Genomic DNA, 72,089 nt, shown 5'->3' with positions numbered 1-72,089 from the left:
CGGAGAAGGGAACGCAGGGATTGGCAGATTTAGGCGCAAGCATGCTTTGCATCCCGCACTTTTATCAGTTCCTGTTATGGGGTTACCTGAGGCATGGGCTCTGCTGTCTCCCGCCGGCCCAGTCTGGGGCGCAGAGTGAGCTCTGGTCATGCTGGACTGAGCATCCACCGCAGCACGGCCGAGCATACGGGCTGAGAAATGTGGGGAACGGGGACATGTAATCGGGTTGTGAGCTGAAAGCAGGGAGCAGATTAATGGGGATTTGAACTCACTACGGAGGAAATTGCAGGGGATGTGTACAGGCTTTTGCAATGTGTTTATGTTTGATACAATCTTTCTTCCCCCCTCTATAAGCAAGTTGGATTTAGTTGCACAAATGTAGTCCTTTGCTTCCTCTTTTTAGAGAAACTTCTTATCGCTATAGAGGTGTCATCATTGATGCAACTCCATACAGTCACAAGACCCACTGCAATAGAGACAGAAGATAAACCACGTTTATATGCACACCTGAACAACAGTAATAATAAAGCCAGCACACAGGTAAATGCAGCTGAGCTTGTGCCTTCCAAATATGCTGTGGTTTTGAGCCCCATTGTTTTGGGGTCTTCTGGGTCAGCTCTATTGTGTGTTTTCCTATAGCCCTTCAGATGCTCTCTCCTAAACTGTATGCCCTGTGCTATGCATATTCTATCCAACTTATTGAATTTCCATGATGAAACCAGAAACAAACCTTATAAACCCTGTCAGCGGCAGGAGAAAGACTCACTGTTGTTAGATGGCAGGGGTTAAAATGTAGAGCCTTAATCAGCAGAAGAGCTATTAAACCTTTTCTGTTACAGGTTGAAGGGCCAAAACCTCATGGACTTGCAGTGGTTCTGAACCTTATGCTGTAGGTACAGCCAAGCTTACAGAGGCAGTGGTCTGATATGGTATGTTCTGCTGTGTTTCAAGTAGAGACAGTTGTATCTGTCACATGTATCTAAACCCTTTCATCTTTAAGCATCTAAAGAAAGAAAAAGGAATCAAGATGAATCCCCAAGTAGTGGATGAACAATTTCTATTAGGTAGGCCATATTTTCTATAACTTCAGGGATAGTTCTGAGTTCAACATCTCCTTTGCATAATATAGATTGGTTTAAACTTGTTCTAAATTGAGGAGTGCCCCTAGTAAAGCTGGAGGAAGAGTTCCCTCCAGTGGCTCCCTGGCAGACTCCAGCAGCAGTGGCAGATGATTACAGAAGCTGTCCTCATGGGACCTTTGAAAGCCAAGGGAGAAATGTTCAACCCTGCATTCATTTGCAAAGTCTCTCAGAACAGGCGGAAGGAAAACCGGATCGAGCCAGACTGCACCCAGGGCTGGCCAAGTCACAGCTTTTTTCTGTCATCAAGAGCAATTGTTAACAAGCCATAGAACTTGAGTTGGAGCTCTTTTCTAGAACTGTTGCATTTAATGCCTATTTTTATATAGCATGTTTTCTTGGGGATGACTTTTTAACCCACATGATGTCTTCCTCATCTCCCCTAACTCTGTGACATTGAGCGTATTATCGCTGTTTCTCCTTTCCTTGTTTATGAGAAGAGAAACTACGCTCTGTTACTTCGGGATAATCTGATTTGATAGGGTCTGTACAGCAATAGTTTTTGAGAGTGCACCCAAGATAGCCTATACAATTCAACACTTGTTAATGATCAATAAACAGAGACATGGAACATAAAAGGTGTCATCACAAGGTGAAGTCTGTGAGTGACTGAATGCAAAGATATGCTTGTATTGACAATGGACATCTGATACATTATTTTCTCTGTATGTTGCTTAGTTTTCAAGTTATGTAGGAAGCCTAGACAATGGAGCTACTGTAACTGTGACTAGGCATGTCTTTACATTCTTATGGAAAAAAGACTTTATTGCTTTTTGTATGTGCATATTGGTTTTTTTTCTGTTCCCATCAATTTGTGTTGAATTCTCTTACAAACTTTGTGTAATGGAGGTACCTCTAAATTTATATTCCAAGGCACTGATGTTTCCCTAAATTTTCATGAAACTCTTATCCTCAAGTATTGATATTTATTTCTTCATAAGCTTAAAACTATACAAGAATAAAAAAGATATTAATCAAGTAAGTATAGCAAGAGTAGCCAGTGAAATAATACAAGCAGATCAGGACATACTAATAATTTAAAAAATGAAACAATGAACCCTAAGTTAATGAAACTGAGGTTCAACAAAGGCTTGCAGACAGCCTGTGTAATAGCAATTACATAAGAGCAATAATGAGTTGCCTGTCCACAGAGCCGCTCTTTTTTTTTTGCCCCGATAAAATGTTTAGCACACCTTGTATAGCACAGCAGGGGCTTGAGCACATGAGCTTATTGTTTTTCAGTTTGTACCTGCCTTCCCCAAATGCCTGGAATTTCTGGTTACCCAGCAACTCCGGGGGTGTCCAAGTCCTGCACTTTGCAGTATGTGATAATGTCTGTACAGTCTGAAGTGGTCTTAGGGCTGAAAAGCCACGGTGCTTGGATATGTTCAGCTCCCCACCTGTACGAACCAGTATAACAGCTATTAGGAAGAAAATTAACTCTATCCCAGTCAAAACCAGGACAGCCTGCAAACAAGAACAAGGAGTGAAACCTGCAGACTGTAGTACCCGGGTCTGAGTGTTTCAGCTGTAGTGATTTATGACTTTAACAGTACTGTACTATCTTCTACTCATACTGTCTTTCTGGACATTTTCCATGCAGCCCAAGCCAGTGATGCCTGATAACTATAGGACTGAAAACTGTGACACGTTAAACAGACGTACATGTCATAGTCTGGGTTTTTCTGTGCCCGCTGGCTCTAACCAGTTTTGGAAAATTATTGTCTTCACCTGCAAAGTGTTTATTAATGTAAAATTGCAACAGTAGTATTATAATGCAGTGGTCTTATAATGAGGGAAGGACTTGGGTTCTGAATTTTTTTTCACTTTCGTTTTCTTGTGGGAAAGTATGTAGCTTAGGGGTAATCAGCAGGGTAAGGAAAAGAAAAGAAGTATGGGAAGGTACTTAGCTGCCTTTTCCTTTTAGCTAAAACTGAGTGTTCCATATGGGAAACAATAACCTTCATGAAAATAGCCATTAACTATGCTCTCATCCCTTTTTGTGTCAAAACCTTTTGTACACAAATAACAGGCAACTTTAGTTGGAAAGCAGGAGTCTTGACTCCATAACACTGGAACTTATGGAGCTTTCCCAGTTCTGTGCTGCTTCCTCTCCCAGATAATCTCTAATTTCAATCTTCTCCCCCAAAATTGTAAGATATCCATTTTGAAGCAGAATGCTGGAAAAAAGTTACTAAGCATATTGTTCCTGGTTAGATGAACACTGTTCTCACATGACCGTTGAGAAACATCCTCTTCTTGTAAATCAGACTTTCCAGAGAGTGATAGTGAGATAGTCACTGAGAGAGTTTTGTGCTCCATGCACTGGGTAGGACCTTACTGTAAATCTGTAGTATGGCACATGATGTGTGTAAGAGACAAACATTTAACTGATGTTCTTAGCTTCACACTGCTGCATGTTGATCTGCTAATGTCATTGACAGAGCAACCTGTATGATCTCAACTGCACCTGGTATTGCAAAATCATGGCACAATGATGCCTGGAGCTTCTGTTAACATCATCCTTCCAGGGCTGTTCTTTCCATCTACCTACAAGAAGTCTGGTATACTTCCACTGTCAATAAGGCTCAAGTCAATAGCCTCAAGTTGCGCCAAGGGAGGTTTGGACTCGATGTTAGGAAAAATTTCTTTACTGAGAGAGTGGTCAAACATTGGAACAGGCTGCCCAGGGAGGTGGTGGAGTCACCATCACTGGAAGTCTTCAAAAAACGTGTGGACATGGCACTTCAGGATATGGTTTAGTGGGCATGATGGTGTTGGGTTGATGATTGGACTTGATGATGTTAAAGGTCTTTTCCAGCCTTATTGATTCTGCGATTCTGTGATTCTGTGAGCCTTCCTTGATTTGAGAGGGTAAGAATTAATATTAATGATTAAAGTCTTTGAGGAAGATGAAGATTAACTACCAGTATGGGATGGCTATACAGTTTTCAGAAAACAGAGAAGTGTGGGGGAAAATGAATAGCCAGTTTGTACAAGGCCTGGAGGAGATAGAAATGTGAACAGTTCTCGTCATGGACAGCTCTGCCTGATCCTGGTTACTCCTTGCTCTGTTACATTTAACCTGAGAAATTATAGGGAAAAAATGCAGGTTTTAGCTATCTAACTCAGATATATTCTCATAAGACTATTTTATTAATCCAGGTCTTATTATCCTATAAGGTAAGTCTGCTAACTCAGGCTGCTATCATTGTAGACATATAAAGGCTTTGAAATCTTAGTTGAGGGAATGGAGTATAGATGTCACTTAAAAGGAAAAATGCTTGGAGTGTAGACAAGTCTTTTATTTGAAGAGTTTAGATGTCCTCCCAGAAGATTCAAAAGCTACATGTAACGGAAAATGTAAGGGACAAATGAGGTACAAAGGCACATTTAGTTCTAACTAACCTCTCTGGGAAACAGCCAGGAAGATCAAAAGCCAAGCTAAAATGCTTGACGAGTAAGGCATGAACTGATATTATCAGAAATTCATCAAATCACAGTGAAGAACAGAGCAAGATGAATGTTTGCAGAAAAACAGAGACAAAAGGGCTGAATGATTTGGATGAATTAGCCACAGAAGGAGAGTCAAAGTGGGAAAGGAAAGAGAGGCATTCTTAAGGGAGAGATAATGTAGTGGAGAATTTGGAGAAAGATGAATGTCTTCTCCAAAACCGGCCCTTTTAGATTGTAGAATGAGGATAAAACACATCAAGAATTCAGAAAGATTGAATCAAGAGACTGAGATGCTTCAGAAGAAATGTGTGGGTTTTTTTGAAAAATAATGTTTACTGGAGTAACCATAATTTATAAGTAGAAGAAACTTGAATTGAAAGACAATACTAATGGAAAACATGAAATACAGGTACCAGCGTGTATTATGAGAAAGCTGGTAGTTCATGAATCCTGGAAAGTAAAGTAAGAGCCAGTAAGGAGGAAAGGGAGTAAATGTTATATTGTGTGTCTATGCTATTACCTTAATCATCTTGACTTTTATATTGACACTTAAGCTAGAACTCCTGCTCATCCTTTGTATAAATAGTAACATAGAATAGAAGATGTCTCATATCAATACCACATCCAAAAGCTATTACATGCCTTGTAATCAAACAAAATATTTAATTTATTTCAGAACCAAATCCCATGCAGTCAAGTTTGTTTAATATTTTATTAACACTAAAGGATACTCTGTTGTCCCTTATCCATCTTCTTAAGGAAAAATAATTCCTTTTAATTAGTCATGTGTTGCTGCCATTATATAAACTCTTCCTGGTATGTAATGATGGATAAATACAGCATAACATTTATATGGGTTTGATGCTGGCATTGAAATATTAATACACAGGCTGTAGAACAGGTAGAGCAGATAGACTTTGATAATATAAATTCCTTTCCTGAGTCCTGTCTCAGTTCTGACCAAACCTAAGGCTGGCAACATAAGTTAGGGTCACTTTTCCTAACTCCACCAAGCACGAGGACACAAATTATATGAAATGCCTACACTCAAACCATTGAATAAAATCTACTTTTCAAGTGCCAACAACATTCAGTGCCTACAATCTTAACAAAGACCAAGATATGATTATCCCATATACCTAATTCTGAGCTATCCACACCCACTACCTTGTTCTTGCGTAAGGCAGAGTTAAATACAGAAGTGGGAGGGATTTAAAGGTGATGTAGGTTGTACTCCTGGAAAGGAGATGGGTGATTCTTTCAGAGAAAATTAAGTTTGGTTATCAGCTAAAGGAGTTTATTGGCAAAAACTATACAGATTATGCACAAAAATATATTCAAGCAGAAAGTTCAGAGAATGTTGAATTAAACCTCATTTAAATTTAAGTTTATTCTGATAAAATTATTTTAAAAGTAGTCTTAAAACACCTTGTATATAAGACTGTTTAGGCTTTGAAATGTCACTGTATGTTTTTGCCCTTAATACAGTATAGAGCATATTTTCATTATATAATAGACATATTAAAAAAATTAATGGATTCTCAACTTAGCAGTATTGCAATTCTTTGGTTAGTGCAATTACAGATTCTTCTACAAGTAATGATAAAGACAGTTCACTATTTGTGTAGGTGCGATGCTGCCACTGGAATATTATTGTAACTGGGCCAATTATACAATTTGACAAAATACTAATTTGTTAGTGAAGCACCATATAGTTACTGTCCAGAGTATCTTTCAGTTTAGGAGTAGCGTCCGAGGTCTGGAATAGTTTAATTACACAGTGGACCCTAGGTAACCTTTTCCCCAGAACCCTTGTTGTGGAGAAATGTCAGACTGTTGTACATCACTTGTAAAGAATGATCATGAAGCAGAGTGGGTGAGTTAACAAGGTCAGTGAGTGTACAAATGACTGTGCAGGTTTATATGCAATCAACACCCCATATTGCACAACTTGCAACGGAGTTCAGAGCTCTTCTGTTTGCAGCTGTTGTTTCTGCTGACACTATTGATCAGTCCTTTTTCTTGTGTGCTTTCCAGTCCAAAAGCAAGCTGTTCCTGCTCAGAGGGGCTTTTGCCTCATCCTAGTCTCCATTACTCTGTGCAGCAAATAATTGATATGAATTGATGTTAACTGCACCTAATCAAATGTGTCTTTCAAGATAGAGTTGGCTATACTTTGGCGTGTAAGTTCCTTGTAACCTGCAAGCAATTCAAGCACAGCTTCCATGCTAGAGGGGTGTGCCATTCGACTGGCAATGAGTCTACGCTAGCATAAAATCTGATGAGTAGCCTCTAGCTGTGGGGAGAAGTGAGCTAATACAAGCAGATGAATCCTGCTAGTCACACTAGCACTTGGTGTGCGTGCAGCAAGCACAGCCTGGCCCTGTCCACAGTGAGAAGCTGCTGTCATATGTGAACTATCCCCCCCAGAAGTCTTCCTTCCCTCAGCTTTTGAAAGGATCTGATACATATCTTGTGACCAGTCAAATGAAGCTTCGGGTTGTGGCTCACAGATTCTTGGAGCTCTTTCTTATCAGCTACAGATCTTCTTTTCACATTCTTACTTTTCTTAACAAGAGCTGCTTAGTCATTCAAGCATCAAAATGTGTTATGTGTTTTGCCTGTCATGGCGGAACTATTATCAATAACGTCTTGATGACAACACAGCTAGTATGTTATATCACCTGATAAATTAGCCCATGTTGGTTGTGAAAAAAATCATCTTCTGTTAAATAGCCTGTTTTCATACTTGTCTGGCAGAGAGGTAGGTATAATAGCTTGGTACAGCTTTAGTCTAGTAGAGAGCTTGATCTTGTGTTGACCATATATTCACTGTGTTTGCCAGGAATGCTGGTTCTTTCCTTTTGCAGATCACTCGTGTATCTCTAATGACATTGTCATTCAAGGTGCTTGTAAATTAACTGAACTCATTAATGGCTTAAAATTAATTTCTATTGATGGATACAAAAAGAGAGGTACACTCTTTTCCAGAACTTTCTGAGAAACAGTCTTAGCGATTTGTTCAGAGGTATACCAAAGCAAGTATAGGCCTAAAATGTTGCTCCCAGTAGGCCATCAGTAAGTAAATCATTAGCATGAACAGTTCCTATTCATCCCTCTATAAAACTGTATGAAAAAACCCAAACTTTTGCAGTCTGAATTGAGTCTGAGGACCTATTTTGGAGGTTACAGATCATCATACCTCATGTCCTAAGCAGGACGAACAGGACACGCTCTGAGATGCATCCTCTTCTGATGTTCCTTATAACAACGAAGTGCTTAAGGCTTGCCTGATCTTTACCTTGCATCTCATCATGGAGATGTTTCCAAATTAATAGCTGCTCTTGGACAAGAGACACTTTCCAAGAATCTTCAGAGTCTGTGTTTCTGATTGCATCAGAGGTTTTAATAAGCTCATGGAAGCTATGTAAAAGTCTAGGTTTTACTTCTTCCTTTTCCTGCCTTTGTAAGTGATAAATGTTATGGTAATTGTTCTATTGTCTTCCTGAAAACTGCTTTTTGATTTCTTAAAATAAGTATTGGCAGCATATGAATACAGTAACACTGGTGCTCTACCACAGAGATCTTTCATCTCATACAACTTGATCTGGATTCATTGACAAATTGACTTTAACCCAGTCTGTCAGCAGTCTGAGGAGTGCTTCTTTCCTTTTCAAACAGAAGCTGACTGGTCTTATTACTGCCAGTAAATCAGCTTGGATGCTTCCACTTCATATTGTAAAACCATTCCCACACTAAATGACAAGCCTCACCTGAGCACTTTCTTCAAATAAAGCATAGACTGTATGACTTTGCACGGTCAACCTCACTAGGTATTTTTATTCAGTGCAGTGGCTACGTCAGTTGCCCTGCAGTGTTACTTTGAATTCTGGAAGGCGGTTTCGTAATTTTCTCCTCTGTGTATAGAAATTTCAAACAGTAGCTGTAATTGACTGCCATAATGCTTGGTTTTGACCACAGCAAGGCAGGATTCAGCAGACACAGCATGTGATGTCTTCTAGGAAAATAAGCTATTTTTAATTCTTTCCCATTGTAAAAGGTTGCACAGTAGTCCTAATTCACGATACAAAGTTATCTGTGAAGTCACGACACAGTGCTGTTGTGTTTTTATTAACTTTATTACAGCACCCTGTATTCAAGGCTGGCTGTACACAGCTTTATCCTTGCATTACTGCCCTTCTGCCTTCATTTCTTTCTACAGGATTTCTCCCTAGCACTGGCAATCGCAACACTTCACTGATGTTGAAAGAGCGATAATGGCTTATAAAGTACTATCATGGACCTTTTTCTGGGTTAGTAAATCACTGTGCTAAGTGTCTTCACTGCTGTGAAATTATTATATAGGGTTTTTTCACCATTTTTGTAACCAACAATTTGCATGCTAAACTTACTTAAAAAAATGTCAGCTGCACATTCTGACAAAGTCACATACATAGTTTAACTGGTCAGCCAAGCCTGTTTCCCAGAAAATTGCTGACAGACAAAACCATGACTACCAAAAGCCATGTTCTTGATAATGGAATGAAATGTGGAAATCAGATTTGTAAGCAACAAGACCACAAAGGTGAAGGTACAGCTGTTCTCAGTGCTAGTAATCTATTTCTGAGAAATCTGTATGTTTTCATTCAGGGGATCAGGACTATTTCTCTTCTGAACTCTGGCAATGAGATGTAATTAATTCCTACAGTCAGAATTCAGTTTGAGTTCCGTTCTTTGAAGAATATTAAGGTCAAAACAAGTAGTGGAAAAGAGTTTCTATCCTGCTGCCAGTCCAATATAAAAAGATACTTGTAATTTAAAGGCAAACATAGTTTTTGTAATGTTTTGATATAAAATAGGTGATGGCTGCTCATCATTTATTTGCAGTTGATATCTGTAATAGCAGACAATTTGGTACACAATGTACAGTTATTTGCACATTTTGAAAGGCTTTTTACAACAAGCTGCATTATCAAACCAGTTTTGTGTAGTGTATCAATCCTGTGAGAATACTAATCCGATCAGAGTCCTTAAGAAGATTGAGTAATTCTAATGCTTACTGAATAGAAATTTTCAGAGCTGCATGTGAGAAATATCATTTAAAATGATGAAATATAAAAATAGTATTTACATTACTGAACTTTGATTTCTGAATTGAAAAAGTCCGTTTTGTGAGGTATGTCATAAATCAGAATATGATAAATTAGAAGTATTCAGATAACATTATAATTCCAATTTTGATTAGTTTAGTTCAATCCAAATTCAAAACCTCTACTTTGTATTCATTCTTCTAGAAGACCAAGTCCTTGCATTCCACCTACAAATAGGGTCGTCCTCTGGGTGTAAACCAGAGATGAATTTTGTAGTAATTCTTAATTTTTGTCCATATTCTACTTCTTCTGAAAAATAAAAATGTATGGCTTGTACAGATATGAAGAACAAGAGGAACTTTGTAGAAGCAGTTTACACTCCCTGACTTTGTAAAGTGTCTGAAACTCTGATGAGTTTCTAACATTAATCTTTTCATTAATTTTAATGGGTATTAACTCACATACCTGAAGTAAACATCTTAAAATGCTTAAAAAATGATACGCCGTGAGAAATTGGTTTTTTCTACATTTTCCTATGCTGTTTGAAAATGTTGGAATCCCACTGCTTGTTTCTGGAGAGAATTACCATTTTCTGCTGATAGCAGCAGGTAGCCAACTTCACTTTACCTAAAACCATCTTTTCTACAGAAAAGCTATGGCAAAGCTAACTTCTTCCACTAGTGTGTTTTAATCATTTGCGGGGAGTATTGCAGAGTGACACTCTAATATCTTTAGTTAGGCTGGCTGTTTGCAATGTAACCGCACAGTGACCTTCATCCTAAGCAAGTAGAAGAGATGTCATGTGAAATCTACATCACTGGTCTCTAGGATGGATGAGCACATAGAAGATTTTCACAGAAAGGAATAGAGTGGAGTGCAGACAGTATATATTCCAACACAGAGCCTTAAACATAGTTTAAGCAGTGACGTTATCCACTCACAGGGACTGCATTTTTCAATAACTTCCTGCCAGCTGTTAGAGAAATGCCTGAAAACTGGTTCAGCCAGCTCCGAACTGCTTTTTCTTTTCATATCACCTCAGCCCCAAATCTGCAGAGGACATTCTGGGATCATGCTCTGAGCTGAGTAGGAGATGAAGTATTACTCCCAACTTAAATTGTTTGAGAGAGATCATACCTGAAATAGTCATCCTGGTACTTTGTGTCAGTGGGTGAGGGATCCATCAGCAGCCCCATGGGTCAAAATGCAGAAAACTGACTTGGAAGCACCTTTGACTTACTTTTTCACAGTCTGTGCTGAAAACAGTTATCTAGCCCTACAAGCCTGGTCTTACAATTTGCTTTGATTCCATGTGCCAGTGAAAATGTTGAACTGATTTGAACTTTGTGACATGGATAGCAGCTGTTGTACTAAGCTATTTAAAACCACCAATTTAGGCTTAAACCTTGGCTGAGTAAATACAAAGCCTTAACCATACATAGTACCCATAATGAGCTTTCCTTTTTCAATTTCAGTGGATAGAATTTAGTTTTAGATCAACAAAATTTCACTGCCAGATTTTCCAATATCAAATTTTCCATTGCCAGATACTGAAGTATCTTACCAAAAAAGGAGAGCTAAAAATTAAGCAGGTGAGTTTATTTTCATTTTTCATGAGTGAAGTCACTGTCATCACTGCTGAATGCAGTGTAGCTCTCTCCTCCCTAAAACAGAGTGAAAAAAAGCCCAACATTGGAATCATACAACAAGCTGAAAAGTTATGTCTCTGTGTGTGTGTGTGCATGTCCATGTCTCATACATTTCTGGAATGAGAGAAAGGAAGATAAAGTGGAGGAGAGGAAATATAAACAAAACCAGCCTGTGATGACATGTACTTCCTGTTGGCTTGTGTAGCCTTCAAAATCCAAAAATCAGTACATAAATATAAGAACAGGAAAAGTACAAAGCATTCTTTCTGAAGTCAGTAGGTTGCTTGCTTATTACTGAGTAAGGCATCTAATGCAGTGCCGACATACGTAGGACAATAATGTCAATTTTTTACCCAGGAAGCAGAGCATGAATGAGCAGGTAATAGTGTAGGGACAGTTAGTTCTGAGACACAAGCTTAAGGTTTAGTTCCTGTTACCCTAAAAAACCTGAAGGTCCTTTGCCCAATAACTCAACATATCAGAGGATTTCTTGGGAATGCAGCAGCTGTCATTTAGTGGCAGCTTGACACAGAATATATGGCAAAATGGATTTCTCTTTATATCTATCTTACAATAAATTACTCCTAGACAGAAATTTAAGCAAACCAACAAACATTTTGTCAAAACAAAGCTTAATTATTTATAATTTTATTCCAGGAAATAAAAAAGAAGTATGTATTATATGGCTATTTCATTGATTTATGAGGTATTTGCAAACCTTGGCAGGTTTCATTACTACTTTGAAACCACATGCAATTTGGTGACAGATTCACACAGCTTCGAGGATTGCCCAGTCTAATTTGCAGTTTTTCATTAGAATTAGAGGCCTCAGCTGTAGGCTTTGGGTTGAAGACCAGAGTTCGCACCCATCATTCTTGCTTACAGCCATCAACGGCAAAAGTTCCAGATTCACGTGACTGGCTTTTGGACAAAGCTAGGTGAAGGTCTGTTGTTATTTATAGGTTTTGCTCTGCAATTTCCTGCTCCTTTGGATGTGAAACTTTAGCAAGAGAAACTAACAAAATCAATAGAGTATTTATTACCTTGTGACATGACACTTGGCAGTTTTGCATAGTGCAGTCACTGGTGCCCAACCACCATCCATCTCTGTGCAAGCACAAGCCATTTCTGAAAGCTATGACTTTCCATCCTAACTCCTACCCTTTGGGCAACTCACAGAGCTCCTGTGCAACCTCTCCTCAGTCACTGCTCTACACACAGCAGTCATAGTCCCTTTGTGTACCCAGTATTGTTTTTCCCAATCCATGAGCATTTTCATGACAGTTTGTAACTGGGGTAGAAAGTTCTTTCAAAGAGTAAAAGAAGAGCATGTCACTGTTCTCTCCTACCCTGAGAAGCAACATTCCTGTGTTCAAATTAAAAGCTTAGTCCAGGATCTCTCATAAAGTAAATCTTAGAATGCTCATTACAGGGTTATCTGGTTGAATACCATTTTCTGTGTCTTCAATTTACACATTCAGCAAACAAAAGCAGAGTATGCCATGGTCTCTAATAACAAAAATAGAACACCTCACAATGTGTTTTTTAAAATTTGAAATAAAGGTAAGAAGTTGTCACAGAAGTTCAAATCTCATCTCTTCCTATATTTTACATTTTTACCTGCAATGAAGGTGAAAGGGATATGGTGGTGGTTTGGGTTTTTTTTTAAGTGCAGGTGATGTAGTTGATTTACATTTAGCAGGGCAGATATTGTTAATAAACTATCAGAGAACCCAATGGAGTTACTCACATACATAAAATTGCTCAAGTATATGAACATCTGTATGATAATAGTTGAATACTAAGGTAAACACTAAACTTTCTCACAAAACATATTTTCCATTATTTCTTTCAGCTGTACTTAGAGGTGAGGTTAGATCCTTTACCCACAGCACGCTTTTAGCATTTATTCTCAGGTACTCCTCTCTTTTTGTTTCTGTTTCCTCTGTAGTTCAGTTTCAAAAACTGATTTCCCACCTTTTCCTTTGTTGTTGGAAAAATACAAAAGTTTCCTTGAGAACTTTCTGTTCCGTCTTTTGAGAATTCCCTTCTAACTCATGGTGCACTCACTTAAGAGTTCCTATAGCTGGAATATTCGGTGAGTCCAACTACGAGCACTTATGTGCTATTTGAACTATTTTTGACTAGAGGAGAGGACAGTCTGTTCATTTTCGTCAGGACCAACACTTAGTCAGTGTACCAGTGCAATAAAAATGTTTTATGTTCTAACCAGCTGTAACTTTTTGGTCCAGATATCAGCTGAAAAGTTCACAGCTTTGGGGTTCTGTATAGAGGTAATAATCTAATGACATTTTGACTTAGGTATTTACATTGTCTCCACCTAAATCCTCCCTTGTGGTTAGGTTCTGTTCTTCGTTCCATTCAGTGTAAGCATATTCTCCAGATCCTGAGTAATGTATGTAATTTAGGATTTTAGTGACATGAGCAGGTTTGTTTTGAAGAAGCAAACATCAAATTAAGAGTTTGGCGATAACAGCTTGACATAAGTGCATGCAAAAAGCCACTTGTTACCTCAGCATGGTTCATTATTTCCACATAATGGGTTTTCCCCTGAAATGGCCGCACAACAGACATCTCACAGTCCTGTGCAGGACCAGCGCACCTGTAAATTCTGAGCAGTTGCCACATTGTGATATTTGGACTGCAAAGCATCTAATATTGCTCACATGTCAGATAGCCATTATCTATTATTTTAGGAACACAAGGAATATCTAAAAAGCTGAGAGAAAAGAAGACTAAGATGATCATATGCAGATTATAATCCAGGAGGTAGTACTGCTGAGGCACTTACATCTTGTGGTTGATTATTCTGTGGCCAGAGAAAAGCTCTGCAAGTCTGGGATTCCCAGACTACATCAATTGCTGACAGAAGCCTCCTTCTCTCTACTTGAGACAAGGCATGTCATTTATATGTAGTTGTCTGTGCAAAAATCCCAGCTGACCACTATGTCAAGTGTGTTATCATCTCTGCAGGTTGGGTATAGAGAATAACATGAAGCTGGAATTTCCAGAATCTGTTCTGCCTAAAAAGCTAACTGCTTGCAGTGTTCTGCATAGCCTCCTCAATGTGAGGACTCTGCACTGGGCCAGATGAACTCACTGAGGATCTCAGAAGCAAGAACCTTTTGGCTGCTGGGAACTTTTAAAAGGTGAAATCTCTAACTTGCTGACCTTAGTGGGCAGGAACTCTAGAGTGACCATGTGGATTATCTCCTTTATCTTCCAAACAGTGCTGGCATGTCTTGCTAAGATTTTGTCCTCAGAGGAATAGGAGGTGACTCGCCTGTTGACCAGCTGGAAGCTGATGGCTTTGGTTAGTTTATAAACCACTTTTAAATCCTTTCCTTGTGCAGTGTTGTACTGAGTCATGCTGGCGAGCTTCTGCTGCCGTTGCCTTGCAATACTCTTCTGAATGTCCTGGTAACAGACTTCCAGTGTGAGTTGCTACAAGCTCACCACATGGCAGAAGCCACAAGAAGGTAGTCTGCAAGACTAATGGAGCATTTTTGCAAAAAGATACATAGGTAAGAAGTCAGGACGATGACCACTGACACATGCATGTGTAAAGGGGAAGGCACACTAGCACATAAACAGGGAGCTGTAAAGACGAGACAAGTAAAGGCAAGGTTGTGAGACAATTCAAAACATCATGGAATACAGTTAGTAAACCAATACATTAGCCTGGAATGAGAATGTGTGTACACAAATATTTCCCTAAAGTTGCGGGACTTAACTAAAACAAAGACTAAAATGCCCTTGTTGACACCAGATTTACACTGCATGAGGCTTTATCATGTGGATGTAATTTCATTGAATCATGACAGATAGCTTTAGTCTGGAAACTGAGCTTATTTGTGTAGTCAAGCTTGTTCATTTTTACATACCAGATTACTTAAATATGATATATTTCAAAGTATCAAAATGTGTATTTCAAAGCAGCCTGTATCGGTAATGGACAGAAGTCAGCAGAGAGGCAGGCAAGCTTTTTCTACTTCACTGATGTGTCATGAAGCTTGCATTGCTGGTTCTCTCATTAGAAATCAGTAGTAAAGCATCTTTTTTTTTCATACAAGGAAGGGTTCTGACCTCACTGAAGGACCAAAAATTGTTTTTATTTTCATAATTGTATTTAACTTTCACAGAATAGCTAGAATGAATCAGAATGTTGCAGGTTCTTCTGGATGTTGCTCAGCAGTGAATGGAAACACTGATGAAGATGTAAAAAATTGACTGCAAATAGAAAATCCACCATGAATATTAAAAGATAGATTTACAACATGATCGTTCCCTGCACTTCTACTGAAACTGTCATGCAGGTTGATGCATGTTTTGACATGTCACTCCTCCTTCAGTCAGAATCATAGCATCATAGAATAGTTGGGGTTAGAAGGGACCTTTCAAGGTCATCTAGTCCAAGCCCCCTGCAATCAGCAGGGACATCTTCAACTAGACCAGGTTGCTCAGAGCCCCCTCCAACCTGACCTGGAATGTTCCCAGGGATGAGGCAGCTACCACCTCTCTGGGTAACCTGTGCCAGTGTTTCACCATCCTCATTGTGAAAAATTTCTTCCTTATATCTAGCCTAAATCTACCTTCTTTTAGTTTAAAACCGTTAGCCCTTGTCCCATCACAAAAAGCCCTACTGAAAAGTCTGTCCCCATCTTTCTGATAAGCCCCCTTTAAGTACTGGGAGGCTGCAATAAGGTCTCGCTGGAGCCTTCTCTTCTCCAGGCTGAACAACCACTATCCTTTCAGCCCATCCTCACAGGAGAGGTGTTCCACCTCTCTGATCATTTTTGTGGCCCTCCTCCGGACCCGTTCCAACAGGTCCATGTCTTTCCTGCACTGAGGGCTCCAGAACTGGACGCAGGTCTCCAGGTGGGGTCTCCTCAAAGTAGTTAGCAACTGACTACTAGGGAGAAAAAACCTTTGATATGGAAGGATCTGTGCCATTTTTCCCTCTTTACTGACATTTGTGGTGCTTCGCAAATAATAATAATGATAATAAAAATATATTTCAGGAAAATTCATAAATCATATACAAGCAGGATGCTTTCTTTCTTTATGCACAGAGTCAACAAGTATGCCATGACACATATGCTTTCAAAGCAGGAATCAAACGGGGCCTAAGTGCCCCATAGGCTTTGCCCTGTCCTTTGCCCAGGAACGAGTACCATCAACAGTGTGGAGGTAACCTGAGTGAACGAACAGTTTGCAATAACTGAAACTACTGATGCTGCTTCTATTTGTGTCTACGAATATGGTTCAAAAGTACCATCGAACCTAGAATTACATATTTGTTTAACATATTCAGGTATGATCTAACTCCAAGAAATTGAGAAGAGACGAAAAAAGGTATCTGGTTTTATTAGTTTCTAAAAACCCTCACAGTGTGTGGTACCAGTAATGACAGGAATGAGAGACAAGATTACACTGGCATCTTTTCTACCCAAAATGTTAATGTCACAGTCATGAGTAATCAAATGGCTACATTAATTATCTAATCTGCTCCCTGTATTTGTATTGCTTGAAATGTGTTTACAATGCTTCTGTCGCCACAGGATTTGTGAACATTTGCTTTAGGAACTGCTCCTACACATTCTGTATGTGCAAGTAGGCCTTACTGGTATGCGTCATTCCACCGATTCCAGCAGAACTGTGGCAGAAAGGGGCAGGTTTATGGAGTGTAGCATGGATTTATGTGAGGTGCTTGAGGTAGTGCAGGTACCGTGCTGATGTCCTTTCACTGTTGTAACATGCCTTGCTTTTTGTCACTGCTAAGCAGCTTCACCAGTGCACAGTATTACCTGGACTGGACTGTTTCCAGTATACAGCGTCTCAAGGCTAGCGTATGGCTTTCTTTGAGGCATTGCATTCTGCCATAAAACCATAGTCTCAGGTTAGAGGAATCTGATGCAGGCAGGAGACAGAAAAGGAGGCTGGAACTGATGATCCCGAGTCAATGCCAGGCTCTCAGTAGCAGCTTCTTGGCACAGGCTCAAGCCTGCAAATACTAACTGCTGAATCATCAAGGAAAATGGGTATTTGATTTTAAGAACAAAGGACCTTCTATTTGTGGGTGGATGTCTGTGTGTGCTTAGCATGTACCGCACACCTACTGATAGAAATAATGTAATAAAATGAAGATATGTGTAATTAAAATCCCAGTCCCTCAGCGGTGCTGCTGACTGGCTTCATTTCCCCGGTAAGAACTCTAAGCAGATCTTTGAGGAAGCCTTCCATGCCAAACATTGTGTTGTGCTTAATCCTGTACTTGTCCTTTATGTGGTACTCCCTTTGACGTCAGTGGAAACTTGACATACAAGAGTGCAAAGGAATGAGGCTGAATTGATTTTTTTTTTTTTACAGTAAGATTAAATGGAAGGAAGCCTTCTGAAATGTATAGAAATCTTATTCCTTCCTACAACACAAAAGGATGTTTTCTGCTTTTTTCTTCAAGGATTCTCACCTCTATGGATTTGTGTACGTGTGTGTTTGAGAGTCTGTCAATACACTTTGACAGCACAATCAGCAGTTTAAAAGTGATTGCTGGAAAGTATCTATAATGAGTAAACAGGAATTTCTCATAAATTTCTAATGTGCATTTCCATTTGCTGTTCTACACCACATACACCACAGCAGCTTCTAAATAACTTCGGTGTAAATAGTGTTGTCTTCCATTTCCATTCTGTGGTCGCTAAATCATCTTGAGCAGAGGCATGAAAATGTGAGGGGACACACACTGTGTTAATCAGTAATAAGCTTTAAATATATTCTGCTTATACTCGAAGGAGTCTGAGAAATGCCTTTAACTTTTATAAGCAATTTCCCAGCTGGTTCCTTTTGCTATCAGCAAAGCAACCACATTGTATGAATAGACTTTTCTCCTCCCTCTTAACAAATAAAAACAAATGACACACATCTTACAATGCTGAATGTAAATGATGGAGTCATTCTGGTGATGTTATTCTAGATTTACAATGACCTCACTGACACAGAATTTAGACCCCTGTGGTCGGACCACAACAGAACAAAATTAAAACCGTATTTCAATAAACCGTCCTAATAAGAAAATAGGATAAACTAATATTACATTTACTATGTCACTCTCATTCCAAAAATTGCTTAGGGCAAGAGGACACATAAAAGCCTTCAAAAAGGAACGTTCGCACACCCACTCGGGTCCCAGTTGCTTCGCGGGGACAGCCAGCCCCGCTGCAGCGCGAGGACAAGCCGGCTCGGCACTCGGCTGAATCGGGCCGTTTGTAACAGGGTTGTCAAGGTCTGATCCCTCCCGCCCTGCGACAAAACACCAGAGCGTTGAGCAACATAAAAACATCTGAAGTATGTATTGCTCAATTTTATGCTCGCAAGTCCATCCTCGGGAGCGGTGGCTGAACCACTCTCACAGTAAGTATGTATTTCCTAAACGTTGAGGAGTGGATACGAGCCCAGCTCTTCCCCGAAAGCGAGCAGAAAAAAATACACTGCCAAGTGACAAGCAATAGCGTCCTGGTCCTTCTGAAGCGTGACCGGAGCTCCCCTAGGCTAGGCGCGCAGATCTCCGCCTCCAAATACCCGCTAATCCCCTCCAGAGCGCGGCACCGGTGAGACACCCCTCGCGGGGCGGTAGGGGGCGGGCGCGCCCCCGCGCCGCTCCCCGCGGAGCTCCCTGCCCCAGTGCCGCCGCGCCTCCCCCCACCCCCGGCAGGGAGCAGCAAGCGATCGCGGTGCCGCTCTCCCCCCCCGCCACGCGCGCGCGCGCACTCACGGCCGCGCGCATCCGCCCCCCGCCGGCGCCCGCCGCGCAGCCCCCGGCGCCTCGCGCAGCGGCCGGGCGCCCGCAGGTGCGCAATGCGGGGGAAGGCGGCGGAGGGGAAGGACCAGGGGGGGCGGCGGCCGCTCCGCCCGGCCCGGCTGCCGGGTGCGGTGCCGGCCGGGCCCGCCGCAGCTCCGCGGCCGCGGCAGATCGCGGCTTATAAGGGAGCGGTCTCTCCGCCCCCAGCGGAGTCTCCCCCCGCCCTCGCCCGCGCTCCCCACCCCTTCCTCCGGCCGCGGAGAAGGGCATGGAGTTGGCGGGAGCCTATAAGAGCCCCTGAGAGCTCGCTGGGGCCACGGCGCTGCGACAGCTTCCGCGGACACGGCCGCGCCGCGCACGATGTCCCACCACTGGGGGTACGGCAGCCAGGACGGTGAGTGCCCGGCGGGGCCCCGGCGCGGTGTGGGACACCTGCGGCGGGTCCCCGGGAGCAGCGCCCGGCCCGCGCCCGCTGCGTGTCGCACCGAGCCCTTGCCCCGAGCGGGAATGAACTCGGTGGCGGGTTTTTTTCCTTTTTTTTGGCCTTTTTTTTTCTTTTAACCTTGAGATGCCACCTGCGCCTGAGCAGCGAGCCAGGCGCGCCGCCCGGTTTGCCTGGAGCATCTCCTGCTTTCCTGCCGTTCCTTTACTTCGGTAACGGCGCAAGGAGGAGGGGCGGACCGGGCGCTGCTCCAGCAGGACGGGGTAGCCTCTAGAAGGACTCCCCGGTAAAACCCCAGCCTCAGCCTCCGGGGCTCAGGGACTGCCGGGTCCCTGCCTTGGTCCCCAGGTGGGATTTCCCCTCGTCTGAGTTGCCAGTACCGGCAGCCCACACAGGCGACAGTTGATGAACGGCTGGTGCCAGCGTTCAGTCCTGGAGCGAGGCGTTGTCGTTTACATCCCCCGAGCTTCGTGTCTCGTCCCGCTGAGCTGCTTTACGCTCTCTTGCAGGACCCGCTCACTGGCACGAACACTTCCCCATCGCCAATGGAGAGCGCCAGTCGCCTATTGCCATTAGCAGCAAGTCCGCCAGGTACGACTCCTCCCTGAAGCCTCTCAGCTTCAGTTATGATGCCGGCACAGCTAGACACATAGTCAACAACGGGCACTCCTTCAACGTGGAGTTTGACGATTCTTCTGACAAGTCAGGTGAGACCTCATCTTCGTGCACTGGGGCGGGGGTGGGAGAAACTCCTACAAACATGTCTACTGAGGCCATAAGGTTTTTTAAATACAATAAAATACCAAAGTGTTTTGGTTTCAGTAAGGTCAGGATTCAGCCCCCCAAACGGCTCCTTTAGACGAGAAGGATACGGAGCTCCTATTAGCAGAAAACTAAGCTTGTCTGGGCAGTTTTGAGCTGCCCTGCTCTAAACTCCAAAGAAGTGAGTTGCTTTACATGTACTTAATTCAGAAGGGCTTGGGTAAAGCTTAGCTACGGAGAGGAAAGAAAAAGATGATCATTTGACAAGAACAATTTTAGGCATAGATCATCATAAACTACCAACAAAATGGTTAAAAGAAGAGGCAAAATACATCATAGGAAGAAATTTGCCTTAAAATAACAAAGGCTTACAGTTAACAACTCGAAGTAGAAATAGTTTGGAAATAGTTCTGTTGGTTATCAAAATATTATTTCATATTTCTGAAGCCAATATGCTCCCAGGTTAGCACAGAAACAGAGGAATGATTAGAAAATACCTTTGTTCTTCTGCAATTTAAACAAGTATTATCCCTGACATTTATTGACGCTGGGCTTTCTAGATAAGGGTAATATATCTGACATATTCCTACATAGTTTGCTAGCAGGCAGTCATTCCACAGCATCTTACTGTTCATCATACTGTATGGTGAAATTAAGCACTGAATCCTGCAAACCTTTCAGTAATCCTTACCAAAAGGAATGGCCACATTGATGGACAGGCAGACTCCAGGCCGCAGTTGCAACAAGGGTTTTGTAGGTTGTCTTTAATTGTACCTTTTCAGATGGCTGAATTTGCAGAAATCATCACCCAGCTACAATGAATGTGCCTCAATTTTTAATTTAGACAGCAAAAACAATCTGCTGTAAGTCACTGCCTTCTCTAGACAGTGCCTGATTTAACTTGCTTGAGCAAGTGCCCTATTTTTCCTAAGTGTTTCAGCCAATGCTGAAAACAAATGATCCATGCCTATTAAAAATGTGGAGTTTATGCAGGTAATGTAATATAAAAGTATAACAGACATTCAGCATTGCACTAAGAATTTGACGTTGTATTTTAATTGTTGTCTTTATACTGAACGATATTAAATAGTCAGCTATAAGTGTTCACAGTCATATAAGTACATGATATAATGTATATATCATGGTTCATGTCTAATTTACATAAAGCGTCCACATTAACATTTATATGGTTTAAAAAAAAAAGGGAAAAGGTATTCTGACTTTGTAGTGTTTATTTTTCTGAAGCACTGAGAAGCTGAAGGAGCTGAGTGCATGTTCATTTTAAGAGTGTAATGAGGAATAAGGTAAATGATTCAGAGTACCAAAAAAGGGATTATGTTTTCACCAGATACATGTGAGTCTGCTCTCACTGTCACCCTGCTCTCACTGAGCCCTAAGGAAACAGGTTCAGGTCCTCACAGTATGACAAAACTATTATGTATTCACTTTGTCTGTGCATAAGCTTGGAAAGACTGTGAAAATTAGGTTGTATTTGGTAACTTGGGAGGAAAAAATGGCAGGAACATAAAATAATCTAAAGAAATGTCTGTAGGAAGAATGCCTTTTTATGAAAAAAGTCAGAACCAGAACATCTGTGACAGGGATCCTCTGACAGATACGGAGTGACACAGCTTTCAGAGTGGGAGGATAGGGGATGCAAGTAGAAATATTCTCAGTAGCTCTATTAGTGAATCAGAAACTGGTTATTCTTTAGGAAAAAAAGCATTAAACAGATCTCAATGAGGCCAGGTAAGCGTGGATGCTTCAGTATCACACTTCCTACTGAAAATTACAGTGCATAGAATCTACCTGGCAGCACAATTAATGGCTTCATTTGTATGCAGTTAACTAGGTAACCTACTTTCCTTACACAGAATAGAGCCGTCTGACTTGACTGTGCTTGATTCGCTCCCGTTTCTGAGTTTGAGACTAACTATAATGTGCGTATCAGATTCTTGGTTAGACATCACGCAACAGTCACAAGGAGAAACTGTGTGAAATTATGTGATGTGCTGGTGTGTTTTACAGAAGACAATAGAACAAAATCCTGTAAATACTTCCCACAGGCTATAGCGCGTGCTCCTATGAGCTGTCCCATATGGAGTAATGGATTATCTGTGGTAGTAGGCACAAAATAAAGTAATAAGATCATTGTGTGCAATTACTCATGTCTGGAAGATTATTAACAAAGGAGTAGATCCATTCATTTAGAATCTTCAGGCTCATAACTAATGACACTGAAGTAAATTGAACAGCAGTTCTAGGTATTAATGTCCATTTGACTCCTGCTCTTCAGGGAGTTCTCGCAATAAAAAAATACAGGTAGTAATAGTATAATAAAAATAGGTAAGAAAGCTAAAATACATGTTTGGATAATACTCTTGAAAGTAGTTGTTATTTACTTCTTTGATTCAGAAAATATGTAATGTGAATGTTGTTGATCACAACTAGATATCAGAATATTCAAAATTTTGTTTTTAAATATTTTCCCCTCAAATAGAAAGCTCCTTCACCTGAATGTATATCTGTTACATTATGTGTGTGCATACAAGAATATGTAGTATAAAGCTTCTGCCCATATCAGTGAAAAATTAAAAATCTAAAAGAAAAAATAGGATTTTTTAAAAATCATATTCCATATGATTCCAACATATCTATGTTCTTAAGTATAGTAGGGATATAAAATAAAAGTTTAACTTTGTTTAAAAAGTTAATTATGTGCAATTTATGTGACTAGTGTATCTTCACAGAAAAAAATGCTTTCTTCTGTGGTCTTAGAAGATCTCTTTGCTAATAGGTGGAGCTTTAGAGACATAAGTCTTGATTCAGGTTGTAATTATGCCTATGATCTATACAGTTTTCTCTTACAATGATGTTTCAACAGAGAAATGATGTTAAAAGTTTTGTGATAGCTTTAGAACCTAATTTCCTTGTTAATTGTATTAGATATGGTTACATATTACTCTTCGTAAGCAATTTCCCCCAAATCTTCTATTTCAGTTCTTGTAGTACAGCCTTTGAATTTCTTGGGCTATGTGACAGCTGTTCTGTTCCAGAATACAGTTCTTAAAGGCTCAGTCAATTCCCAGAGTGAATCCCTTTCTTACTTCACAGTTGCTAGAAACGGTTTACGGAAAGAAAATACGCAAATCAGCATTGCCATGTTTATGAACACTTTTTTGTTTGCTGAAATTCCGTGATTTTCTCTTAGATAAAAGGATGCCTTCTGTCTTGTTTGCTTGCAGTCTTTTGGAATGTTTTCTTGGACTTGCCTGTAGAAAGTGAACAGTGAACTTCCTCTTCCTTAGTTTCTCTTCTACTTCAGTTCTTGCGGTTGCTTTCTTAATTCTCATGTCCACTGTCTTTTAATAATGGTGAAAGTTCAAATATTTGTAGACATTCGTCTTTAAAAATTTCTATAACTTTAAATAAAAGCAAAAATTCATTATGATAAAAGTGTCACTAGGAATAAAACTACAAATTGAGGTTCATCCACTCTTGTATCTGGGGTCCTGACCTTCCATATATGAGTGAAGCAAATGGTGCTGATAACCTTTAAATTATAATAATGCACCTTATTTTAGGAACTTTATAGCAAAGGAGTATCTCATTGAGGGTACTTATTTTATCATATTAAACACTTTATATTATAATCTGCTGTGAGGACAAGTGTATTGTTTCACTAACTTTAAAAGATGGAAGTAAACAGTGACTTCTCAGAGCTGTAAAGCCACAGGAAGTGACTTTGCTCAAGAAAACCTCAAGAACCCAAAAGAAGATTTTGTAACATACTTACCATGTGTTCTCTGTGTATGTTTCCAGGAAAACTTTTCAGAATTCACCTAAAAGCTGAAATTAAAATGGGAAATTCTCACACCAGTAGGCACTGTATCAGTATTTTCTGATCATGTGTATGGTGAGCTTATAAAAGGAAGAAGTCAATCAGCAATTAATTTATTCCATAACAAGAATGTTAAAATACCATATTTTAGCTGTAGTATCTGACAGAAGCGAATTGCAACTATGGTGTAAGGCTCTAGAGACATTACTAAAAGTATTGGTAATTTCTGCTGGTGGATGGGTCTCTTAATTACTTCCTTTTCCTTCATTGTTGCTGAGCTAGAGGTAATACTGAAATCCAAGATAGAGTCCCAAGTAAATCTGATACTTTTGCAGATATTCAGTCATAGTAGAACTTTAAAATTGTGAGGAGACCGGGGGAAATGAAAATACTGTATTGACCTTGGAACTAACACCCCTCGGGAGACTTTCAATTGTTGTAATCAAATACGTTGCCCAATTCTTCCTATAATTGTAAATATTAATGAGGAAGCTTCAACTGTCTTGAATTATGAGTTGCTGTAAACAAACCAATTTATTTTGTTATATTTGTTGTTCAACATCCAGTGCATTAGCACTGCTTCGTTGGCAGTGAGTTACTCTGAAAGTTGTGCCACTGTTGCTCTTTTCCTACACTTCTGCCTCAGCAGGTAAACTGAGGAAGAAACACCCAGATCTGCTGTCCTTAAAGCACAGCTTTTAATCCAAGTCACTGCCACTGGGCTATTTTTAGGCTTCCCAGCTCCGAAGATGTAACATTAGCTATGCTAGAATATTGCATGTTATCAGTATGCAGTGGTGGGTTGAAGGTCCACGATACAGTATACCCTGAGCCGTGTGCTGACCTTCTGAATCATAAATCAGGGAACTGATTGCTTACAGTATTCGGAGACCTGCCCGTGTGTGGCAAGTACTTTTGTGCACTGCTTGACTAAAAAGTCAGAGATCCCAGAAGGTGTGTGATTAAGTCATTCCTCTAGTGAACTGGGATGGCCAGAAGCTGCAAAGCCTACGTAAGCCCGTGACTTGAGAATAGGTCTAGTCCTTCCAGGAACTGGAGAGGAAGATGAGAGGGCTTGAGATCAGTCCTTCATGTTTCAGGCCTTCATGTCTTTGCAGAGCCTGAAAGTGCCCTTCTTCGCTTATGTCAACGTTTGGTGATTTTTCTGTTTGGTTTTTTTTTTTTTTAACATGCAACTTCTGAGCAGAAATTTGACATGGATTGCATGTTTTAAGAATCATGACAACTTCCTTCCCTTCTTCCAAATTTTTCCTCTGGAGGAGCTTTTAGTGGAAAACGGGGAGAAACTGGTCGGCTGTTATCAGCTAGAGCCACTGAGACGAGTTTATTTTTAAGATGTAATGAAGCCGTGTGCCAGATGTCACCATGACTACTCCTCCCAGCCGATATATTTGTTCATTTACTTATAGACGTGGGGGACTGCTGTGTACTTAGACGCAATGCTCACACCTTAAGTTTGTTCATTCTTCATTAGATCTCAACGTGGTATGAGCACCATGTCCAATACACAATTTTCAGTACTATGAGTCGTCACTGAGATTAGTATTATGGCTATTACCATCAGGAATGAAACCAATTGTTACTTTTAAGAGAATTTTAATGCTTCCAACTCAGTTCTTACACACTCACTGTCAGCTCCTATGGTGTGAAGGAATTGAAGGATTGAAGACTGATTGGGGACCCAGTACAGCACCTTACGACTCTCAGAGAATCTGCGTTTAAGAGACTACATGAGAAATAAACTCCACTGGTCACAGGGAGTGGGAGGAAAGTTAGGAACCTAAATGACTTCGTATCCTTAAGCAGGTCGGAGTCGCTCTGGCTGCTACCCAGGCTGGATGAAATAGTTCAGCTGAGGTGAATCAGAATCACTGACCCGCTGCCGATACACACGTCTGCAGACCTGCTGCGTTTTGGCAGATGTTTCACTCTGGTCTATCTCTGTGAAACATCCTTGTTGCCTTATCAGACTAACCCTCTAGCAAGGTCAGAGTAGTTTGTGGTTTTTTTTTTCTTATGAGATACCAATTACGTAGTTTTTCACTTGGTGAAACCCATTACAGATGTTTTCTGCAATTATGATCCCTACAGTCAGATGCCTGCGTGCTGTCTTGCTTTCTTGCTTGTCGTGATACAGCGTCCTAGGAGGAGTGTCTGAAAGAGATAACATAAAGAAAGAAACATCTCACAAATTGTGACGCTCTGTATTCCACGTTTCACAGGAGTGACAGCTCACCCTAACTGAACTCTTCAGTTTGTCAGATGGGGAAGCCCATCCTTGCATAAGAGCACAAGGCTAATCCCTGAGCATCCTTGTAAGAGCCTTTTTTGTGCCATTAATAGTGTATGGTGCTCAAGATTTTTTTTCTCAAGTAATGCTTCATTTACTCTGTCTCCTTAAGGCCTGTTTTCTATCATACAGATGTCTGTGTATACACAAAAGCTTACAAAACAGTAACATTAATATATATACTATGCATATATTTACATACACACGTACCTACAAAGTCATATACATGTGCACATCTACTGTAGGCTGACAGAAAATCATGGCTGGCTTTATGCCAAAGCAATGTGTGTGCAAGAGGGCTGTCCGCAAAGGTAGATGCTTGAAATCTCGTGCTGCTAGTTTTTTGTCTGGTGGAATCTCAATTAGAACTAAATTTCCCAAGTTTGGAGCTCCAGACATCTGTTGTGCTGTAGTGGATCCATTATTTCACCTACTGGAAGGAGCTTTGCTGTCAGTGATTTCCATTTGAAGAATATTTTCTCATTCTGCATTTTCTCAGAGTAACAAACTTTGGAGTAGTATTTTTCTTACCACACTAATTTGTATGACAGGAAGGAATTCATTCTAACTCATAAAGCGATCTTGGTAGTTCAGCTATTTCGATTGTTTCTTTGACAGGTTTATTGCCTTGGTGAGATTTATTAGTCTCCTGCTCTGTATAGAGAGAACATGCCATAGGAGGTAACTAAATAACAGTAATTCCATAGTATTCCTGCAAAAATTCACAGATGCGGATGCTGCCACTTCCTGAAGAAAAGGCATGAAGTGGCCCACAGTATTTTTTACAAAGCTGCCCTGTTCTATGTGGGAAAGGTAACTACCCAGTGACTTGCCTTTACACAGAATGGTGAAGTGGTGTGGCCTCAGCAAACAGCTGCCCCAGATGCAGCAAAATGCCCTTTGATTTCTGTGTGTTTCCAAATATCCTAAGAAAGTGTAATGGAGACAAACCAAGTTCACCTTCTTTATCCAAGAAGTCCCACAGACGTAAATGAAACAGTTCATGTGGTTATTTGACTTTCCAAATTAGCACTGCTAATACTGATGTTCACCTAATTTAGAAAATGTTATGAGATCATTTAATAGCAGTGCAATATAATTACTGGATGTTACTAACGTATAACTTCTCCAGTAAAGAGTAGAACATTGAGAACAGTTAACATTTTTTAATCTAAGCAAAGTAACTCCAAATTTGTCTCACTGTAACATTTCAAATAGCTGTCAAATAGAAAAAAAAATTGCATTTTCAAGCTGTCGCCTGTTGGGCTGTTACACATCTATGGAGACCAGGTTACTGACATTGATTGCGTTGAGTAGGATGAACCTGTAAGAAAAGAATGTGTTTTCCAGGTTGGCTGGTGGTGTCTTCCCTTTGCAACTGAAGCTGTGCTGTATAACAAAAGGGAGCACAGCTTTCCAGGGTGGTGTACACTAATACTAATTTCAAAAGGAAGGTTAAAAAAAAAAGGTTTCAAAAAAAGAAGGGAGCTAATGATGAAATACTCAAATATGGATCAGAATTTCCCCATCCCTCAAAAAAAGGGGATGGAAAGGTTGGACTTTTATTGTCAATGTGGCCTGAATTGATATTCATGTTACATGGGACAGAGAAGTTTTAGGTGTGAATGTTGCTCTGATTCTCGATGAACTTTTACTTTGCAAAAGCAGGTGGTGTTTATTCATGCTTAAAAAAAACTTGTGCTGAAAAAAATGAGACTCTAACATTTCTACTTTGCCTTTTGAGTTTAATTTTAAATTTTACTTCTTTGGAAAGTCTGAGAAGTATTAAAAAATAACTGCTTAATGTAGGCTAGAATAAGAAGGGCTGTTCTGTAATTAAGCCTGCTGAATTTGTATTCATTTACACTAATCTAATTATTACTTTCTTTGAATGCTCTGCTGTGAGTCAAAATAAACTAGTGCTGGATTTGAGAACCACAGAATGAGAAAAGTAAGCAAAAACTGCAAAGAAATTTTTCTGCATCTTTTGAGTTTTACGAGACTATAGCAAACTGTGTAGAGAAATAATACTACAAATGGATTTAAGAAGATTGCATGGTTCTGCTTTTCAGCATGCTTTCCATTGATTAATAATGGCAGATTAACCTGTGCTGCGCTAGTGCTTTCTGAGGTTGAGGAATGATGGAACCTCAGTCCATTTGTACCTGCAACGAGCAAGTCCATTAGCCAAAGGAACTGAAACAGAAACATTGCAACTCCCATGGCATCATTTTTAAATAAAACATGATATTGTGTGGATTAAATGATTTTGCATCTGTGAAGACATAGCAACCAATTACTTCATTTTCAAAAGGAACTAATGCACATTCACAGTCGCCATTCTGAAAAAAAAATTCTGGTTTTTAGTCCTGTGCTTGAAACTGTTACGCTTCTTGGCAACTAGCATATGCAGAAACATAAAGGTAGAATAAGATATATTCCTATTTCATTACTTTAAGTAGCCATTCTTCTTTGTATCGCATAGCTTGGCAATAGGTAGGGCAAGTCTTGGTCTGCTGGCTGTTCAGCGTTGGCTACGGTATGGGAAATTACAAAAACTACAGTAGAACATATATTCACATTTTCCGAATAGAAATACATGTTGGGAGACTTCTAAATATATTTACCAAAGCAGGAGCCCCAGGCAAATGCTAAATTTGTCCACTGAAACCAAATTTTGCATGTGTAAGGCACACCAGTGGAAAATAATGTGTTTTATATAAATCTTGTATTTAATTTCCATGTATTCCAGTATTTTAGTCAAATGCTTCTCACCCTATTGCCAAGTATCCACGGCTGTTGTTGTCTGTGCTTGCATATGATCAGAATTATTCAAACCTGAACAGGCAGTAACCTTTTCCTATCTGCATTTGATGTATGTTTTCACACATGCACGTATTGTGATAATGTCGAGACTCATTGCGGACTGAGAGGAAAGCATCTTTACTCCAAGGAACCATTTTGTTTGTGGCACCTACACAGAGCACACTTACCTGTAATATCTAATGTCAACACTCTTCTGTGACTTTATTGTATGTATATATACGTATGCGTATATATAGAGGGAAATTGATCTCTAAGATATATAACACTTCAAATTAGATTTAAAAATATTTTTTATTTTTAAATATTAACATCTTAAATATTCAATTGTGAATTGAGATGCTTAGCAAAAAACCCCCAACCAAACCACAAACCAGTGTGAAACCTTGCTCTAATAACTTATATAAATGGCTCTATTTAACAGAACTATTTGTTATTGTTCTGTGCTTTATGCTGCACTGGAGGAGACATTGTGCCTTGAGCATTTTGCAGTAATAGGGCTTGATCCTGCAGATCATAATGGTGATTGGTCACAGTTTAAGTACAAGGTTAAAAACTAACAAGCAGAATGAGGGAGCTCAGGGGAACTCGTATAATTGAAAGTGTGGCTGGGCACTCCACTTAGAGCAGTCACATAGCAGCAGTAATGTCAGGTAGTGGAGAGCATAACTAAACACCTCATTTCCAATCTATATTTTTAAAAAAATCTACCTCTGCCGGCATTGCCATTCTCACCACCATTTTTAAAAACTCATTCTGAGGAGTAAAGGATGAGAGGGACAAGAGATTTGAATTCACATCTCTGCAATGACTTGCACTGTGCCTAGTGCTTCATCTTGCTGCAACCCATGGCTAACAGGTGTTTAGGTTTAATTTGGAACCAAAAGCATTTTACGCAATCCAATCCACCACAGGATTTGCAGGATTAAGGCCTAAATAGATAAAGTGTCTAAAATGAAGGGACTAAGTACCTGAGTAAGTGAAAGATGATTTGGTCTTCAAGTGTACTTTCATAGAATAACTCTGCATGGGCCTCTTACAAAGGCCATTCTTGGCCTTTTTTTATTTATTTGGTGACAGAAAAGTTGTCTCCCCTTGTCACCTGTAATATTAGCATGCCTGTCAAATTGCTAATGAGACACCCACTGCAAAGTCACTTACGGTTTTACAGGTTTATTACTGATTGTGGCATATTGCAGCAGTGTACCGTTGAGGATGATCTGGAGTAGCATGGCAGCATGCAGAGCAATGAACTGTAATTCACTTGGAAGACTCGAGATGGATGTTCCGGTGTGAAATGAGACTCGATAGCAAAGGTTATTGGAGATGCTAATGGAGGCTTTTTGCTTTGCAGTGCTGCAAGGAGGAGCGCTGGATGGAGTCTACAGGCTGGCACAGTTTCACATTCACTGGGGATCCTGTGAGGGCCAAGGGTCTGAGCACACTGTGGATGGTATGAAGTACGATGCAGAGGTAGGATACGCTTTACCTTCTCCAGTCTTTTGTGTGTAATGATTTTTTTTTTTTTAATTAATTTTCCACCATGGTAGCAGCTTCTCTATAAATCTTCATAGGGCAAGAGATTGTGGGGGTTACCAATAGAAGATACGGGTATAATGCCATCCCAGGACCTAATCCCTGCAATAGTAGAGATTAGAATTGGAGGATTCTTGTAATATTTTTTTTCACCTACTTCACGTCAAAGAGACTACAGAAGCAGAAAAAACCACATTAATTATCCATGTTTTTTTTCCCTGCTTTCTTGATGACTCATGAAAATTATGAAGAAATAGAGTCGTAGCACCTCTGTACATGCTGTACACCCCTTTTCCTGACTTCAATTTTTAACATCAGAGACATTTAGATAAACAACAGAATAATTTGGGGGCAGACCCTTTCATCTTTCGGTAGCAAAGAAGCAAAGGGAGCTGTAAAGAGGGCAGGTAGCAAAGTGAGACCTTGCAGGCACTATTTGTAGTATCCTTAAGACTCCAGATGTCCCGTGGATCACTTAAGACTCTGTATTACAATCCCATTACAGAAATGGAGTGACTTTAGTGCCTCACATCCCACCTTTTCTTGTCCTTTGTTTAGAAATTTGCCTCCGGATGCTGTGACAGACTTTAACCCATTCATAAATGCATATTGACTGAACAAACCTGTGATTTGCATTGACGGATAAAAGAAATGACCCCACAAATTCATTGGCTCTGCTGCTTTTTCCATGAGATAAAGTAGCTTTTGTCTTATCCAGGAAACTTGCCATTGCCTTACATCTGTTCACAGTACCATAATTACTTGCTCAACTCATTTGCAGGTGAGATCTGTAGTTAATGGCTCTTCTTCCTGACACTGGACAATCATGTCTTCTAGTGTTGGTAAGAACTCCAGGATACATAGCATTAAAATACTATATCAAAATCCTGCAGGCTGCATGCAGGAAAAACTCATGTTGAAGGTAACAGGAGTTTCACGAGATTAAAAGCAGAATGATACAACCACAGTTTGCATTTAAAGCTCATCTGGGAATAAGAGTGAGAAGCAAAATTAAATGCAAGACAGAAATCTCTTTGCATAAATGAAACTTGAAAGTAGATGAATGATTCAACAAATTCTTAACTGTACACAAAAATTTTTAAATCTCATCAGTAAAACACCATCTGCTCTTAATATTTAACAAATTATTTCCCTGCATCTTCATTTGCAAAATATTGTGGATGGAATAGCATCTTCATAGCGCTCCTTGTTTTCTTGCTCCTAGCTCCATATTGTTCACTGGAACGTAAAATATGGTAAATTTGCTGAAGCTGTGAAGCATCCTGATGGTTTAGCTGTGGTAGGCATCTTCATGAAGGTTAGTTAAACTTTTTCTTTTGTATTATTTGGATGAGTCCAGTATGTTCATTGTGTTGCAGGGGGACCTAAGAGCCTAAAATATAGAATAAAGCAGCATTATGTTATACTGCATAAACTCGTAGCAAATTAGATGGTGCTCCAAATTCTTGGCTTTCCCCACATATAAAAAATCATACACCAGCAATGGAGTATGTTGCCATTACTGTGATGGCCCTATAGCAGCACACATCACAACGGTGACACTACCATAACTCTTACCAGTGAAAGGTGATGTATGTAACTGACACAGTTATGTGTGTATGAATCTGCAGTAGGACCAGCCTAAATAACAACTATTTTCCTTTTCCTGTCATTGCTAAATGTCCAGAGCATTTTGTCTTAGTTGAACTGTCTTCATAGTTAGTTGGAGAAGGTGATTGTGCCCCAGCAGTGTGCACTCTGTCCCGCACTCACTGTATTTTATTAGGAGGGTGACTTCTATGAAAAAAAGAACAGCTCAAGTCCAAAAATAAATCCACACACAGTAAATGAAAATAACTTTATTCTGTCCAGTGTCCTTGGCTGACCCATTTGTGCCGACTGTCAACTGGCAAGATTTTACAGAGACGGTTCCAGTCGCTTTTGCTGTAATACTGCTGTTACGTAATGAAATGGTGCTGGGAAAATGTATTATACAATGTTTCCTTGAGAGCTGTAACAGAAAACTAAAGGTATCATGAGAATGCATGGCTGTTTTCTTATGGTTTGTGTTACAGGTAGGAAATGCCAGGCCTGAAATACAGAAAGTTGTGGATGCTCTGAACTCCATTCAAACCAAGGTAATATTTGTTGTCTGTGTTGAATGACACCAATCATAACTGTGCTGTGTTGTCTTCTTCAGAAAGTGGATTTTTTTACTTCTTCCCAATCTGCTGCATGTATAAAAGTAAAACAAACCTTCCTGCCATCTGCACTGATGCTCCTGTAATCCTAAATGCAAAAGAGATTCAAATTAAGTTGTGGTAGAGGGCAGGGAATACTACAAACGGTGATAATTTTGTATCTCTGACTACATTTCTCTGTCTTTTATCTGCATTTAAACCTGTAGGGTAGGATTCATCTTCCTAATCTAAACTACTCTTCTAGGTGCCCTTTCTAGTCAGTGGTGACAGATGCAAAAGGCACTTCCCCTCATCTCTGCATCTGTGGGATAAATTTCCTTCCTCCAAGAGGGCATGCATCTTTTGGCTGTTTCTAGAGAGAGTCCAGATAAGAATGTTGATCAGGAAATACAGCTTTTAGGAGAAAAAGCCTTCCTGTATTTTACATACTGTGTGAAGCGTGTATGTGATCTTAATGAGCTGAGTAATAAGAAACTAAAAGGACTTACTGGGTAATTAGGTACCTTCATAGTGAGTAAAGGCCTGTGCCAATGAGAAATGTGGACAGGAAAGGTAAAGAATGAGACTACGCTCTCCTTTGTCATCAGGCTCCCTTTGAGGTAAATGAATGTTGCCATTTACTGCAACGGAATCTCCCAACAGATCTCCCAGGTTCTATATTTCCAGTACAATCAGTGTACATGGCATCTGAAATCTCATTGTTCCTTCGAAGCAGGGCCAAATCCTATCTCTAGGAGCAAAGAGCATGAATTCAACGTTTGAAATGAGAAACGATGTCTTGAAAGTCTTGTAAGAAATCTGTTGCTGAAAGTCTTTAATCCCAAAAGTACTATGGGAGGCACTCAACACTTCATGCCAAACACCACTTCTGCCTTTCTCCAAACATGGAACTCCCCGTAGGAGATTTTACTACTGCAAGCCCAGCATGTGTGTGTGGTCTCTCCCCTGATGTTAGCCCAACCTACTTTCTTTATTGTAGGGAAAACAAGCTTCCTTCACAAACTTTGATCCTACTGGACTGCTTCCTGCATGTAGGGACTATTGGACATACCCTGGCTCACTGACCACTCCTCCACTGCTCGAGTGTGTGATCTGGCATGTTTTGAAGGAGCCCATCACTGTCAGCCCTGAGCAGGTAGGTCTCCAATGGATGGTGCCAGTAGATGCATACTGGTGTCGTATTGATTTCTTTGGTTCAGCCCTCCTGGTGATCTTTGAAGTGGCAGTTTATGTTGCTGCAGAGTAATGCAGGGTATTAGCTAACATGTGCAGTTATGCAGGGTATTAGCTAACATCACATGTCAAAAATACATATCTGAAGTGGTTATCCTCTTCTGGTAGGACTCTGCTTCTATGTGTGCTGTAAAATGTAAGGCTGTTCTCCATTTGGACACAGTCCAGGGAAAATTTGGGGTTTTTTTTAAATATAATCAAGGCTTCTGGAAACATGGTTAGACCTACCATGTGGTAAAAGTCTGAGAAATTTGTAGCATGCATGAAAGGACCACTTGCACATGCAGAGTTAGTCTAGCATGTACATGTGCACATCACCTATCTGGATATGCTTGCCCTGAAAATTACCGGGTTTACCAAGCATCTGAAGAGCATGTATTCTGCATCCAGTCTCACACCATAGATCTGTAGTTGGTTTGTCGATCTTCCAGCATTTCCAGGATGCAGAGCTCATTTTATAAGGACTATTCAGCACAGAACAGACTGGGAAATCCCACGCAGAATTGTGGCAATCCTAACAAAACTGCATTGTTTGGAAGAGAGAAAACTTGCAGATTCCAGAAGCCTGCTGCCTGAAAAAAATCCTTTATTCTGTTGAGCAGCTTGAGTCTTCCTAGTAGGAAGGAGCTCATGCAGGTTAAATCGCTCCTGGCCCTAGCTTTCTGCACCATCCATTAATGAAATTACACAGAGGCAAGGTTCCATTCTCAGGTTCTCATCTGTGTACTTGGGAGATATAAACAGAATCTAAAGCCTATAAATATAAACTAGTCCTGAAGGGCTTTAGTTTACCCTTCAAACTCTTAAATCCCTTTTATCAATGGCAGTCATGCTAACAATATAGACTATGCTAACTCTAGGGGTTTTATTCAGCTGATGTGAAGAGTGCAAATGAGCTGTTGTGGGACTTAATGTAATGAAAGATAGATTAAATGACAAGGAAGAACTATTGGAAATTATAAGTATAGCAATGATTACCATTAATAAACTGCAAGGGAGCATTAAAGTTGACACTATTTACTTATTTTAAACTACTGGTATTGCTATTGATAATCTGAGGTTTGCAAATATGGTTTTATTATAGGGCAGGAGCCTATTCACCAAAATAGAGTTGTTTTTCCTACTACACCTACTTTAAACACCTACAAGTGATAAAAGACACCACTTGTTTCTCCCACACACGCCCCTCCATATTACCATTGATGTTTCAAAGATGGATTTGAGATCGAAACAGTGTGTGTGGCAGCTTGCCTCTTCATTCCAAAGCTGATCAAAACAAGAAACCATAAAGCAGAGTATTGACATTGGGTTTAGTTGAATTGATTCTCCAAAGATAGGTAAAAGCTGGCTATTACATCAGGGTGTGGCGAGCCCGTTATCACTTGCTGTAGTGACGCAGCAGTTCCTGGCACAGGTTGAGCTCCGAACTTTGTTCCAGTCGGTCCTGAAGGTAAAGTCCTCTCCTGGGCTGGTCACTGCTGGAGGCCTTCCTCCTTGAATGAGAGAAAGCCTGGCATGCAGGCCAAAAATCCTGTATCCCACCTACATATTTCTGTCAGCAGTTCCAGCTGACTCTGTGAGATCACATTTGGGGTGGTTTATTGTTTTGGCACAGTCGTCATCATAGTTTTGGAGATGCCCTCTTAGACATCAAGGTGCTTTTAGTACATCAGACTGTGCAACCAATTTTACTTTAGGAACAAACACTAAAACCTTACTGTACGCTTGTATTGATGTCAGTATTTGAAAATCAAGATATCTTGAATTAATTGGGCTGCTTTGACACAAGGATAAGGTCTTTTTTTTTTTCTTAATTACAACTGGATTTAAAATACCCTATTTTCAAAAAAAAAACCAAAACAGTACAACTTGCAAAGGATTCTGAAAGGGATTAATTTCAGATCTGGATCAAGGACAAACAGCTCTTTGTCCACAGAATTCTGAAAATCTATTTCTAGGTCCTTGATTTCTGTGCTTTCTTAGTTCTTCATGCTAGGAAATTTTGTGGATAGGAGAGCCTGTGTCAGGGGCAGGAAATGTGGATGAAGTGCAGAGACACACATGGGTGGTGATGCCATCTCTAGACCATTAGCGCTGGTGAAAATTTGAGTTGGACCTCTGGCTCAGGCCCAAGGTGTATATAATTCAAATAGTCCTGCTGAAACAAGAGTATGCATTTGAGGATGTTTGTGTCTTTTTCCACAGATGTGCAAACTCCGTGGCCTTTGCTTCAGTGCTGAGAATGAGCCCGTGTGCCATATGGTGGACAACTGGCGCCCATGTCAGCCTTTGAAGAGCAGAGAAGTCAGAGCTTCCTTCCAGTAACCTCAGCACTGAGTGTGTTAGAAATTGCTGTGTTTGTGAGGAGCCCCTTTTGCTAAGCACAAATCAAACCTTTGCTATGTGTGCTCTGGCAACATCTTGTTTCCTAGATCTATTCTTTCTTTCGCTCTGCATCTAAAATGCCAGCTAATGAAATGTGAAATGCTCTTGGCCAAATAGGAAAGGGTTCCTAAGCTGTGGGGTTGGGGCAGGCATGGGGAGGTGGTGGCTGTGTGCATTTTGGTGACTTACTGCAACTGACACTTTGGTATAACAGTATGTTGGGAGAGGATATTGTGATAGTGAAATAAGCCATTTTAAGAAACCTCATCCACAGGTGTGATAGTAAACGTAACTAACGATAACTTGAAGCTTTCTGAAAAGCACAGGAATACAGAATATAGGTATGATTTAGGAAAAAAAGTATTTTAGGAAAGTAAAGCAAAATGAATATTGAGAATTAGACTTCTTAGATTTTAAGAAACTGACATGTAAATATTTTTGAGACTGTTTTACATTTTTACCCATGCTATCAACAGCCTTGATTATGTCTTAATGGTAGTGTTGGATTTTTTTAATTAAAAATGTCCTAAATTAAGTATTATCTTTAAAAGTTGTTATTACCATAGAAATAATACAAAATATCTTTTCATTGAAATAATATATGCTCTAAGTTAAAGAGGAAAATAATATTGTATTTTAGATAACTTCTCTAATAAATCTACACTTATATTTTTGCTTCCATGCTGTTATTTTAATTCAGCAAAGGAGACGCTAATCTGTTTGCATCATTGCATATTGAACGTAATTACTAAACATATAGTGTTTTGGGAATTGGCTTCAGTGACACTGAAGATGAATGCAAACCTGGGAAAATTTTCTCTAAGTAGCTCCCTGATAGACAACAGAAGGAAGTGTTAGTTTTGAGCAATTACTACAAATTATTATCAAAGTTGACTGCATAATAAAAGATCCCCTCACATGAATTTTGAACAAAATCATACTGAAGAATGGGCTTCTCCAAAGCAGTTGCTTAAACATTGCCCTTATGTGACAGCCCAAAAGCAAGGTGCCTCATCTTTATGCAGAACATCTATTCAACCTGTTTTTCCAACTAGACCAAAACTTTCAAGACTGTCCCCAGCATTTGCTTTTTAGCCTCACAGTATGGTATCATATGAATGATTTCAACAGAAGATTTTTTTTTTTAACAGAAATACTGCTAGGCAGACAATAGCTTCCAGTAACTTTCATTGATGGATTCTTACTAGCTGATTTCCTGTGTTTTCATGAACACATATGCAGTAGATACCTAAATATAAATCTGTTCTAGATACACAGGTTCCAAACAATACCATAAGGGGTTACTCTCCTTCTCAGGCTCCTGGCTGTTGTGAGACAAGCCATCTTCAAATCGCTCATGTCATTGGATTCTGGTCCTAGTTTTTAAAGCAATTTATCATGAGTTTCCTAGCCCATCAGGGATCACTTTGTAATTTATAAGTTATCACTTGGGCAGGTTAGGTTGTGAAACTCCTGGGATCTTGAAACACGTGAGAAGGGAACGAAGCCTTCCCAGGGTACATACAAACATCTTTAGAAAACTCTGTCAAATCTCCTCCTTTGAAAAGCTTTTAAAACACCATTTAAAACACCACACTCCCCACCAAAAAAAAAAAAACCCACCAAACCCCAAAATAGAAAAAGAAAGTGGTCCTTTGCCGCAGGTCATTTGTTCTAAGTTCAGCTTTTTGGAATGGAACTACAAAGGTACTTACCTCTTCCTACAACGACTATGCTGACTAATTCAGGTTCTTCATGTTGAGTGGTTTGAATACTTTTCTGACTCTATTCTCTTTTCTATTTCTATTATTTTCTATTCTTTATATTTATTTATTTATATTATTTTCTGTTCTTTTCTATTTCTATTCTTTTCTCTATTCTCTTTTCTGACTGTGTCACCTGTGGGCCTGACTGCTACATGTGTGTCCCCTAAACAATGCAAGGGAGGTTACACCTCTAAAATTAGAATTATAGATCCAATACATTGTGGCTTAAAGCTGCTGAAGCAAGCCAAGAGGAAACACCTTACAGAATCACAGGATGGCGGAGTTTGGAAGCGATCTCTGGAGGTCATCTGGTCCAGCCCCCCTACTCAAGCAGAGCCACCTGGAGCAGGTTGCCCAGGACCATGCCCAGATGGCATCTGAGTATCTCCAAGAATGGAGACTTACTGGCATATGACCCATCTTATTTCAGCAGGTAGCACCCTTTTGCTGGAGCTGGAGCAAAGTGCTTGTTAGGAGTCACAAACATTAAACTCTTTCCTGGATATATGCATATATGCCAGAACTTGCTCTTGGAGGTGGCAACCCTGCTCTTTGCCTAATGTTTACATGTTATGGCACTCCTAAAATTAAAAACTAAACTATGAGAGCCCCAGATTTTCAAGTTTTAAACCCGTATCTTGACAGCTATGGTACCCTGAATACTAGGTCTTATTAACTGGCAATCTCATTGGTACCTGTGCAGCTTAGGTGGTATCCAGGCTGACACGTGACAGAGAATGCAAACTTCTGCCGAATGGCTAGGGTAAAAACCTGGAAATGCCTGTGAAGTTCTAACCATTGCTGCAATAAAGTTTCATTCCATAAATAATAAGTAACAGCAAAGACAACATCAGCCATATATTTATCACCTTGTTTGCACACGCCTGTTTACCTGGAATATTGCCAGTGCCATATGTTTGCCTTTGCTGAATATGAAGTACTTCTGTATTCAGCCAGACAACGCAAGCTGGTGTTCATAAGTCATATACACAGTGTACAGGAAGAGCCTGCTGTATGTCTTACCTGGGTGGTCTCCCAGGAAACAGTGGTGGTTTGTTTTTTTTTTTTTCTTTCTTTTTGAGTGAACCAACTTAAAGAACCACACCCTAAAATCCTCACAAAAACACCCCTCCGGCACATAAAATGGTACATGGGCTTATCACAAATTCACACTTTGCAGTTAGACTCTTGCGCAATGGATAGCCTTTTCAAGGAAGACATATATATAAAGGCCAACCCAGAAATAAAGAAAAGTTTCCCTGGCGTTCATGATCCGTTTCCTGAATGGTGAGTTCAATTAAGATAAAGATGAATAGAACCATCCAGTTCTTCCTGACCTCTGTTCTCCTTCACTATTTGCTCCGATTAAGAGGTTATAATTAGGTCTTGCAAATGTTCCACTGCAGACTTAAAACAACACCCATTCTAACATCACATTCAGACCTGTTTCAACTGGAAAACTGTTTCTGAATTCCTAATGAGAAAAAAAGAGACCACTTTGGTCATGGAACAGAAGATGATCCACTACAGGTAATTGTGTTACAAGTAGGCAGATCTGATTAAAGGGAAATTTATTTAGAAGAAAAAAAAGAAATTAAAGGAGGCTAGTGTGTTAATTTGAAGTCATTGTAAGATACTCAGCCAGCACTTTCATGGGGGAAAGAGAGAACCACGTTTACTTGCAAACTGTTCATTTTGCACAGTTTTTGATCTTGTCTCACACTTGTCTGCCAACTCCATGTGTTCTAGAATGATTTATGATATCTCCACTGCTATTTCTAAGGGTTGGATGTGTCCTAATTGACATGGGTGGGTAGACTCTGATTAGAGATGTCCCTGGGAAATTGTATAATAATGGCCTGCATAGACTCAGCAATATTTATAGAAGTCCAGATAGTTTATAGAAGAGTATCACTCACTAAACTACAATGTTAGGATTTTCTAACTCTTCAAAGAAAAGCCCTGCAAGCAACAGCTCTGTCAAACCTAATACTGTAGAAACAAGCAGTGATGAAAGTACAGGCCTCCTCTTCCAAACACATGCAGTCACCTCGCACCCGGTGGCAGTTGCTTACACTCAGTGTCTGATACATTTTAAGTCTGTTTGGCAACTGGACGCTCCACTGCTGTCCCCCCTTCCCCGTTCAGTACGATGCTAAAGGGCTGTGCTGCCCTGATGCCATCGATGGTCCACTCAGGCCATGAGATTCCCCAACCACCAACTTTCTAAAGGTATGAGTGCAACGGGTGCATGTCTGAAGGCGTCATGGCTCCATACCAAACAGTGAGAGGTACAATGACAAAACTTTTCAGGGATGCCTGACTAATTTTAGACCACAAGTCTTGCTATTTTCTATTCCAAAACACAAACCAAAGCCATTTCGGGTAAGACCCCGTCACAGGGTGGATTAGAGTGTAGTGATTCCCCAAGCTGTCATGTTCATCCAGCATTGAGCTCTTCAGGATGCTCACTTTAGTTCAGACCTCAAAGCAATGTAGCTACGTTGCCTAAGCTGATGGACCCAGATTCTCAGCAGAGCTCAGTACTAACATGGTGTAGCTGTGTTGCTCCTAATCCCAGGATAGAGTCAGTTTTGTCCAGTGAGGTTGTCAATGCAGTGACAATAAATGTTTATTAAACAATAAAAATATATCCTCAGGATGTTTTGAAAACCACAATATATAAGCCCTGTTTTTATAATCTTGTGTAGTTTGAGGTATTGTATATATGTATGACAAGAGGCAGTCACTGCTCTTTTGAATTCACACCCTGAAACTGAGAAGAAATACATTGAGACAATATGCAATAAACAAGTGATTAGAGCAGACAGGTCCATATTAACTACATATTTTTCTTGAGTAGGTTTTAATGAGTCTTGTAACATCACTCAGTATTCAAGGATCTGCAAAATTTGCCGCAAAGTGCTGGAATAGAATATACTATTTCCATTGGAAGGGACCTACAACGATCATCTAGTGCAACCGCCTGACCAGTTCAGGGCTGACCAAGTTAAAGCATGTTGTTAAGGGCATTGTCCAAATGCTTTTTAAACACTGACAGGCTTGGGGCATCGACCAACTCTCTCAGAAGCCTGTTCCAGTGTTTGACCACACTCTTGCTAAAGAAATGCTTCCTAGTGTCCAGTCTAAACCTCCCCTAGCGCAGCTTTGAACCATTCTCACCCATCCTATCACTGGATACTCAGGAGAAGAGATCAGCACCTTCCTCTCCACTTGCCTCCTCAGGAAGTTGTAGAGAGCTTATGACCTCATTAGGTCACCCTCAGCCTCCTTTTCTCCAAACTAGACAAGCCCAAAGTCCTTAGCTGCTCCTCATAGGACATTCCTTCCAGCCCTTTCACCAACTTTGTTACCTTCTTCTGTCTGGGAAGCCCCAAGATCAATCAGGGAAAAAAGAGTTTGTGTGGCACTTGGGTGCCTTGGGCCAGGGATAACACGGACAGAAATCTTTGTCTGCAGTGCTACACAAAAGGTGTCTCTGTCAGACATGACAGATATGCCAGGGCTGACAGGTTTCACAGAAAGCAGAGCTAGGCTCTCTCTTCTGGACACCGATCTACTAGCCCAAAGGCCAGGTCCAAAGGTTCAGCTTACTCCAGTAAGGTGGGAGGACTGTACCTGCAAGGTTCATCAATGTAAGAAGTGGAACCCATGACCAGTAAGGATCCTCTTTGCTGATCATGTGCCACCCCATATACAGAGGAAAAAGCAGTCTAGTCTAAGGACTCACGGGACCTTCTCTCCCACTCTGCTCCACAGCTGGGCCTCCTCCAGTGCATCTAAGCAGGGAAGGACAGTGGAAGCAGAGTGCCCTTTCCAAAATAAAGGAGGAAGGATAGCAAATGAACCTGTTTTTGCAAAACTGTGTAGCAACAGAATATTTTTTTTTAGTTACTCAAAGGTCAGGAAAGAACTTCCTCTTCCTTCTGCCTAAATTCCTCTTCAACCAGCTGACTTGAACTTGGTATAAGAAGAACATGAGATTATTTAATAGGATGATACTCACATCAGGTGATGCAGGATATTGTAATTTGGATGATGCATCTCTTCATCACTTTCTTGATTGTATTTCTTCCAAAAGTCACTATAAATAGTCTAATTACATTTTTCTGAAATGACTGTCTTAAATAATATATTCCTTCAATCAAAATCAAAACTGAAGGGCCTCTAGATACTTGCACTGAGTATGTCTTTGGATTGTTTTAGTCATTAATAACCATGCCCTGAGAAGGAAAATAGAAATATTAAAGAAAACAAGAGCAGCATTTTGCAGACAAAAAAAAAAAAGAGAAAAATAAGGCTTGAAAAAATACCATACTCACTCAGAATGTGCTCCTGGGAGACATTTGAAAGGACAGCATTTTGCAGATCAGCTTAAAAGAGGGTGGTAAACATAATTTCCTCCTACTCTCTGTAGAAGTGCATCAGATGATTGTCTTAAATGCTTTTTGACTAGTAATGGAAATCATACGCAGACGGCATTTTGAAACTGAAACATTTTTAATTATTTTAAAAACATAAACAAACACTCAATGAATGATAAAACCTACAGATGAAAAATGCAGTAACCCCAAAATGAGTAAAATGCCCCTCCTCTGGTTTCTTAAATGTCATGTTCTGCTCTGCGCTTCTTTCTCTGGGGTAGAACTTGTCATATCATCAAGGGTGTGGAGGAAGCAATATAAAAAATTAGGGCCTCATCATGAAAACTCTGATGTGACTAATCACTGCATGAGTAATCCCATCCATTAATCGAAGTTCAATTGGCTTGACACACTCCTTGCACAGGAAAGACCATTTTCCTTCCATGAGGAGTGGGGTTAGGAGAATGAATACCTGAAAGGTCAGGTGTCCTGTTCTTTTGGATTTCAGTTTAGGGATTTATCCTGAGGAATAATGGGAAAGGAACAAGATGGAGGAATTACCTGTAGTAAAGGTGGCTGGAGGAAATGCTCTTCATTTTTCTTCCAGTTTCACAGCGGTTCCCCAAAGATGTGAGTGTGAAACGAGGACTGCACTTCTCCCATTAGCATAGCACATGCATGGAGGGCTATTTTCAGGCCTCATACTCCAGGTGCCAGTTTTGAGCTTACAACCATTGTAGTGGCTAAAGGACAAGAAAACCATGAATGTGCAGGCTCCTGCTTTTCAAGGCTGCCAGAGTGCCCTATAGAGTCAGTAGAGAGGTCACCAATGAAGTGCTATATAACAGATGGTCTCTGCATGGACTCAACCTCCATACTAGGAACTTGACTTTACAAATATCTTACAAGCTCACAGTCTGGCAGGTAGCGGGCTAAACACAGCCTTGCTGATATCTCCTTCGCCATTTGTCGCTCTAGAGATGGCTTCTGTCTGAATGGAAGTGAGCTGGGCTGGTGGGACTGTTCATGTGAAGAAAGCTGACCATGCTCTTAAGTGATTTGCAGGATCCAGCTCTTAATTTCTGTTGAGTAAAGTTCTATTTCCATCTAGCTATCTAATCCTTGTAAAGTCCCCAGGTAAATGGAAATGTCAGATCATTCCCGTGTGAAAATCCATTCTTATTTCTCAGAGGATTTTGCAAGCACTGAGCAGCTATCTAGGTTAAAGGAAGAGAGGGGACTGTGAAAATATCTTTGCCTTTCAGAAAGAAAAATAGGAAACAGGAAAAAAGTCTAAGCTTGTGGAATATTGAGATTATTTTCATTCTGACAAATAATCATGTCAGTGTAATAATGACCTGGTCTGTCATGCAAACACCATACTCTGTTTGTTTAATAAAGTTGTATGATAATAACAAAATATATGAATAATGTTTTGTTAGACCCTGGGCCTCATATCTAACTACTGCAATATAACTGGCTGCATGATAAATATCAACCCCAAAACATAAGAAAGAAAAGCTTTTCTTCCTTCAGCGTATTGTGCTTTCAGTAATATAAACCTTTGAAAAAATGTTTATTTTTGTTATTCTGAGACCTTTTGTCTTAGAGAGGATATGAAATAGAAAACCAATATACCAATTAGCACCTAAAACAAATAGACCACATCAAGCCAAACCAAATATTGTGTATTTAGTTAGTAGTTGCTTTATCTTTGTCTTCAACCCTTTGCACCTTGATCAAAACTACTTTTTAAAGCGTTCACTACTAATAATAGAGAAAAACTGGGTCATATGTCTGCTCCAGCAAAAAATACTCTGCATTTCAGACACTATACATTTGCTTATGGTTGCTTATAGGAACTAGAGCTTCCCACTAGGGTTAAAAAAAAGCTTTATTGAAAGATATTTCAAGGACTCAAATGAAGCTAATTGCCCAAGAGGCGTAGGGAGCCAAGTAAAAAACAGGCCTGTCATAGACAGCCATCACTCCCAGTCATCGCATTCCCAGTGACTGAAGAGCTAATGACACCAGACTCTCAGGAAACTCACAGTCTGCCAGCTTGATTAGGTGAGACAGCAGGTCTAATCTGCATTTAATGAATGATTCAGGAACAGCTTTAAGAGCCTAACTTTAAGGTAGCAAGATATTGGCAGAAATAGGCACATGCTCTATGCACATCTTGTGACCTAGCTAATTATGGGTATCTGAAAAAGTTATTACACTTCTTCATCCAGTTTCAAAATCTGTTCTCTGCTTTTTCTGCCAGCTAAGAAAATCTATCACTTTGTTAAAACTTATGCTATTGTGTAAGCTGAGGCTAGAAAATAATGAGATAAAAAGGAAAACTGTCTAAACCTGTTATTTCTGCAGTGCAGCGTAGGCAGACAGTGTTATTAGTGTGCATTCACAGCGACGTCTGCTAATCAATAAGAGGGTTTTGACCTACATTGGACTGAACAGCCTAAGTAAAGAGTGCTAAAGACATACAATCAAATGCAAAGAAAGAAAACTAAACAACTATAAAGAGAAAATAAGGACATTTTCATTACTTTTAATCCCAATAGTACTTTCTCTTAAGATAGGGAAAAATAACAATTTCTTTTCAAGAGGTGGTTCTTAGGTATATTATCTTTCAACTAGAAATAATTTGTGAATGTTGGCAGCACTGCAAAACGTCACAGAGGGAAAACTGTATTGACATGCACAACCTGCAGTGACACCATTAAAGTATCAGTCCTTCTTGGAGTTTGAAAACCCTCCAGCACCTTCCTTTTTATTTAGCAGAAAAAAATTGCTGAGGCGTATTTAAAGCTGACTGTATGTCAAAATTCCAGTAGGGAAGAGAGGTGTCCAAGAAACAGATAATTGTCATCCACACTTTTCAGTCTTTCGTCCCTCTGTCACTGAAATTCAAGCACAGAATTCATTCAGCAGCTACCACTGACACTTTCCTCCCTGCACCTTACTTCAGGTCTCATACAACCACCTTCACTTTCCCTCCATCCTCAGTTAGGTCCCCAGTACAGTGATCTGGACCTAGCGCGTACTCTCAGCATAGATTCCCATCTCATGTTCCCTATCTCAAAAATACAGACCCTGGGAAAACTGAGGCGCTGTGAAACAGCAGTCACACTCTGTGACGAGAAAAAAGCTACTGCCAAAGCAATATAGAGGCAACCTACAGCAGAGCAGCTGAGGGACAGCAACCTGCTCTTTTGTCATAGCTGATTGCCATTTCCCTGTCTGTTTTGCTGTGCTTTCCTCTTTCCCTGTCTAACTGAGCTTCTTTAGTGCTCTGGACAGCAGTGTGGATAAAATCAAAGCATCTGGAGTTGGCTAGTACCTGTATTTTGAAATGGAGGAAATAAAAGTAAACACAGAAATAAAAGTGATCTCCAAAGTCCTACTCTGTACAATCAGAAATAAAACCCAAAGCTTATACATTAATTACGAGACTATTCTTACTTCCCAGCAGTCAGAAATGAGCTACTGATTGCAAGAGCAATGGAGACACGCTTGAGAGAGCGAGGGCTCTCGGCCCTTGGAAGCAGTCAAGGGAACCTGGGTTAGACCCAGATAGTAGCACCACCGCTCACGCCGTCTCTGCTTTGTACCACAGAGCTTTTCTCCTGCGTGCTGCTGTATATGCTGCCAGTCTGGTGAAGACTATGACTCAAAATCTCTGCAGACTTACAAGGTTGAAAATATCCTCAAGAGCTTCAGCTCTTGCAAGGTGTTTTAAGGTGTCAACCTTAAAACCTGCTGCTACAAGCCCAGTCTGGGTATGCAGAGTTGACAAAAGTGGCACACTGCATGGTGTCTCTATTATAAATCCTCTGTTCCAAGGGACTGAAATGCACCTGTAATTAATCGCTGCAGGATGGAGCTAGGCAAGAGAGTATTCCAGACAAGTACATATTATTTTTCTTTCCGCAAATCTGAAAATATTGCATGTGTATGTGAAACACTGGGCAGATTACTCCAGGGCCTTGAGATTATTTCATTTTCCATGTTAATAAAAATAGATGTAACAGCAAAAACTTGCATACAACAGGGATTAGTAGCAATGGAATATCACCAAGTAAAATTGCTACAACCAAATTAGAGCCTACTTCTGTTCCCATGCCTGTCAAAGGTCCTTTATTTAGCCCTTTCCCCAGTTAAGAGTTCTGTAGGGTTTTTTTGCACACAAAATCTAGTTTTTTTCTCATGACCATGTACTACACCAGTGCCACAGAATCCCTTCACAGAGAACCATTTGTAGTGCTTCATGAGTTTGGGCTTTAAAACATGGTCCAGGAAATGCATAGACCTTAAAGTCCATTTTGTGACTGTGGCTCTGTGTCTGCTCCGACTCCTGCTGGTGTTCTGGTAGGAGCTGTGCTGTCAGCGATGTCTGTCAATATTTTTTTCAGTGCTTTTTTCCACCTACTCTCACTGATCATCTGTAAATCCTACATCCAGACCACCTAGATAAATCTCTCCCTCCAACCACAGCATCAAGAACAACAACAAAAAAAGATACTAAGATACTCTGCAGCCAATTCAAACCTATTTCCCAACGCAGGAGTAGATTTACCTGCGATTTTGTTCTTAGTTGATCTGGATAGAGAAAATCTCTGGTAAGTTCACTGATGGCAAAATAACCATGAAACAAATGTAGCCCAGATGGTGTAAGCACAACAAACACTTGATCAGTTGTATGGCACATAATCAGACACTGTGGATGAAGATGGTAGTTGACTTTGTGATTATTTTTAGCATGTAAAGATAGACCCTGGAACTGAAGTGACCACAGGCTCTGATAAGTGCTACACATTATGGACACCAGCAGCTGTAACCATGCACCAGCAAGTCTTCTGTCACTGGTTATGTGCTGTTTGCTTCATTTCATAGAAGATGAAGGGCCACAAGTCATTATCTCGCTTTTTTTAATAAAACTCAAGCTTTTTTCAACAGATGCATAACACTAAATGAAAACTCAGTTGTTCATATTTTACCTATTCAAACAGAATGTTTTGTTCTAATGGACACTCTACGACAGTGTTGATCCTAATACTTTCTTATGCTAAAATATTTTAAGTGCTCATCTATAAACATATGCTGAAGAAAGCTTGGAGTTTAAAAACTTTAAAGGGATATTATGAATTTTATCTCTTTTTATTCAGTTTAATGTTCCACACCTGGGCTTATTACAGGCCAGGCCATGGTTTCATCATCACACTGAAAGCAATCGAAGAATAACATGCACTAGAGAGAGACAAATAGAAATGTTTAAATATGTCAGTTATACAAGAAAAGCTTTTGAATACAGCAAACCAAGCACCAAGGAACCAACCAAAGAAAAAACAACGGCAATAACTGGTTTACTTTCTCAAGGTAACTGACAGGAAATTTTCTACCCTGAGATTATTGGTTTTGACCATAAAGATAAAACATTATCAGTGTTCTGAAAAACTCAGGACATTAACTTTCAACAGTTCATCAGTACTTGATGGTGTTCATCCCAGAAATCAAAAATAAAAGTACAAAGGACCTTAATACGCTATCAGTTTTTAGGAGGTCACCATTGACTCCTGTAGGAAATCTGTTCTAAAACCAGATATCACTACATTGCCCAGTGTGTTGAGCTGATAAGAAAATAGGTAATTTATCATTGAAAGTAACTACTTTCTTCCATATTTCTTGTCCTTATCTTTTAGAAAATGCATGGACTGGAGTAACTGCTGTACCAGGGTTTGGTCATGAGCAATAGAGTCTTGCAGGCCCTGCTGAAAGTTACTAACTTAAATCCAGTCAAAATAGAAAAAACAGTAAGAAAGATGAGAAAAAATGTTTTTTGTTGCCCAAACAGGCAACAGAAAACATTTTTTCTCATCTTACTGTTCTGCAGTCTCTTCTTCATCACTGTAAAATAATATCTGTAATTGCATGCAACATTAATTCAGATCGATGGTGACGATTCCTGAGGACAGGAACTGAGTTTCTAATCAAGAATTCATTAAAGTAGACTTGTGCCCTCACCCTGCATGAACATGGAGAGAGGTTTAGCGCCTGCTTTCTTGAGGTGAATATAAAATCAATTTCTTACAACACCCTTCCGCTCCAGAATCCCATTCAGATTTCATGGAGAGTGAAGCTTTCCAAGATTAGGTCTAGTACCTTCCACTAGTACTACATTAACTTAACACCAGTTTCCAAGTTTTCATTTGAATCTAGCAAAAAGTTGTGGTGGGAGTAAATTACTCTCTGTAAAACTGAACATGATGAGGCATGCAAGGGCTTTTAAAAGGGCTTTGAATTATCTTAGTCATCTTCACACTTTCCCCACTGTTTGGCAAGTGGTACAAGACGTCTCTCTCGTTTCTAAATGTCTGTTACAGGCTGCCTCGTATTGCTTGTGATTCAGCCTCCTTTTTGCAGAGACACTTTTTTTTGCAACCTACACACCAGGGAGGCTGTGAAACAACTTCAGTTCACTCAGCCTCCAAGTCCTGAAGTTGAGTGGCAATTTTGAGAAATATATCACTACAGAAATCATTAAAAATCTCAGGTATGTTGCCAAGGATTCACTTAATTTTGCTATAAAAAACTCACCCAACAAACAAACCCCTCAAACCCAACCAAGGTCAATCAGCCTGTATCTGCCTGTATTTCTCTCTGCCTTTCATATGCAGCAGTGGTGAGAATGCTGGTTAGAACCAGTAGCTCTAGAAACCACAACCATCAGGCTGAGTGAGACCTTGACTAACAGTATCTCAAGATATAGCAACTTTACTCAGTAGTATAGTAAATTTAATTTATAGGGTTTTTTCTCTGTCAAGTTTTTTGCAAGCAAATCTCCAAAACATAAACCATTACATAGGGCCTAAATGTATGCTTTTTTTTAATCGGTCCAGGCAATCAGCTCTGTAAAGATCATAATGCTTCCATCTGTTTTTTAGACCAAGAAAAAAGGGATGTTCTTTGGATGCTTCAAACAAAGTAGGTATTCTGATTATGGCTGAAATGAATGAATATGAAACATTTTGAACCATTTGGGTCCAGTTATATACAAAAGTATCACTAGGTGAATATACTAGAACACATTTATCCATGACAGTGTTCTGGAAGTGTTTATTAGTTTGATTATACTAATATTTAATTTGGGTTTTGACAGATGGAGATTTTGACATGCAATATTTTCTGAAGCTAATATGGGAAATGCCAGTGGGGACTGAGACACTAACTCCATGGTTCTTTGGAATAGAAAACTTCTGCCAGCCACAGGAGTGAGAGGGAACTGCGGTGTTTTAATGACAAGGATTGTACGCATGTTCAGAATGAAACAGAGCTGCTATTGCAATTTTCAAGAGAATAACTCTTGTAGTAGTATATTCATTTACCAAAACTGACAATTACTGGACACCTACGGTTCGTGGTAACTGTCAATACAACTGTCCTTCTTTGACTTAACACGTAAAAGAAGATATACATGCCTATTCTGTCTTCAGTAGCTCACCATATAATTGTAAGTAATTCTTATGTGAATCAGCACAAAAATGTCTACTTCTAGAAATGGAATAATCATGGAATGAAAGGAACAACACTACAGATTTCAGCTCAAACAGAAAAGGCATTAAATAAGTGCAAGTTTTTCTAGTGTTGCTCATTACATTTGTTTTTAAATTCCTAATGTATTTGGCTTTCATATAAATACGCTTCAGATATTTTGAATTTTTGTCACATGTCTTATCATGAGTTACACTTTTGGAGTCCCTATATTCTCAGTCTGGAGTTTTTTTCTTTTTATTGACCGCAGAAAGCCTATTATCTGCTTTAGGCAGTCTCTACAAAGGTCAGCCTCACACTCAATCAAGTTAACATCTCTTGTCCTCTTTTGAAATTTAGAACATTTACATCCTAAAGAAAGCTACATCATCTATCCTGAGGTAATGTGCCAGCAAACAGACCCTCTATGTCCATTATCTTTGGGGCACAGAGAAAGGTGAAAGAGAAGTTACTTTCCTTATGGAGTCTGATTCTACCTGAGCTTCTCATACACACAGTATCAGCCATCCCTTGCCGCTGTCAGGCAGAACAGAAGATGTTGGAGACTCTGATTCACAACCGATCACACAATATAAACTAAACTAATCTCTAGTCCGGATCCTGGACCAGGACTATATTTTGGCATGGTTAAAACTCACTGACCTATGAGATCTGATCTATAAGACTGGACAAAGCACTCTGGGAGAGAATGGGGGAATACCCCCCCCCCAAAAAAAAAAAAACCAAAACCATCCCGGATGGCTGTATATTGACATTTCACTCCCTTGAAACATGGTTGATTCAACACCTACATCCAGACAGCCCCAAATGGCTGCAGGTTTTGTTACTCAACAATGAACTCCACTGGGAAACGTAACAACCAGAGACCTTAATGTATGGCAAGACTCCAGGCACAATCACTCCTCAGACATGGCCACAGTGGCTCTTACTCAGAGAAAAACCTGTGACTGGGTGGCAGAGAGATTTTTTTGCCATGTCTCTGTTATCTGAGAATTGCCTCAAGGCAAGGAATTTCCCACATAATTGATTGCTCCTCTTGGGGCCGTTGGGGACAGAAAAGCAATGCCATAATCATGGACATGTCTTTGCAGGGATTTTAGTTAGAGAAAGATCTGCCACTCTTTGCAGGCATTACTCATTAGCGGTATGAATGCTAACAGGAGCTGATGCTCAGCCATGCAACAGCACGTGTAGAAAACGGGGTGGGGGTCAGGGGGAGAAATCTTGCCTCTGCAGACAAAGAGGAATGCTGCTATCAGAGTAAGATTGCTTCATGAATCAGGAACTACAAATGATATGAACAAAAACATTGTCATTAAATGAAGGTCTGCCAGTGTTGTATCATCGAATTCAAGACGTTTGCCTTTCAACATACCTTATAGGCTGGCTGTTTCCTTAAAAATTGATGCTAGCCTAGGACCTTCTGTAAAAACAAAGCAAGCTACTTCTTGTCTCTCAGAAGACATCAAATATTTATTGAAATCTTCATTTATTTAGCCACCCACAGAGAACCACATACAGGAGATCTTAGTTACTGGTTTGACCTTGACTATTTAATGAGACGTATAATGATGCCATTGCAGCAAACAGAGCCTGGCAGAACAAATGCAAGCAGCCACTGCACTAAGATCTTCTACAAAAGCAGCAGTGGGAAAAAAAGGTATTATTAGATGAAGGAAACAAGTCTCAGCATGTGGGATCAACATATGGCGGCACCAAATATCAGATGCCAAAAGGAGAACTAATGCTATTTGCTGGCCTATTTCATGCCATAATTTTTTCCGTGTAAGACGGCTCTGGGATGTATCGTAGGGAACCTGCATGCTGTAATGGCAGCTGGTAGCAGCAAATTTGATATTACTCAGAATAAAAGGGACTTGAGTAGCTTCTTCCCTTCTCTTGTATCTTTGTTATTATTTACGTCTGTGCAAAGCAAATGTATTGTAGTCACAAAACACAGCCATTTTGAGATGCTTTTTTTAGAAGAAGTAAACGTTTATCTGAGGGTTATGGCAAAAAGCCCTTTCCAAAAGCAGCAGTGTTAGAGCTCCATTAAACTTGATACCACATAAAACTGCAAGATGTGTCTCCTGCTCAGAAGACGGGATTGCACTGTGTCCATAGCACTCCATCTGGGGAAACTGTAAGGAAACTAAACATAATTATGGTCTCTTTTCATTTCTTTATCGTACCAAGGTACAAAGTTTACAGTACACAAGTACAGAGGGAGTGGGATGCTTTGCCTACTTTCTTTTTTTTAAGCTTGCTTCTTCAGGAGGAATATTTGTCACAATCCTGCATGTATCTTCACCCCAAAGTTTTTACCTACCCAGAGGTGAGAATGGCTGCCTGCTGTCCCAGTTCCCTGTGCGCCTAGTCACTGCGAGGCAGAGATGCTCAGCAATGTCATAGTTTATACACGCTAAACTACATTTCAGACGCCCAGGGCTTTTAAAACACAGGCATTGTAGTTAGGTAGTTCAGTCTAACTGCTCTTTGTATTTGCCCATAAAGATGGTCTGTGTCATGTAGATATCTTGGAAGAATTGCATATGAATGAGGGATATGGAGGTGGAAAGGTCAACTGCTTTATAACTCGGGTCAAAGAGGCATTTTCATGAATGGGAAGGGCTGGGTTAAAGAAAGTTCACAGTCTCATGTGCGGGAAGGGGGCCAGTATCCCTGAAAGATGCCATATGTTTAGGACAAACAATTAATAAAGATTTCCAAGTCAAAACCAAAAGTTTATTTTTTAGGAAAACACCAAATAAACTCAATTTTTTAAAAAAATCCACTTTGATTATCAGTTTCATTGAGGAATGCCTCTAATCCAGAGGTAGTTCATTGAGAAGTGATGGAGAAGGTGAATTCACATGTTGGTTATCTCCTCTAATCGTGCTTCCACCATGTAAACAACTGCAAGACATACAGTCTAAACTAGATGAACTCTCCCACTCTATCTAACCACACAGCCAGGCACAGTGTACTAAAAACATGTTTTTAATGGCCAGAAAATTCACCTTCAAAGTGTAGTAGTAAACCAGCCTGTAGGCTATGCCTAACCCGTAGGAAGTTGGCAGACTTCCCAAGAATAAACCAAGGGCACCAGGCGTAGACTAAGAATATCCACCTTGGAGTACGTTCTCTCTCCAGCCTCTCTGTGCAGACCCATCTTCATCCTTTCCCATTGAGCTGCTCCACCAGGGCCCTTTTCTCTATCCCTCGCACAGCCCCTTCCACACCACAGTACTAGATTAACATTGACCTTTCTCTCCAAATCTGTTACTCCTGAACCCACTGTACTCATCTCTGGGAGCAGCAAGGTAGCTTATGGACACAGTTACAGACAAGAGCTTACCCGAATCCCAGTGTTACGGAGCTATCTGAGAGGAGAGCTCCAGGCCAGCTCCTGCCAATGTAGCTACTTTAGCCCGGCCCTGGGGAAACGGGGATGATTGCAGTCAAGGGTCTACCACCTCCTCCTCCTTTTGAACAGGACTGGAAGTCACATTTCTAAGAAGCTCCTTTCGCATGTGGGCTGTAACCTCTTACAGGCACAGGCAAAACAGAGGGTAAAAGCGTGCCTTATACATTCTTTTTCCTTGCATAGCTCTGTAAGCCAAGCCAAACCACAGATATTTTTTTTTCTTGTTGGCCTGCATATTTTCATGGCAAGCACTTTTCAACGAGCATTACCAGAGATATATTATTTCTTCTGCAGTAGAAATTGAAAAAATATTTCCATTGTAAAAGAGATTTTTACAATGACTTTTAATTAGATATCTTCCCGGATATCCACTTAGCACCCCAAGTTGAGTCTTTTACCAGAATAACACGATTGTGGCCTCATGTGTATATCTCCATGGACATTTTACAAACAGACAAAAAAATACTCTGATCATATCTGTCTGTATTCAGTGGGACTTAGAAGTGCACATAAGAAGCAAGATTAGAAACCATTTTTTAAACGTACTTCTGTGAGTTGTTTTTATTTTTCCCACAGAAGAAAAAAATCTTAGAAGACAGGTCATGGGATATTCTGCTGGATTTGATAGTCACTCATGAGATCTGTGTATAACACCTTCCTAAAAAAGGTCTCTTGTTGAAATTTTTTGGTTGTCAGTCCAATGGCAGAGATCCTCTAGAGTTTAAGAGTCTAGTGATAATCAATGTGATCAGCTGCACTGTGTGTTATCTACTGTACAAATCACCCAGAAGACTCAAAACATAGCCAAAGAATGGAATATTTAGATTCAGCCACCTGAATCTTATTATATCTTCTATACATATGTTCTTGACTTCGAACTGTGTATTTCCCCCCAAAATTCAGAGATGGTTGCCACTTTTTTAAGCAGTGAAATGGTGCAAAGGTGAAAAGATATATTTGGTAAAGCTTGATTGCAAGGCTAACTTTCCTTCTTGAGGAATTCAGAAGGACAAGCAAAGACTTTACGGCTTGGGCATTCTCCTTTCACCTTTACAGTACACAGAGATAAAGAAAGCAGTTACATTGACATTGCGATAGGTAATGTCATTTACCTCCCCGTCTGGGTCCTATGGGGCAGAATACCCCTCAGGTTTGAAATTTGGGGAAGAATGCCGTGGGAGATTCCTGTTAGTAACACACAAGAGGCAGAGTTATTTTCTGGTTTTACAGGTGAAGGTGCCAGCGGTTTGTTAAATCCATGCAATTCCAGGAACGGGAAGCCCTTGGAGGCTGGTCCTCGTGGGAGAGACGAGAGATACACTCACGTGTGCAGCTGCCCTCTAGGACCCTCTTTTCCCTCCCACTCTGACACAAAGCCAAAGGGTTTCGGGCAATCTGAAAACTTTTTTATTTCAAGGGCCTAACCAGCACATGTACACTCCTCAACAGAAAAAAGAGACCAGGGAGACTGTGGCTGCTTTTCTCTAGACACTGCCATGAAGTAGTTGGATTTTGTTTGAGACAACTACTGCCAGATATTCACAGGATCTAGCCATCCAGCGTAATTTACTCCCAATCAGCAATGCATAAATTACAAAACGTCTTACCTCATCCCTGTATTTGACATAAATTTGTATTTGACATAAATTTGTATTTGACATAAATTGCCCACACCCTTTGCACATATCTCAACTGACTTGTGAAATGGGGGAAGGGAAGATTATATGCTGGCTTTTCCACAGGAGAACAGAGTATCATATGACTTAGCGAGCTCTGAGAACATGTAAAGACATGTCACATGGTAATCACATATTTGAATATTTCCATGAGAACATCTCATCCCAGCTGATCCAGAATCCTTCCTTTAAGGGAACAAAAGATCTCAACCCTCTACAGAATGAAAGAAAATGAGCACTAGGGCAAAGCAGTGACTAAGTCAGCACATTTTCATCAACTTACAATGAACTGAAAAATGGCTATATTATCTGTGGTAAATTTCATTTGGAGAAGAAATTAAAGAAGACCAGAAGCCTCTTAAAAAACAAGTGACAAAAGTGAAACCTCTGTCTTTTTGGTACTTCAATTTATTATTTTAAAAAGTTCCATAAATTGTGAAATTTTTCATAGCTGATAGGTCCTGGCTGCTCTTTAGTTCCCGAGCTAGTTCTATTGCTGGGTGAAACAGAAAGATGTCTTAGAGCCAACGCTGCTTTGCACAGTGAGTCACAAGCTGGAATAGCTAAAAAGAGCTCTGCAGTTTGTTCCTGGTCTTAAATGGGAACTGAGTTTTGATCAAGCTGCTGCTGGAAACTTCCCCTTGTGAGCCATCAACACTTTTCTCCTTGTGTGTTTCCCTTGATGTTATTACAAGCACTAATCACTGAACTAGGGAAGCAAATGCGTATTTGAGGGAATCAAGGACATTCAAGGTGACTTTCACTTACTGAAGGAACTGACTGCAGATAACAGAGATTTCATGTAATAGCTTTGGCAGTTCAAAATCCAGTGTGTTCTGTTACAGGAGATATTATATAGAAAGCAGGCTGTCAAGAAGGGAAGAGACTGATTCAATGAGAAACCTTTGGAAGCAACAGAAGCAGAATCATCCCATCTCTCTAGATCAGGTAATCCCAGATAATCACAGAAGAGTGACTAGAGATGTGCTCCCACTGATTATCCATTTATTAGGACTTTTAAAGGGAAATAGAAACTTAGAATTACCTGCCTATCAGAACAATTAAAATAATTCTGGGTTGTAGGGTTGATGTCGCAGAGTTTTTTGGTTATAAACATTGCAAAAACACCCAATACACTTAATAGAGTGGCTCTGAATACGGAACAAAATACCAAGACACATTAAAACTATCATCTTTTCAGCCTATGTGTTCCCTTATGTCATTAATTTCTTAATCTATTTTAAATCTACCCACTCACTGCCAGTCTGCAACACTTCTTCAGACAGCTTGCCATTTATAAGATGTTGTCCCGAGAGCTGACATCAATGGAAAATGCAAGCATTCACTTCTTTGCCAGATTTAGCCGCACACTGCTCAACAGCCTCTTAGAAGATGTGACATTTTTTTCCACTACAGTTACTTCACTTAGTAGATGGCATATTTCATACTATAAAATTCCTAGAATGTCAGCTTCTAGTCCTGGGTTAAATTCAATATCCTTAAGAAAGAAAGAATGAAAGGTTAGTGACTCCACAAACAACTGAGTAATAGAAAATGAAGTGTGGGTAAATTTTCTTATTCAGCACGTGTGAGAAGTGAGTAAACTACCCAAATTAGAAGTGAGGAATAAACTCTGCTAGAGTGGGTTCACCCTTGATTTAACATTTGACTCCAAATATATAAACTCTTTTGTGTTTCCTGCAAGGAATCCAGCAATTTTCCACATAAATTCCTCTGCTGACCACACTTCTGCCTCATGCTCTTCACCAGCTTTCAGAAAGTTTAAAAGATTCTTCTTCAGATATCCTCATTCCCCAGACATCCTGCCTTCCACCTCTCAAAGACTTATTTTGTATTCATCTACTCTTATTTTGCCAGGAAGCAGAATAAATGCACATTGCAGATGTGGTGTTCCTTATTTTAGCTAGGGCCTCCAGTAAGGATAAACGTGCAAACTGGAGCGAAGTCCCAGGAGATGGTTGTTTGCACTTTGCCAAAAAGGGCTGTGTGCAGCACAGATGATTCACCCTGCTGATGCTGACTGTTTCTCAAACACTGGAGAGGAGTTAGAAATGGCATGGTGGAGGAGCAATTAAAGATAATATTTTTCTCTCTGATACAATATTTTTCATATGGAACTGAATCACTCACTTTCAGATAGTTCTGAAGAGCTGAAACACTTCATTCAAGCTCATTTTCTAAATGCAAGACAGTCTTTTTTAAACAAACATTTTCTTTTCTTTTAGTTTTTTTTTTTTTCATTTTGACAAGGACATGTTTGTCTCCTATTCCCCTGAAAAGCTGAATAAACATTGAAAATGTTTAGCTCTGTGTCTGAATACTCAGGGTCATGGCTAGGAAAAAGTTCCTTTAATGTGCATGACTGCAGCCAGTCCTCTCCAATGTGGACTTGTGGTCCAATTTGTGGCCACAAAATTTTGTGACTGTTGAGAAAACTCTTCTATACATAACCCTGAAATCACCAGCTTGAATGGCTTTAGACGAGTTAGCCATTCAGTTACATATAACATCTACTGAGAGGGGTCACCTGAGAACCTAACTGGTGCCTGAGTCTTATTTGACTAGATTATAAACTCCAGCTCCCATTCAAGATTTCAGCTCCCTGGGTTCATGTTACCTGAAGGACAGTGTAAGTCTGACCATAATCTCTCATGACAGCTACCGCCATTGAAATAATGACACCATGAATCACAAGAGTAAAACCTGTACGTACAAGACGCAGAGTTTTCTTGGCAACTGACCCATTGAGCTAACACTCACCCCTGGAAGATGTCCAGAAACCTTAACATCTTAGCAGCAGTATAAAATAGCAACAATTCTTCTGTCTTTCCTTTCTGAAATACAGCCATCTATAGCGGAGACTGAAATTGTGAAATCCAGATCTAGGCTCTCAAGGAAGCTTTTAGTCGCTCCTAAAGGACCCAACTGTCAGGATACCTCAGTCTTGGGTTCACATAGCTAGTTGCACGCATTGCTTCACATGCAATGCATGCAAAAATGTAGGCTCTAGGCATATGATTCCCCCAAAAGCCAGCAAGCTAAGCAGGTGGCACATGTTACCCAACAGAAAATTATAAGATTTAGATTACATCTCTGGCCTGTGGGGAGTCTCTTACTCCCATACTGATTTAAAAACGCCCAACTTCACCTTGGTGTGAGGCCCTTCTGCCAGTCCTTCTCACAAGTATGGCCTTAGCAGTGTCTCTCTTCCATAGATGGACTTATGTGAGTATTTATGCACAAAAGTGCAACTAGAATAGATTTATTCCTGTGCTACATGGTGCTTGAACGTACATTTTACACTCCCAAACCACTGGAGCCAATGCTACCCTGGGATGGAAAAGAGAAGGTTCTTCTCAGTCACTCTTGTAGAAGCTATATCCATCCTTGCATACTTGTTAAATATTCATTGTGCCCTAGAAAAAAGACAAGAGTGAACATGTCACTATAGCTCTCTGCTTGCTTATAATTCACATCTGGGAGAAGAGAAGAATCTCTTTCTGCTCTCACCTCCAATTCAAAATTTCAATATTTTAAAAGAAGAAGTCTGTTCCACAAGAAACCTAAGGCTTAGCCACTTAGTGTTAATCTCAACTTGTTTTTCTTTCCTTCCTCTGACCTAATGAATATTTCATTATTCCCTGGAAAGTGGAAGTTAAGAGAACTCCGCTCCAGCCTACTATCAGGTACTCTCTTAGAAAATATATTGTGGGTCTTGTTCCTCCTCCTGTGAGGGCTTGAACTGTTGAAGGTCATTAGAGGTCTGAGGTATTGCAACTACCACCAGCTTCTATATTTTGGTCAAGGCCTTTTCTAATAGATGTGGACTGAAAATGCTTGTCAATTGAGTAAGAGGGATGGAGAGGTCCTCATATGCAAAGCTTGAGGGAGTTATGCATCAACTGGCTCCTGAGAATTTGATATTTTAAAAAATGAGGCATTTCTGGCATACTCAAAGGTAAAACTTTGCTAATGAACACATAAGTGACTGTAGACTTGGACGACTCTAAAATAAGGCAAAGCAAAATGTTGCATTTTGATGACTAAAGTAACAAGGAGAAGCTGAAGTCCCAGTTAATTTCTTCTCAACTTTTAGGACTGAGAGTCTTAAGTCCTCTGGTGACGATAGCTTTCTCATGCTCAGCGTTGCAATGATGTGCCAGGGATTGCAGGCAGACAGCAAGGGAGAGCGTCACAGGTTTCATCTCTCCGTGGAATTAACACCGATTGCTCTGAGCTGTCATTGTCTGCACCTCCAATGTAAGACACGTGTTATGAGATAGGGTGGATGTATGGGGCTGTCCCAACCACTCTGTGTGAGGCAGCCTGAGAGACCAGGTCTCAGAAGACTGCAGGCACCACTCAGACTGTGGCAAATTGTACTAGGAGGAGCCACTGTAGCACAGTAACACATCTAAAGAAACACTGACACTTCCAAGAACCTTTCCCCAAACGCCTTAAGGAGCTTAGCTAGCAGTTTCATGTGCTATGCCATGATTGTATTGCTGGAGAAACTCTGAAAATAGCACATCTTTTTTGATCCTGCTGCCAAAAGAAGAGACGGGATATCTCGCAGCAGAAAGCTGCTGGTTCTGGCAGTAGGAGCACAGCCAGGAGACGCAAGAGTCAGCACTTGCACTGGACATCAGGGCTCTAAGTTGCTGCTTACTTTTGACAATATCTCAGCTCAGACTTGAGACATGCAAGAGAGGGGCACTGAAAATTTGTCCCTAGAAATGCAGCAATGAGAAGATTACTTGAATAACAGGAAGTTCATTGAATCCTTGTACGCTCACAGCATTATAAACATGAAGCTTGTGCAGAAAGAAATAAGTTTATGCAGCAGGGAATGCAACAAGAAGGGATTCAGCTCATGGTAAACTCAGTCAGATTCATAGAAGAGCAGAAATACACAACCTTGGAAGACCATCTGCTCCAGTCCTTTGGACTGAAGCTGATCAGTGGTCTACACAAAGATCATTCCTGGCAGATGTTTGTCTAATCCATCCCAAAAAACCACCAGTGAAGTGGTGGTTCCATAGGAACCACAGCTTCCATAGGAGAACATTTTCAGTTCTTTAACAGCCAAACAGGAGCCTTCTCTTATACTCAGTGATCACTTTTGGTGAAATTTAAGCTAATTTATGTTTGTTCTTACCCCATTGGCCTTGGAGAACAATTTATAATCATCTTCTTTGCAATAACATTTTGTAGCAATGAAAGGAAGAAAAACATTTCTCATCTTACTGGGATCAAGTAGAAGGAATAATTGCCTCCTACATCATTGTCAGCTCTTGTGAATGCAACCCAGAGTAAGATTTTCCTGCTTAGCTACAGTGTGAGATTTTTTTACTCATACTTAATCTGTGATATACTGCAACTGCAATTTTTTTCTGGTGTCTTGTAACTGAAGGAAAACTCCAAAATCTTGCCTTCCTCTGAAACACACCTTGCATGCTGGTTGCATTGTTTCATTAACTAGCCAGTAAAAAACCTGTTAATAATTTAACTTTGTAATCTAAAGAAAAATAGAAACCACTATGAGATGGTATATACATGTCCTTAATCTTTCTTTCTAGAACAGACTTGCTCTTCTCTCTTAATGGAGATCCCCGCTGTGCTGAAAATTACTCAGCACAAAGTGTTATGAAAATCAAAGGGTAAATTTTATTGTTACAAAATTTTTATTAAGACTGAATGAGTACTTGGATACTTGCAACTTATTTATTTATAAAGGCAAGTTAATTCAGTGATACGAGAGGCATCAGCTTGTGTCCTCTTACTTTGAGTAAGCTTAAAGAAGTTGTTCCAATATGTAGTCCCACAGAAGATCATTAGTCACCTTCTCAAACAGAAACTTCTCAAACAAAAAAAAATTTGGTTTAGATCTTCACTAACTCAGAGGTTTCAAGAAGAACCCATTTCTGTTTCCAGAATCTGCAGTGATACAGAATTAGTCACCATGAACATAGACACAATGTGATTTCCAAATGAATGCAAGAAAAACAACAGTGTAACTAGTAAAAGCATTATGTTTAAAAATGTTACACTTAAAATAGATTTAAAATAACAATAGAGTAATGCCTGAGAATCCCACACTATTTAGTTTTGTGATTAAGAAGTATTCTCACCCTAATAATATTTTCAATGTATGGAATAATATTTAATGACTAAGAATTAATGATCACAAAGAGAAAAAATGATAGCAAAAGGTAAGTTACTATATGATTAGTTGGTAATCTTGGAACAACTGTACTGATGCTGAAATTCTCATAAAGAACTATATATTTGGTCACATGATTAGGAACATTAAAGATAAAGAGAATGAAGTTCACCTACTTGTTCAAGCATAGATAATATTTATTCTTCATGTTTCTTTCTCTATTTCATCTTTCTCTTTCTCTCCAACAACAAATATTCAGTTGGAGTGAATCTGTAGCTTCAATACATGAATTTCAGTATTTTGTAGAACTTGTTATGTGTTCTTTAGTCTCCCATTTTTCTCAATTACAGAGTGGTATTATAAAAACACAACAGAAGAGCTAAAATAAATCCAAGAATTAGAATGATAAAATAGGATGCAATTCTTATGTAAAAGATGTTTTTTTGGCTAACAGTTAAAATAAAAAGTAGAAATGTCTCCATGTTAATCTAGAAAAGCTACATAATCAAGAGGAAGGATGAAAGTATATAGTCTGAAAATGTCTTGAATCACCTCTATTTTCTGACAGGAGGCAAACAGAAACAGAAAGAACAAAATAATTACAAACTTATTGAAAAGAACAAGTGTTCTATATCTTTGAGTGTGTTTTCATGCCTCCCTAATAATTTTGCTCTCAACTCAGTAAGTAATGGCTATCTACAAATAGAGGGAGCCTTAGGCAATTAAAAATATTGTACTTAGATATCCTAGTGTTATTGTTTTTGCAGTTATATATCCCAATATTATTAACAGCCATGTTCTAGTGTTCACAAGGTCATCTTTCTTACAGTTAACTGAGGAATGTGATGTATTTTAAAATCAAACCCATTATTCCGTTAAAAATCAACCATAAAGATTTCTCACTATCAGATGTTTTGTAAGACACTTTAACATGGTTCGGTAGCTCTTCCCTAGCTCATGTGTGCTGTAAGTCTAATAATGTACCATAGGCTTTAAGAATGGGATTTATCTTCTGGCAGAATATTCCTTTGTGTATCTATATACATCACTATGATTTAATAAAAGTCTCCTTGATATAACCCTGTTGCATTCCCCACTGCAATACAGTCTTGTTATAACAGTATCTTTTCACAGCAAGGAAAAACCAGAATTGAAAATAAAGGTTAGGAAGACCTGAAAAATGTGTTGCTGTTGTGTGAAAAATGGGCTGGCCTTTGTGGCAGCTCAGGATAACACACGGAGCTGAGCACTATCTGACTCGCCATCTTTAATTTCTCAGACTAAAAATAATTTTAAAAAATCACTTCTGATAAACATGATCCAGGATGCAAATTAAATGATAATTCAAAGGAAAAAGTGAAAGGTTTATTAACTATGCAAGTGTCTGTTCATGAGGATTTGGTTTTTCGCACGTTGTTGCTCCACCAGCCTGCACTGCTCTTACTGCTGGTTGTTTCAGTCCCTCCTGCTCTTGGCCCACCACCCTGCGAGGTCCCTTCCTGCCTTCCCTCAGCCCCTCGCCTTACTAACCCCATGTGAATCCACATGCCTGCCAGGCCATGCAGTGAACAGGGCTGGCACATGGGGAGGACAAAAGCAGTGGGACCCAGACCAGCTTCAGCTGCCCAGACCCAGAAATTTGGGTGCTTGGACACCTTGCTTTCCCCTCTGCGTTCTGTGTCCCCCATGGCTGGGGGATCAGATGTCCTGGTCTATCCAGGAGACAGGTGGGGGACAGCTTGGCTGTCCACTAATGACCAAACGTTAGAAAGCAGGTTGTGTAAATGTTTGATACCTCCTGGTGTCCTAGAAAGAAGTAAATGGGAGTGGGTGGAGGAGATGTGTCTCTTTGAGATGCCTACTCTAACCCAAGTAGTGGGGCTCTGCCGTAGCCCTGGGAGGTACAGATGAGACACAGGAAAAGGTCAGATGGGCTGGGGCAACACTGCTCATGTGATGGGCAGACATCCTTCTGTTTGCAGACATCGCCACCCTTAAATCTGGGCTCTGTGTAGTTTTGCAACATTTTTTTCTGCCACACAACACATGCTAGTAGAGACCCGTGCGTTCAATTTATGCTCTGTTCTGGGCTGTTGTACAAGCAAAAGGAGATGCAAGCCTGGGAAATGAAGTAATATCTCACTTGTTAAGAAATGGATGAACAATAACATGATAGCAATGTCTACAGTGCATTTCCTTAAGAGTTGTGCCTGCACCCTTGGCCAGTCTGGAGTAAAGCTAATTCATTAATTTCAACCTTTTAATTGTTTTACACCAAAAGATTATCTGGACCCATAGCTCCTTACCATAAAACACCCAATACTGAAAAAAAAAAAAAAAAGGCCTTTAGATTTCACTTTCTTGATAGGTATGGAGGAATAAGTTTCATCTTTTTAATTTCACTACTGACCCTGGGAGGCCATGGCTCCGACTATGATAACTGAGGTAGAGTATGATAATTTGTATACAAGTTATTTACGATGCTACACTGATACTGAATAAAATAGTCAGAACCCACATTGGGCATATATATATATATATATATATGAATGCTCAAATAATCACATTCTGTAATCACAAATTAAATAATAACATGAGAGTGTGTGGACTGTAAAGATGGTGCTAATAAAATACGAAAATAACTCTTGGTCCTATTTCTTTCTTTGACAATCTGCTTTAATATTTTTATTCTTTAATCCAAAAAAACACATGAATTTTTCCAATTATCTGGTGGTTTACTTCGATTTCAAATACTGACAGATGAGGTTTGCTAAATACATGCAAAGTGGATCTGAAGATTGGTGAAGTTGCAGTGCTGGTTAAGGTCCAGGCAGGAGGGGAAACAAATACTGAATCTAATCTACAAGTATGAATTCAATGGTTGTGGCAGATAAGCATCTGTACCTATGTCCAGATGACATTGCCAATGATTGGGCAGCAGGAAGGTAGAAATACAGGAGCAGATGGCAGATGTGATCCCAAAATATGAGAAGGATCGTTGGGTCACAGGCTGAGAACAGGAAGGGTTCACAGTTCTGGAATGAAAAGTGAAGCCAGGGAAAAGGACTGGGCTATGTTTTCAAAGGTCTACATTACATGACAGCAGCCACTTGCAATATCTGATAGACAAAATGATTTATGGAAGCACATTATATGTTATTATTTTTACTGCGTTAGTGTTTTACCTTTATGTAATTCCCTAATTCCCCAACACCTAAAGAAAAACAAAGGCTCACCCATGCAAGTAAATATGTTGCAAATCCTGAGTATCACTAGACATGATAGTGGACAGAACACTGAGCTTTAAGCAATTCTAGCAAACAACAATATCTTCACTGAAACTCCTGGGATCAGTACTTAATGATCTGAACCCTCTCAGCAGCTGTTATGCTGTTGATATGCTGAGTAGTTGACTCATGAGGAGCTTCCCTCAGACGACGCTGTAGCCCGAAGAAGGACTACATCTTATCAAAAATCCCAGTTTGTGCCCATGGGACATTTCTGATCAGCTGCATTTCTTTGCTTCTGCTCAGCTCATAGGGAAACTTTGAAACAAACTAATATTCAATACACTAACTTTTCAGTAAGAAATGTCCCTTTTGCTCATTTTTAGTATATTATTTTAGAATTTCATTGCTGCTCTGAAAACCAAAAGTGACAAAGGAGAACAGTAGGGGGAAAGGTTTAAAGAGCAAAGCTTTACAAATCCCTATAGAAACCTTACTATTGCTCTTAAGAACATCAGCTCCACAGGAAATTTTTCGTTTTCACCAGAGCCCAATTTTTCAAAATGTTTTTAGTCAAGAACTTTAACCATTTAGGAAATCCACTGCTGTTGGTGCTACCTAACAGCATTATCAGAATTTGTTTCTTTGCAAGCTGTTATTCTCAGTGACACTGGTATAATATATGGTTTTCATTTAATACTTGGCCTGTGTACGCTGTGTTCCTTGTGGCATATTCCAAATCATGATAGAGACGAACACAGCACAGAATGCAGGAGTGGGTTGTATCGGGCTAGAAAGAAAAACACATGGAAAGTTTTTATTAGGCTTTAACACTAATGAATCCTTGAGTTTTGCCGGCTATTGCTAAATAGAATACTTGATCAGACACATATACATGGATGGACATCTCTTCAAAATCCAAAAGTCTGCTTTTGTAGAGAAGGAAGTTTTGCAAATTACACTGAAGTCAATTTTAAAAGAAATGGGAAGAAGAGCGCAAGCTAATCTGTGTAGTATGAGGATACACTATTTGTAAGTCTCAAGTGTTTTACGTGAGAGCATCCTGTAATGATAGACCAGAAGTGAAGTGACAGAAAAGTGGAATAGCTTTCCGGCTGATGTCTTGTGGCTGTTCACAATTCTGATTTCACATAATGCAATTTTCCAGAAAAAAACACAAGGTTTCTTTCTGAAAGCCCTTTCTTTTCAACTGTAAGTAACTATAATAAAGTCATCCTTTACTATAGATATGGAGGCAGCTTTCTGTTGTAATTCAACCCATATCTGCGTATGGCTAATTAGAACAGCTACTGACTGCATGCATAATTTAGTGATAGATAGAATGCCTTAGTGCATTAATCCCATTACATGCCAATGTAATATGGGTAAGGATGTAAACATAAGGAGTTTGAGGTACATATCCTACTGGAATTGTAACTGGTCATCGATAAAAATCATCAGAGAGAGCACATAGGAAGAAGCAGCCGCCTGTAGCATTTCCCATAGCTCCCTGGTCGAGGGAACAGTTAGCAGATACGATGCATGGAAGGCCAGGTGGGATGGAAACTGCCTTGGCTGATAAGCACAGCATTAGGATTCAGAAGGTAAAAGTTTAACGGCCAGATCTGCCACAGATTAGCTGATAGATGGAGGATAATTCAGGTAGCTGTTTTATGTTCCCCTTCCTCCACGTGCAAACTTAGGACTGTGCTCACGGTGGGTAAAGCACACCGTTGGGTCACTCAGGCACAGCGATCCATGACTGCGCATGCTCAGAGCACTAGAGAATAGTCAAGGAGTTGGAGGGTCTGTTACATCCATGCTGCTTCTCTCTTTAACCTGGGAGTGCTCTCAGGGATGGTGTTTATACTGTACATTTGAGGAAAGCTCTGGAAACTAAGTAGATTGGGCTAAAGTTTTCTTAAAACTCATCTTTTCTGCCCTCTCAGTACAGAACGGATGTAGTAAATTGTTTTTCCCTTTCCCATTCCCAATACGCAATAGAAGTTATAATGCCATGTTCATATTTACGGTAAAGCTTAAAAAAAATTCTACAGAAACTTGCGCTTGTGAATCCGCAAACTTTTTTTTTTTGGCAAATTGCCCAACTTATATCGTGAGCTGTGAAAAAGAGAACAATTCTCCCACGCACGGTAATGCTGACTCACGCACTGCGGGATTACCGAGGCATTGCTTCCCTGGAGGATTATTCAATTACTCTGGGGAAACTGTAGCATATTTGTCCCTCCCTCTTCATGAAAACACCTACTGAATATTTTGCTGCTGCAGGCAACCTCTCTGATCTGTGTTCTGGCAGGAAGATGCTTCTCCCCTTCTGGTTTAACTTTTTGGGCTTCAGAAGTATAAATGGCCTGAGAAACCTAATGAACTTTCTATCTGTCCAAAATCGAAAGAAAGACAATGACTGTTGCTTTTGGCTGCTTCAGACAAAAGGCTTTGGTAAAACTGTTACTGCAGGTTGCTTTTTGTTTGCTTTAGACCAATGCTGACTGTTGAGTTTCCAGTGTACAAGTTACAGCAATAAGAAGACAACAGTGAAAACAGAAACTTGCCTGATACGGTGACATGTCAGATATTAAACAGATATAAATTAGGCTAGCACTATTAATTACCTTGGAATGAGTTTGCAGTAAGTGTTTTTTTATGTTAAGGTTTTGCTCAGTGAACACAAGGAATTCAGACTTTCATTAGTTGCAAAGTGATTTCTGAGGCTAATGATAATCAGAATGTTGAAAGAGAGGTACAGACCATTTCATTTAAGAAAAATACAAAGGCATGAAAGGATTGACTCCTGGAAATTGCTTCTGTTTAAAGCTGTCAAAAATCAGCCTTTGACACACGCTATGAAACCTTTACCACCTTTGTAGAATTAGAGCTGACCCCCTCACACCTGTTTTTATGCTTAGGACATTTTTAAGTGCCCAACACCACAAGCATTCATACATGGGGTTATCTTTACATGCACAAACAAATATTCAAATATATGCTAATATGTACAAAATTATTTACCTTCTTTTAAGTCTTGAAGGATCAGGAGTTGTCTTTGTAGCATAAAGCTGATATTTAACTCCTCAGGTAAAACAGATTTTCAATGGTGCTTACAGGCATTTAAAATGTACTTTAGAATAATGCTGACAATTTTACAGAAAATATATGGAAAATATTATTTCTTATGGGAAAGTTTTACACAGTTTTGGCAAGTGTTTTACTTCTTTTGGCAAATGTTTCCTCGAACACACCAAGCTCAGTGTGATTTGAAACCTGCATGAACATTAGACCTGAAGGTTAATTCCAATACTCCTCTGGGGAATCCTCTGTGCTCTTTCTCGCTCCCGCGCTGTGTACAAATCCGTCTAATTCCCGCTCCTCGCTGACCCTCTCCCTCAGGCAAGCACTGTGGACGTTGTCCTTTTCCCCTTCGCACTGGAAGCCAGCCGGCCTCCTCCTCCCCACCCAAGACCTTTTCTGACGTTCAGGCACCTCGGTTGTAAGCTGAGCTCCTCGCCGGGTGCTGGGTGCTGGCTCCGGCGGCTCCTCGAAGCGTACCACAAACCCCCTGCTGAAGATCCAGCTACCCTAGTCCAGCCAAGCAGTGAGGCACGGGTTGAATTTTAACTGCGATTGCAGCGAAATTGGTTATGCGCTTCAAGTTAATAGGTGTATTATTAAGTTCCACGAGGATCAGGCCTTAATGAACGTGCCCTCACCGGCACGTAATGTTACACTTGCAGGGAACTGAAAATAATTTTGAAACTTCAGTATTATTTCTATCCTACACAGTTCCAAATAAACCGACTTTCCCTTCTTTTTGCGATATATTTATAGAAAATCTATCAACTTCTCCCATAGAATAATCTTTTAAATGTCTTATTTTAAATCTCAATATTCCCTTGGAAATGTGTAAGTACTAGTAATTTTGGCATGAAATCAAGGGCAATAAATAAAAAGTAATAAAAAATTCAAAAAACCCCGAACTTTAATACCTTACATTTTTGCACAAAACTTATTCTCACTGGGAGGTAATTTTTAATTTAAGAAAATAATTTTCTGCATAACATTTACCTACAATGTCCAGACAGCTTTCTCCATTTCATTGTCAAGACACTCAAAAAAGCCAGTGTTCTGCAGAGCAAAAGTGAGGCGCTGCTATTCCAGATGCCATCAGATCCCCTCCAGAAGACAATGAGATACTTATTCAAGATCGCAGACCACAATACTGAAGTCAATAGACTTTTGTCATTCATATCAGTTGGAACTGTAAAGTATTTGCTGCTCTGAAGGATTTGCATCCTTCCCTATTCTTTAAGCTACATAGTGTGTCCAGGGCACTTTCTATCAAAAGAATTTATGATTTCTTCTTTCATCTGTTGTAGCATCTTAGAAGGCATATAAGACATGTATATAACAAGTCTGTTATTTCTGGGATATTAAGAACTGTAGCATTATGGAAGCAAGCACATAAAGATTCACTAGGATAACCCAAAATTAACTCTGGTCTTCCCTGTTGCTTTTTGCCTAGACTTTTGCTTTTGCCCTATTCTTTTCCCTTAGTTCCCTCCCATTCCCGTTGTTGCTATCCTTATGGCATGGTAACTATTTCAGAAGATTACTTTACAACTGACCAGACTAGAAGGTCATCCTTGAACTCTTATAGCCTGTGAAGATTATAGAGAGGTTTTTTTATGCATCAAATTAAAGAGAAAGACTGGCATTTTGATTTAAAAAGAGGTTACATTTTGACTGTTCTTCACACCACACTTAAATTCTGTCACATATGTCATTTTCCTCTGCTGAATAAACCATGTGCTGGATGTCAGCTTAGAGTTCAGCTGAATCTAAACTTGACTGCATCCTGAATATTGAGCTTCTAATCTTTTGATCCCCTCTAAAAGTTGTGCAGTGTCAGCTGTCTTTATGCTGTGATTGCTGGGTAAGGTCTTGGCTCTATGAAATCAATGGGGATTTTGCCACAGGATTCAGTGGGGCTAAGGTTTCACCCAAGTTGTTTTATTTGTGCCCCTTCTGTTTTGTTCTATCCTAAACGCACTCACTACAGCTTTTAGATTTAGCTCTCAGATGAAATCCTTTACCTTCTTTGTCAGATAAAAATAAATAGATGCTTTTTAAGCTCTACGACATAATGCCTTTTAACTACTTGAAGAACAGCAAAGGACAAAGCAGGGGGAAAGTCTGGATTTGCTTATCTATTAAACTTTAATGCTAAGTATCAGGTTTATTTCACAGACAACATTATGTTATCACTGTAGAAGTAAACAGGATACTTTTAGGACTGTAAGAAATACAGATACTGATTTTCTGAAGCATGGTATTATGCAGCTATTGCCTGACAAACTTTCTGAGTATATCATCATGCAGCGGTCTAGCTTTTGTGCAAAGTCTTGCTTGTTCATTTTTCTGATGAAAAAGTCAAATTTAGCACAAAACCAGCACAGTTTCTGGGGAAGTTACTTTGCCTTGTCCCGTGTTTAGAAATTACATTTGGGGGCTAAGGCATGCACACTGCAAAGCTGCTGTCTCATTCTCAGACTGGGCATTATCAGGTGCTTGATCAAAGAAAAGAATCAGCTTAGCCTACCTGGAGCACAAGGTGTAGCATAACATGTAAGAAGCAAAGCACGCTTACAGAAATGAGGATTTCAGATAGGCTGCTCAAAAATATGCAAGAATTGATGAAAATACAAAGCGGAGAATAGCGAGTCTACACTCAGGTTGTGGTAAAAAAAAAAAAAAGACAAATTCAGATGATCTCAGTTGGAGAGCTGGATGTTGCTTATGGTCCAACATGTCTTGAAAAACCTGCTTGAGAAGCAAGATCAGCATCACCTGCAGAGCAGGGGCAAGGAAGGACCCTCCACCTATGCCTAGTGGGCTTTGCCAACACCCTCACTGTGGGAAGGGGTCCTTCTTGTGGCCTCTGCTTCTGTAGCTCATCCCTATCAGGCAAGGCTGGACAGTAGTTGAACTGACTGTTGATTCCCTTGGGAAAAGAAACTTTACTCACCTTCTGTGCTTTAAAGTGGAGATGGTAGAATGCAGAAACAACTGGTGAGAGAGGACTAAAGATTTCATTCAAGAAGCAAAAGCAACAGGTGAGTATGTCTTGGACATCTGTAAGTGTCTTTACCAACCTGCACTGTCATGGGATACCTGCAGCACTGTGGGAAGGGAACATGACTCTTTATTGTAAACCAACCTATTTGTGTGAGTTTGCTGTTTTTTCTTCTCATTAGACCTCATTTTAGAGAACAAGTTTTTGGTGTAATTTTCCCTAGAAGTAGAATCTTTTCCACCAATCCCTTGGTTTCACATTTCAAGTAGATAATACAGTGGCATTAGCATTTTATGCAGCAACAGAAGAGATGTACTAACACACCTGCCAGACAAGTGATTGGTTTATAGGCAGACACAAGTGAAAGACATTAAAGCTGTAAAAAGATAGGAAAAAAAAAAAGAATTTACAGCATCCTCTGTGCTATGCTGCCTTTAGAAAAGCTGTAAAAAACTTACAGTATATAAGTAATTGGTGTTTATTTAATTAGCTGTGCATATAGTACTCTTATGGCAGACATCTTGTGATAGTGACTCATGCATAATGCAAATGAAATGTAGGTATCCAGTATCTCTTATTGCATTCTTTACCTCAGTATTCCTCAGTATTCCTAAACATTGACTTTGCCTTTTTTTTTGGTTTTATATTCTACAAGTTGAGGGGTCTTGCATTTTACAGTATGTACATACACTGGGTGAGGAGAGACATACAAATATCTATAACATGAAAACTGCACATACTAATGCTTACCTGGTTTCTCAGTTTGTACACTCAGTGTCTGACTTCAACACCTATGGGTATCAACTACGGATTATTAGGCTCTATTTTCAGCTACTTAAAAAGGCAGAAAGAGCTTAGAGGCAGAAGAAATGACCTTTCAACCCCCATCAGAAAAAAAAGTTCTGCAAGATAGCAATTTTTCATACAATCTCAGAAAAAGCTGTCACTTTGTTCTGCATTCTTATGCTACAGTCTTTATCCACCATGCTAGCACCTTTGAATAAATATCACAACTGTAAGAGGCTGTGGGGTCCAGGTTTTAGGTTAGGGTCCAAGTCCTACCCCACAATGTTTGTGACCTTTTCCCCATCT

At 39.9% G+C, this 72,089-nt stretch overlaps 1 protein-coding gene across 1 annotated transcript; it reads left to right on the top strand.

The window, feature by feature from the left end:
- The first annotated feature begins 19,395 nt into the window (after positions 1-19,395).
- Positions 19,396-37,362, top strand: LOC309417133 (carbonic anhydrase 2). Its single transcript, XM_082014578.1, has 7 exons — positions 19,396-19,547; positions 20,105-20,302; positions 30,687-30,805; positions 32,094-32,186; positions 32,944-33,006; positions 34,049-34,204; positions 36,508-37,362. Exons 1-7 carry the CDS (start codon positions 19,514-19,516, stop codon positions 36,625-36,627), a joined length of 783 nt encoding a protein of 260 aa, XP_081870704.1. The 5' UTR covers positions 19,396-19,513; the 3' UTR covers positions 36,628-37,362.
- The last annotated feature ends 34,727 nt before the right edge of the window (positions 37,363-72,089 follow it).

Source organism: Phaethon aethereus, assembly GCF_964289735.1.
Source record: "Phaethon aethereus genome assembly, chromosome: 2".
NCBI classification, from domain to species: Eukaryota; Metazoa; Chordata; class Aves; order Phaethontiformes; family Phaethontidae; genus Phaethon; species Phaethon aethereus.
Note: the sequence above shows the minus strand (reverse complement) of the source record. Positions and strands in the feature narration are given on the sequence as shown.

Bases quoted from the DNA above. Each gene is read 5' to 3' on its own strand.
- LOC309417133 (XM_082014578.1), top strand. From the start codon at position 19,514: ATGTCCCACCACTGGGGGTACGGCAGCCAGGACG. The intron at 19,548-20,104 runs GTGAGTGCCCGG...GCTCTCTTGCAG, and splicing joins GGGGTACGGCAGCCAGGACG to GACCCGCTCACTGGCACGAA. The intron at 30,806-32,093 runs GTAGGATACGCT...TCTTGCTCCTAG, and splicing joins GTATGAAGTACGATGCAGAG to CTCCATATTGTTCACTGGAA.